Here is a 72089-nt window from a genome sequence, read left to right as displayed (position 1 = left end):
ACCCCAAAAGGGTTCTCCCCCACAAGGGAATGTATTTTGCTGTGTGTAGTCGAGTACTGAACTGCATACTGCTCTTTCAGTTCTGGGACGCTGTCTTTCATGTCTATGCGATCCCAGCATGCCTGTCCCTCATGTGGCCTGTGACTGTAAACGGTGGCCCGCCTCCTGGCGTGTGGTGGCCTTTGAGGAGAGGGCTGTGGTGATGCCAGCCAGCACTAAGGCCAGCTAGGAGGCTGTCCTCCAGGAGGAGATCAAACACTGTTTCACACACACATACAGGATGGCCGCCCTACATTCTCAAGTGAATCATCTATCCATCAGTCATTGCAAGAAAAAGTCATCTGTGCTCAGACTAGAGGCCATTTGGCAGTCAAAATGCAGGAAGAAGGAAGAATTAGATTCTTTATTTTATCTCTTTGGTAATCTGGCCAATTAATCTGGCCAATTATAAACACAGACAGCCTGGGCATCACACATGCAACACTAAACTCATAACTGCACCCCCGCACCCCGCTACAGGTCAACAGGTTCTTTGGACCATCTACATCATTGATGAAGGGGAGTGTTGGGTGTGTATGTGTGTGTATGTGTGTGTGTGTGTGTGTGTGTGTGTGTGTGTGTGTGTGTGTGTGTGTGTGCGGCAAAACTAACATTGTATTGTGAAAGAGTCATTAACAGAATGAAAACATCACGGGAAAACACGTCTCATGACCATGAAGCTATTATTATGGTGAACCACAAAGCAGGTCATGAGTACTGTCTATACAGAACGTACATCATCATAAAGGCTGCATTGTCTTACTGTGTCGAGCAGTGTCAGTGATACACATCACAATCAGTACTTAATTAGTCTTATGCAACATGTGTGTGTTAACACTAGAACAGACGTGCCTTTTTTACCTACTAAAAGAGCCGCCTCGGGGGTCAAGGCAAGCTGATTTCTTTACAATGCTCAAGCTGCTATTTACACACAACGACCACTAGTTGTCCGCTTGTAAATTAGCCTGCTTCCTACACAGAAAAACGGCAAAATAGCTTTATATTAGCTTATCCTGAAAATGTAAAGGAGGAAAAAAATAAAATGTAAGGAAAAGTCATGAAAGGAGGGTCCAGAAATTCGCTGTTCTAGTGTTAATTAGTCTTACGCAATATGGGTTTGTTAGCAAGCAGGTCGCACACTGGTGGAATTAGAAAGAAAATGAATGTGTCTCTCTGGGTTACTGCACACACTCGCCTGACGACATCGACTGATCTCAAATCCAAAATAAAGTATGACGTTCATGCACAAATATCTGCAGCGTTATCACTTAGCACAGGCTTGAATAAAGATACAAATAAAGCATGGTGTATCCATAGAGATGGGGAAATATTCAGCACAATAATCCCTAAACTGCAAAATAGCTCTATATTAGCTTATCCTGAAGTGATATTGAAAATGTAAGGATACTGGGTGGTAGAATGCACATATCTAGGAAAAGTCATGAGGGTCCTGAAATGTTATATAACATATCACACATCTACACTACCACATTCCCATGGTGGGTGTCGCCATCATGACTAGGCACCAGAGGTTTTTCCTTACCATGTGACCTGACCAGCAGTTGTTCCAGGTCAGGTCACATTGTCAGTAATAACTCCTCTTACTCTTATCAAGACAGCGCTATAGGAAGAGTTTACAATTATTTTAGAAAGCCTCAAATCCCATCCATAACAGATACAGTACATTCCTGCCGAATGGTATGATGTCGTCCAATCCTGTGACTGGGTTAAGTGGTTGTTATACTGGCCGGAATACTCAAGCCAACTAGACCGTAATAACTCCTTAAGTGGTGGTTCAACTTGTCATGTAGGCTCATGCTTTATCTCCTCAGAAGGCAGTCTTAGCCTAAACACTCACAGACGGTGCCAGAGAAGATCTGTCTTGGTTAACTATACCCTGAATGACTCTTATGAATGACCCTTAACTATACCCTTATGTCAGAGCTTTATATAGAGCCTTGCTCTGAGCCAGACCTATTGAATTCATCTCAGATACTTTTGCTGTGCTTGATTCAGTTTGCCTGCCACAAAGAAGGAGCCAATGTAAGTGTCTGAAAATGGCAACCCCAGCACATCTGGCAGTCCAGACTGGCCCAAGCACACTGGCTAGTAATTGATGTCTTCCCTTCAACAGACGATCAATATAATCTTCCCTGTTTACCCGACTGTGAACTCTAGTTAAGTTTTAGGACTGGAACTATTCCTAGGGCCAGAGCTAGGGTTCATATTGGAGCTAAGGTTAGGGTTGGAGTTATGCTTTGGGTTGGAGCTAAGGTTAGGGTTGGAGCTAGGCTTAGGGTAGGAGATATAATGGATGTCACTGTTTATTCCATTTCCTGTAATGGATATCACTGTTTATTCCATTTCCTGTAATGGATATCACTGTTTATTCCATTTCCTGTAATGGATATCACTGTTTATTCCATTTCCTGTAATGGATATCACTGTTTATTCCATTTCCTGTAATGGATATCACTGTTTATTACATTTCCTGTAATGGATGTCACTGTTTATTACATTTCCTGTAATGGATGTCACTGTTTATTAAATTTCCTGTAATGGATGTCACTGTTTATTACATTTCCTGTAATGGATATCACTGTTTTCAACTGCGACTCGGCTAAAGAGGAGGGGTTAGGGTTAGGGTTAGGGTTAGGGTTCATGAATGAATGAATGAATGAATGAATGAATGGTCTTTATTGTCATTGATATAGTACAGGTACCAAACAACGAAATTTGGGAGGGGGGGCTGTGTGTAAAATGTGAGTGAGAGGTGGGGGCGTTCATGAAAGCAGCCCCGATATTGTTCTAACTGCCGTACATGATGTTGTTTGGTTCCCCCCCACCTCTCACTCACATTCTATGGCCTGTTTGGTTGGTCGGCTCTAGAACAACGACCAACTCAACAGTGCAGTGAGGGGCGGTCACGTGGTACTGCTGCCCGTGGCGATGAGTCATCCATACAACAGGGTTCATACAAGTAAAATGTAAGACCTTTTTAGACCTTTTTTATAGACCTCTTTGAATATAATTTTAGACTTATTCGCGGCACCATATGATAGCTTTTTGTCATCCTCGAGGTGATGAAATTCGGGATTTCACTGCCATACAGACAAAAAAGGAAGCAAATTGTCATTTTTTGGCTTCCAGCTTGATTAATTTCTGCGTAAATAGATGTGGTCGGACTGATTTCCTTGCAGGATAAGCTAATCTCATTTTTAAGACCTAGCACCTCATTTTTAGACCGACTAACTGAAATGTAAGACCTTTTTAGGTCTTGTAAATCGGATTGCTGGATTTTAGACTTTAAGGCTTTTTAAGACCAACCCTGATACTATTGAGACGAGCAAAGACAGGAGAGGGATGGAGGATGCCACACACACACAGAGATTTGTTGAGGCGACAGTTAAAGAATCAAAGTTCAAGATAAAAAAAATTCAACCATTGTCATTTATTTGAGGGTTGTTGGTCATTTACAGATTAATCCAAGACTGGTCATTTGAAGGGAGGAGTTATAACGTGAGAATTCATGTTTGGATAGAATGTTTACATTCTTGTGTTTAGGTTTACATACACTGTATATAAGTTTACTAGTTCATATGTTTATAAAAGTACATAGTTACATATGCTAACACCCCCCTGTCTATATACCCCCCTGTGAATAAGCCATATAGTGTAAGTATATACGTTTACATAATATATACATTCTCAGATTCCTACCGATTACTTATCCCCCTATTTATGTCTATTTATGTCTCATTCTTGTTTTTTTATTATCTTAGGACAGTGCTGATTGTTAGCACCTAGGATTTGCATTTCAATTTCGTTGTACCTGTACAATGACAATAAAGATCATTCATTCATTCATTCATTCATTCATTCAATGTATTCAAATCAGATGGGAGGACAGTGATCAGTGACTAGCTGATCAGAAGAGAAATGTATCACAGAATCCAGAATACAGGCGTCACCAGGAATAGGTTCATTATGTCAGGTTTTGTGTTCTTCCAATTGTATCTATAAACTCTTCAGTAAGAACACATATTCTTCTTTTTGACCTTTCACACGGCACATATTTATTTCCAGAGGTTTTATATTAATCAGCATTCAACTCAGAACCGTCGATGAGTTATGGCTGCAGACAGTGTCATAAACTAGGAGAAGAAATTGCAAATGATTACATTTTCCAAACAAACAGAAAAATACTGTTTATAATCCATCATTTTCATAGAATGTTAATCTTATACAATGCTGGCATCCTGACATAAACATTTATGGTTTTAACCCCTGGCCAAAATAGATATGGGATGCACTTTGCTGGCTTACCGACTTGTTAATGTAACGGTATACTGGACAATGTAAGAGATATGATTTCTCCTCAAGAGGAACAGCACTACCATTTATGGGGAAGTATCCTGACGGTTGCCATGGGCTACACTGCCCGAGGGAATTCATTGGATGATTGAAGGGGGAGCTTTGTGTGTTAGTTGCCCATCTTTAAACAAGGTTTAATCTATTCTGCCTCTATTTCAAGACACTGTTATGGTTTCCTTTATCAGAGATAGGCGTTAGCACTTTGGTAACCACATTTACGCAACAAAACTGTCAGTTTCTGGCATCTTAGCACATATCCCCAAGGTCGCAGCATCAAATGGATTTAGATAAGTGGCACAGACATATACAGAAAATGTCATCCTAGTTCATCCTCTTGGCTAGGGATGGAGAGAGATTTTAGGGTTAATATGCTGTCCCTGTTTCCCATTCGGCTTCTTATCTCTCCCTGTCAAATTAGGAATGATGACTATGAATGTACTTCTGTGGAAGTGGGTTACATATTAGGTAACCTACCCTCCTACCCTCCCCGACAGCCAAATAATCCTCGAAATAGGTCAGCCTGTCTGCAAACAGAAGGGAAAAAGAAACTCACAGTCAGCATTAAGTGATATGAAGTTGCATGGAGGCTCAACGCCGTCTTTTTCATTAGCTGTGTAATGGAGTCATAGATCAGATATGCTAGCCTGTCACCAACAGTCCACCTCTGATCTGGGCCACAGTGGGAGATAGATCAAAAAGGCAACGGAGCATTGACCATTCGTCTTCTATAGTATCATTAGTATCATCCACCAACGTCCAACTTTGATAAGAAAAAAAGACAGATCTCTTTAACCCTCTCTCTCTACCCCCCCCCCCCACCCCCCCTAATTTTCAATTTCTCTTTTTTCCTCTTTTTTCCCCCCTCTGTATGTAAAGCACTTTGAATTGCCCCTGTTGTATGAAATGTTGTTACGGCTGTGGTGGTTGCAGCCGTAGTGTGTTTGTGTTGTTGTTGTTTCTTGTGTTGTTTCTCTCAGGTGATTGTCCTTCCTCCTGCCTGCGGCCATGGCGACGGCCTGATTGAGCTCAATCCTCAATTAAGGGTGGAGGGAGGATAAAAACCTGGGAGAGACACAGTGACGGTGCCAGTGGGCCATAGAACAACGTGATAGTTGTTCTTGTGTTGGTTTTGTATTATGCAGCTGTAGTTTTGTACCTTAGTTTTGTAGGTTGTGTTTATTAGTCTTAGGTTCAGTGTTTAGTCTTATTTGTAGTTTGATTAATTAGAGTAGATTTCCACTAGGCCTATTAAGTTTCTTCATTTATTCCTTATTACCGTTAAATATTGTATATTCATTCGCTCTTTGTTTTTGATAGAGTCGTTTTGATTTCAGGAGTTTCACAGAAACCAGTTTTTGTTTATTCTACAATAAATCTTGTTTATTTTACATTGCCATTTCTCCTCTCATTCTTGTCCCCCGGTTACCCCCCCCCCCCCTAATCCCTAGACCATTCTAGGGGGTCGTAACAAATGTGCTATAGAAATAAACTTGCCTTGCTTCTCTCCCTCCCTCCCTCCATTCCTTCTCTCTCTCTCTCTCTCTCTCTCTCTCTCTCTCTCTCTCTCTCTCTCTCTCTCTCTCTCTCTCTCTCTCTTTCTTTGTGCTGTACAGGGCATAAGTACGTTTTTAGATCAGTCAGAACAGCAGCCTGGGCAGAGCTGTCATAGATGACATGGCTGATTAATAGCTCTCGATGGTGAGAGCCTTCTCCACTTTCATAAAGCCATTTTTCTCTCTGCAGATATTCACTTTGAGGGTCGGCCAGACCTGATGAGATCTAAAAACCTATCTGACCCAGCACATGAATAAAGACATGCAGGGGATCTTTTCACAAACAATACTTTTGGGTAGTCCATCCTTACTTGGGATAGGCTGTGCAGCACCTTGATCGTTTTGTAATATGTCAATGTTTATTATAGTTGTTGCGTGAGACATTTTAATCAGCAGAAGTCTCCACGTTTGCAGTCAACCAAAGTAGCTTGCTAGCATGAACCTAGCTAGTTATCAACGGACAGAACAAAAGACATGACCATATCCCACTGAGTTTGGCCTTGAGAAGAGACAGTTTAAATTATGCGCATGCTCATTATTAGTATCACCACCTGTCCGTCCGCACTCTGGCACACTATGATGATGTCAGATAGGAGCATAATAATAATAATAATAATAATAATAATAATAATACATTAGACTTATATAGCGCTTTTCTAGACACTCAAAAGACGCTTTACAAACTGAAAAGATTGAGTAGTAAAATAAAAAAATAAAAAGTGTTCTGTGAGGTCAGTGAAATCAATCATCACAGACACAGGGTAACGTGTCATGTTGCTTTTTCAGCCAGGAGTCCCAAAGTTCATGTGAGATATTGCTACACATATGGCTACACAAATTTATATCTCGTTGCATAAACATGACTTTGTTTTTATACTCAAATATGCTTAACATAAAAGGTTGGAAAGGTTTAAAAAGGGTAGCTGTTATATGCCAGCTCACATGGACTTTGCCCTCATGTCCAAAAACACAATATGAAGTCAATGTGAATGTTTAAATGATATCCCTTAGCAACTCCCTGAGCAACCATGTCCATGTCACCATTGGTCAATATCTCCCATGAATTATGGGAAAAGCAACATGACATGTTACCCTGTAAACCATATAGATATTTTGGTCTGTGATGATTTGACTGACCTCTTAACACTTTACAATCTATGCAGTCATTCTACTTAATTGATGTGTCCCCTTCAACGGACAATCAATATAATCTTCCCTGTTTACGCGACTGTAAACTAAAGTTAAGTCTTAGGACTGGAACTAGTCTTTAGGCCACAGCTAGGGTTCATATTGGGGCTAGGGATAGGGCTGGAGCTAGGGTTAGGGTTGGAGCTATGGTTAGGGTTGGAGCTAGGCTTAGAGCTAGGCTTAGCTAGGCTTAGGGTAGGAGCTAGGGAAAAGGCTATTTCAGTGGACTCAAGGACATTGTGACTATAAGTGTACTCCTTCTCTGATGCACCATAAGTATCCATTGATCTAAGCTCACTGTTACCAGGCTTTGACCCCCCCCCCAAAAAAACAAAAAAACAAGAGACATACAAGAGGAGGCCCTCCTCAAAGGAATGATTGTTGATAACGATATTTGGCAGATCTCAGGGGTACGCCCCCCCACCTTATACACCGCAATGGAAAAAGTCTGTAAACGCACTAACACAGTCGTGACCTGTGTCTTATCTGTGAATTGTATACACATTTTCTACAAACGACATTTTAAAAAAAGCACACCAAAAAAAAAAAAAAACTGATTCATAAGGAAGGAAAATGCTATTCTTAGGTTGCATGAGAACTGTCGGCCTGCAGGCCCAACATGCATTGAAACATTATGACCTTGCTCGACAGGCAGCTAATACATTCCAGGTGATTGTCCCATTAATCAAGTTTCCAGATGTTTCAAGGAATCAAGTGTACCGTGGCTCGCTAATCCCACTGAAGGTGCAACCGTTGTTTTGCCAGGAAACGTTGCGATGGCTTCAGCCAGAACTCGTTATGCCATCTAAGGCCTCAGGGCCAGTGGAAAGAAGGGGGGGGGGGAAAGCTACTCAGTTCACAGCCTATTGTGGAAGAAGAGGGGTTCTACGTCAATCCTTCCATTCGGAGGGTGAAGGCTCAGAGTGACAGGACTTGACAGGGAAATCCTCTAAGCAAATCTATCAAATGTTTTCAAACCACCTCTGGGCGGTCCAATTAAAACTGGATCAGATCAGCTCAACTGTTCCTGGTGAAGCCAATGTTTACAGCTGGGGAAAACCTGTGCTAGTTACGTAAGAATGGGATTTATGACTTTTCTAAATGTGGGATGTCTGCGGGCGATAAACTGACTTGACGGAATTTAGAGATGTATGTTATGGTATTTGATGGAATTATTAGCACATTTTCCATGACCGAAAATGTCTCTTCTCTTTATTTCTCCTTTCAGTGGAAACGTAGTTCAACATGGCTTCAATTCCGAAACACTTAAAGAAATAATAATAATAATAATAATTCATTGTGTTTATACAGCGCTTTTCCGGGGCTCAAAGACGCTGACAATATGGGAAAAACAGAAAACACAGAAACAACAAGCAACAGATAACATGAGCACATAGAACACAGAGTTAACAAACAGGGAACAATTAACACAGCAATGTCCAGGGGGGGAGGGGGGTGGCAGGGTTAGGGGAGATGGTTAGGGGTAGGGAGGGGGGTGGCAGGGTTAGGGGAGATGGTTAGGGGTAGGGGAGGTTGTATGCATGGGAGAACAGGTAGGTTTTGAGGTGGGATTTAAAAGTGGAGAGTGAGGGTGAGTCTCTGAGTGGTTGAGGGAGAGAGTACCAAAATAGGATACCAAAGAAAGAAAGAAAGGTAAAAAAAGCTAAAAAGATGTTATGCACAATAATGTGATGCTCAATAATCATTATTCTCACCTCCTATTCTTTTGTATTTGTAAATTCTCTGCGTCGCTTTCTGTCCACTGCCACACTTCTCATTGATCAGTTGCACACACACGGAGAGAGGGGATTCTAATCCGAACTGCACCATCGGGTTCATTACCAGGGGAGGCTGCTGGGGGTAGAAATCGGAGGACGGACTCATTGAAATGGATGGAATGAATGGAATTTATTTGTCATTGCTACAGTACAGGTACCAAACAACGAAATTTAGGAGGGGTGGCTCCCCTGGTGTTAGGAAAGGGGAAAAAAACACATTTAGAAAAAGAATAAAATCACAAGAAGGTAAGGAGCTGGTTTACATCAATAAAGGCTATGTACACAATCCACTGTACTATACTGCACAGATAGTCAACTAGGGTTGTCATATTGCACAAAAGTGTCACAGTTTGCAGGCTTGAAATGTACATGTTTGTGCCTCAGCACTAGCTGCCATACAATCCGTCCGGACTGTCCTGGGCCCAGAACTTAGGCCTTTGCTGTGTTCAGGGCCTTGACGGCCCTGTGGTAGAAGCAGTTCTTCAGTCTGTTTGTCCTGTACCTCCTTTTCGAGGGCAGCCTGATAAAGTGTACGTGCCCAGGGTGGGTCGGGTCCCTGGAGATCTTGGAGGCCTTCCTGAGACAGCGTGTGTTGTACAGCTCCTCCAGAGAGGGGAGGGGGCGCCGGTGATCTTCTGTGCTGTTCTCACGACTCTCTGTAGCGCGTTTCTCTCCGCTGTTGTGCAGCTGTAGAACCAGTTGCAGATGCCGTAGGTGAGGATGCTCTCCACTGCGCCGCGGTAGAAGGCCACCAGTATCTCCTGCTTGTTGTGTTCTTTCCTGAGGCATCTCAGGGTGTATAGCCGCTGTTGTGCCCTCTTGATGGTGCCTTTTGTGTTGTCCTTCCAGGCCAGGTCATCCCGCATGTGATGTCCCAGGAATCGGAGGGTTGAGACTCTCTCCACGCTCTCTCCGTCGATGAGCAGGGGCTGGATCTCGGACTTTTTCCTCCTGAAGTCTACGATGAATTCCTGGGTCTTTGACTTGTTTAGCAGCAGGTTGTTAACCTTGCACAGCTTGCTCAGTTGCTCTACCTCATCCCTGTACGCCGCCTCGTCCCCCCCCGAGATACATCCCACCACGGTGGTGTCGTCTGCAAACTTTACGATGTAGTTGCTGGGGTGGACGGGGGTGAAGTCGTGGGTGTAGAGGTTGTAGAGGATGGGGCTTAGCACGCAGCCCTGGGGGGACCCAGTGCTGAGGCTGAGGGCTGTGGAGGTGTGGGGGCCCACCCGCACCCTCTGGGGGCGGTCGGTCAGGAAGTCCTTGATCCACGCACATATAGAGTGTGATAGACCCAGGTCTAGTAGTTTGGTCACTAGCCTGTCTGGAAGGATGGTGTTGAGCTGAAGTCCACGAAGAGCAGTCTCGCGTAGCTGTTTCCCCTCTCCAGGTGGGATAGAGTGGCGTGGAGAGTCGTCGCTATGGCGTCCTCTGTGGACCTGTGGGCTCTGTAGGCGAACTGGTATGGATCCAGGTTGGGCGGGAGGCGTGTGAGTATGTGGGCCCGGACTAGTTTCTCGAAGCACTTCATGATGATTGGTGTGAGTGCCACCGGGCGGTAGTCGTTTAGGCAGCTCACCGTGCTTTTCTTCGGGACTGGGATGATAGTTGAGGTTTTCAGGCAGGGTGGGACGGTGGCCTGGGACAGGGACTGGTTAAAGATGTTGGTGAAAACCCCGGCCAGCTGGTCGGCGCAGTCTCTCAGCACCCGTCCCAGGACGCCATCCGGCCCCGAGGCTTTCCTGGGGTCCACCGCCTTCAGTACGCGTCTCACCTCATGCTCTGTGAGGGTGAGGCTGCTGAGAGCTGGAGAGAGTGGTGTTTGTGTTGCGGTTACCTCCGTTCGCCCCTCGTCGAACCGGGCGTAGAAGGTGTTCAGCTTTCCCGCCAGCAGGGGGTCGTCCTCTGCGGCTGTGAGCCTGTTGGCTCTGAAGTTTGTCATCTGCTGAACCCCCTGCCACATCCGCCTGGAGTCGTTGCTCAGGAGGCATTCCTCAATCTTCTCTCTGTGCTCTGCCTTGGCCGCTTTGATGCCGCGCTTTAGTTTGGCCCTGGTGGAGCTGTACAGCGGTGTGCTCTTCCCTGCGAAGAAGGCGTTGTCCCTCTCGTTGATCAGTTTTTGGACCTTCCCAGTCATCCATGGCTTCGTGTTGGGGTAGACCCGGACCCGTTTGTCCACGGTGACTGAGTTGGTGCAGTTCACTATGTGGTTCAGAACCGACGACGTGTACTGTTCCAGGTCCTCATGCTCATATTCCTGCCATAGGGTGTCATTTAGGCAGATCTGCAGTGGAGCGGACCCTTCTGGCCAGGTTCTGACAGTCTTAGTGGTGATGGGAGCACTTTTCCCCATTGTAGTGTATGCAGGAATCAGGAGGATTGACACATGGTCAGACATGCCTAGATGAGCTAGCGGACTAGCCTTGTAAGCAAGTTTGATGTTGGTGTATACCTTATCCAGTGTTTTTTCTCCTCTCGTTGCACATTTCACATGCTGATAGAACTTGGGTAGTACTGCCTTCAGGTCGACATGATTAAAGTCCCCCGCTATGATGTGAATAGCCTGTGGATCAGTGCTTTGTTGGCTACTGATGACTTCATATAGTCGCGCCAATGCTACTCTGCTGTCTGCGCTAGGCGCTATATACACACATGTAATTAGCACCGCGTTAAACTCCCTAGGGAGGTATGTGGGTCGGCATTTAACAGTCAAGTATTCCAGGTCTGGGGAGCAGTGGCTACTTACAGTTTTCGTGTTTAAGCACCAGCTGTCCTTCGTAGATATAATGAGGCCGCCTCCGCGGGTCTTCTCACTAAGCAGCGTTCGGTCAGCGCGGTGCAACGTACGCCCCTCCAAGCTAACATTAGCATCCACAATGTTGTCATTTAGCCAGGTTTCGGTCAGAATAATCACACAGCTATCCCCTACGATGTTGTTTTTGGCCACCTGTAGTCTCAGTTCATCCATCTTGTTCGTCAGGGATCTGACGTTAGAGAGGAAAATGCTTGGCTTAATTGGTTTGTTTGGGCTTCTCCTCAGCCTTGCTAGCAGGCCTCCCCGGCGGCCTCGCCGTTTCCTACGGTCTCGCCGCCGGCGTTTCCGCCTCAGGGAGGGAACTGTGAACCAGGGCTCTCCCGGTAGCCTGGCGATGTCCTTGTCAATTCTGTATTGCTCCAGGAAATCCGCCGTAACTATCTTGTCGTTTTGCGTGCCGACTTCTAATAAGTCGAGCCTGCTGTAGGTACTATATACACAACTGTTCCCTATAAGTACTAAAAAAAAAGTGACCATACAAATGTTCTTAAAAACACAATGAAACACCAGTGTGGTTGCCCCCCCAGCTGCAGCGACTAAGCGCGCGGCCATCTTGGGACAGTCAAATGAGGAATGGTCTCAAATGGTTTTGATACCATTCCTTATTACATTTCATGCGTTACAATGTGTGTGTTTGATACCATTTCTCATTCCGTTCCATGCATTACTTCTGCTTCCAACCACACCTGCAGTCACCTGCAGTCACCTGCGCTGACAGGCAACCCATTTTGTCCAATCAAAACAACCAGTAAGGCTCCTTCCACACTTCTTAATAGAACTGGGGACTGGTGCTTTATTAGAACAGGCCGTGTAGACCAGTGAAGGCTGGTGGAGGTAGAAATCCAGAAATCCAACCCTGTCCTCTGATTTCTACTACCTCCACCAGCCACCCCTGGTGTAGATGTGTGTCAATCACAGAGTACAGTAGAGAGGAACTGACATCCCCTGTAGCTCCCCATAGTAAGTGGTTGAGAACCGATGGTTCTAATGGCCCTTAGGGGGCAGGAGCCTATCTCCTGTTACGGTAGCGTGAGGCGGCTTGATGTACAAGTACACCCCCTGGACATGACGCTGGTATGTCGCAGGGTCTTACACCCCCAATCCAACCCTTAATGCTGAGTGCCAAGCAGGGAGGCATCGGGTACCATTTTTATAGTCTTTGGTATGACTCGGCCGGAGATCGAACTCACAACCTCCCAATCTCAGGGCGGACACTAACCGCAAGGCCACTAAGAAAGTGGGTCACCATCAGTAAAGTGGTAGTGGTACTGATAGTTAGGGGGCGCAAGCATAGCCCTATTGTAACTGTTATTGTAACTTATTATTCAGCCCTGTTTCGTTTTCAAAACGAAAATGAAAAATGGCCATGACATATCAGTAACTTTTTTTAGCTCTTTGGCAAGCACGTCCACACCCTTACAACGATTCTGGCGCCAGAATTCCAGAAGGGGGCGCTATAGCAACATGTTGAATCTTTCAATTTTGAGAGGCTGTAACTTTTGAACCATGTATCCTAGAGACATCAAACCAACACTGGCAGATCCGCCTCCTCAAGACCAAAGTCTTGTAGTATGGACCGGTCCGTAACCAGTTTGAGAACAAAAAGTTCCCATATGCAAATGAGGCTATTTCGTCCATACATATGCAAATTAATGTGGAACTTGATGAGTGTCAAGACAGTACTATGACATAGATGTCATGTCGCATAGATGTGTACCAAATTCCAACATGATCACCAAGTACAGTAGAAAGGCACTGACATCCCCTGCCTAACAGCTTCACTGAAAATGGCACACCATCAGTAAAGTAGTAGTAGTAGTAGATAAGATAAGTCTACTCAGTTGCCTAATTCCCTGAGCCAGGCTGTTGATGAGCTCCAGACTGCCTTTAAACAGCGGCAGGCCTGGTTATATGGTCTAAAGTTGATTCTCAATGCTAAGAAAACCAAATTTATGATCTTTTCCAGAGCTCGCTCCCAGATCTTAGATAATGTTAACATTCACACATATAGGAGGGTGAAAGAGTTGAAAGAGTGTCAATTGAAAGAGTGTCATCCTATAAGTACTTGGGTATTTGGGTGGATGACAGGCTCTCTTTTAGAGTGCATATTGACCCTAGTAAAGAAACTAAAGGTTAGGCTGGGTTTTTATTATTGAAATAAAGCCTGCCTGAATTTAGCAGCTAGGAAAACACTTGTTCAGGCTACTATGGGGACATGCATGCTGCCGCCTCTACACTTCACTGCCTAGACTCTGTGTATCACAGTTCCCTACGCTTAATATGTTTAAATAGAATTGTTTTATTGCCAAGCAAACAACGCCCGCTCTTCCTCCTGAGCCATTGCCGCCTTCTGCTATCCATTGTCTGTTTTTATTATGTTTTATTCTCCAACTTTGGAACCTTGTACAGTTGTGCTATCTTGGCCAGGTCTCCCTCGAAAAAGAGATTTTAATCACAAGGGACCTCCTGGTTAAATAAAGGTTAAATAAATAAAATAAAATAAAAATGTAAAAAGATCGGATGAAAAAACATGACTGCACATGCCACTCAATATTCAGCATTTACAGACATTTTTAAATGAATACAAATAATTAATAATATGTAATTAAAAATAACACTTAAAATCTTCTTCTCATGAACCACAAGTCCGATTGACACGCAAATTGTTGCAAATGAATATGTACCATACATGATGACATATGCAGATAGGGCCTATGTCAGTCATTGTTATTTTGAGACAGTGCCATAACAGAGATAGAGCCAAATTTGAGGTTAACCCTTGCGCCCTTAATTGCCACTTCCGGCTATTTGTTCTTGTCGTCATTACCAGGGAGGATGAACACCTCTCCATGGAAATAGCTCTCTCGTTTATAAAAGCCCTCTGATGTCTGCGGTCCATCTCACTTCAATGGTCTGCTCGTCACAGTGACGGCATGAGCCAGCTCCCCCTCCTCCTCCCACTCCATCTCCCCCTCCTCCCTCCTCCATCACCCCCTCCTCCATCTCCCCCTCCTCCCTCCTCCATCTCCATCTCCCCCTCCTCCCACTCCATCTCCCCCTCCTCCCACTCCATCTCCCCCTCCTCCCTCCTCCATCTCCCCCTCCTCCCTCCTCCATCTCCCCCTCCTCCCTCCTCCATCTCCCCCTCCTCCCTCCTCCATCTCCATCTCCCCCTCCTCCCACTCCATCTCCCCCTCCTCCCTCCTCCATCTCCCCCTCCTCCCTCCTCCAGCTCCCCCTCCTCCATCTCCCCCTCCTCCCTCCTCCATCTCCTCCTCCCTCCTCCCTCCTCCAGCTCCGCTACTTCAGTTGAGTTCACAACACTGGGGTCCAAGGGTTAGTACTACGAGGAGTGATGCGAACAGTGACATGTGATGAGTCCTAGAAACCTATAAAGAATACCTCTGGTGTTACAATGTGATAGGCTGCCGACTTCAAAGGATGAGATCTTTTTAGGAAATCAGTTTTTGGTTTATTTTGGAAAGTAAACTTCTACAACCAACTACAACCAACAACATCGCAACTATGAATGACATTAAACTTGCAGTGCTCGGGGGCGAGGGAGTAGGAAAATCAGGTAAGAAAAAAAGTGTTCAACTAGTGCTTTTGAACAAACCAAAGAAAGGAAAATGAACAGTGTGGCGTTGTAACGACATGTTTATGTCCTTCTCCCGCAGCTCTCATCGTACGATTCCTAACGAGGCGATTTATTGGCGAATACGCGTCATTGTCAGGTAATATATCTGTATTATTTGTTTTGGGTACTCTATACGTTTTTAACCTGAGAATCATTCAATGTATCATTCAATGTGATTAGGGTTAGGGTATATTTGTATATTACTGAAACGCTGTTATATTTCAAGAGGTCGGAGACTGACTGGCACCTCTTTGATGTAGCTTAATTGCGTTTACGCGTCATGCGTATGAGCTTTTACAGTGCGCGGTTGTGTTATTAAATGAGCTAAGGTTAATTAGGGAATCCTTTCAGTTTGTGATACAGTGTGTAGTTGCCACGAGCAGATTTTACGTAATGACAGAAATCAATAGTTTAGTCTGGCTGAATCAGATTTACTGCACATATTGTTCGTCCAACAGTCCTTTCTAAAAGAAAGTTTAGGCAGTACAGTGCACTCTTTATAATACTGTTCATATTTCTATGGAAAATAAGGTTTTCCCTCTTTCAATGGGTGTAGATTGTGACACATATTTCTTATTTTTTTATATTCAAAACGTATTCTTATGTTTTTATTTCTATGTTTCAAGTAAACAGTGAAATAGATCCATGCACAACAATACAATGACAGCCATCATGATTTCATCATGTTTTGACCCAGACACCAGCCTGTGGCAGTCACTGTTTATGGAAATGTGAGGATCATTTTACTGTTCTCATCGGTTCTCACTCTCTGCTTCTCTCTGTCCCTCTCTCTCTCTCCCTCTCTCTCCCTCTCTCTCCCTCTTTCTCTCCCTCTCTCTCTCCCTCTCCCTCCCTCTCTCTCTCTCTCTCTCTCTCTCTCTCTCTCTCTCTCTCTCTCTCTCTCTCTCTCTCGCAGAATGCATATACAGAAAGTGTCTGTCCGTTGATGGGAGGCAGCTGAACCTTGAGCTCTACGACCCCTGCTCTCAGGTGAGCTCAGATAGTGGCATGGGGAACGTTGATGATACAGCATGTTTACCACTATTAATCACCACATTGACCTTGTGGTCATTCACCACATTATGTCAGTAATAAAAACCCATCATTGAATTCCCTTTTTCCCCTGTTCCACATATTTATCGGCGTCTGAAAACCCGCAAGCATTAATAGGGGTGGAGCAGGCAGTCAGAGCAATTTATCTCACTTACAGTGCCCAGCCACAGATCCCTCCCTCCCTCCCCAACCTCCCTCCCTCTCTCCCTTATATAATCTGAACCTGAGCCCTCAGACTGGCGTCCTGCAATGCAGTTCATGCATCACTGTTCCACCCTGTCATTTATTTGAATTACACAGAACCATTTCCCCACATAACCACCTAGACCATGCCAAAAAAGACTTACACTGCTTTGATGTGGATTGGGGGCATTTACAGCTGTAGTTAAAGGTGTTCAAGTAGAAAAATGTGGATTATAAAAATAGGTTTCCTGTTGGGGAGTGGTGTTTTTATAAAGCCGATTTAAGACTGGGACAATAAAGCTTTCTGAATCTGAATCTAAATCTGAATGGTGTTTTGTTGTTGTTTGTTTACCTGCAGGCCTGTGAGGGGAAGTCCACTCTGAATGACCAGATCCACTGGGCGGATGGGTTCGTGGTGGTGTATGACATCAGTGACCGGTCCTCCTTCATCAGAGCCAAAGCCATCGTGCAGCTGATCCGGGAGCAGCACCTTGGGGTGGCCAAAAGGTTTGTGCTCCTGCCGCTGCTGGTGCTGCCCAAACTCATTCAGACCTTCCATAATAATAATAATAATGCATTTTATTTGTATTGCACTTTTCATTCAAAAGAATCTCAGAGTGCTACAGAGTGCTACAGAGAGAAAAAACAACAACCGTAAAAACATAATAAGTTAAAAACAAAACAACCTAAAAACATAATAAGTTAAAAACATAGTAAAAAAACTAAATAAATCACAAGAATCAGAATCAGAATCAGAATCAGAATCAGAAGACTTTTATTGCCATGACATGTAAACATGTTAGGAATTTGGTTTGGTACCATGGAGCACGGTTTACAGCAGGACAGGTGCAAGACAGGACAAGACAGTGCAAACCAACATCAAAGTGCAAGAGTCATAATTAATATAAATATAAAGTGCAGAGATCAAGTGTTCAAGTGTTCATATCCAGACAGTCCAGTGGGGGTGGAGGGAGGGTAGATAGATAGGGGGTCAGGTCAGGGGGGGGGGGGGGGGCAGCGGCATTTAGGAGCCGGATGGCTGTGGGGAAAAAGCTGTTTGTATATCGGGCCTTCACAGTATTTAGGGACCGCACCCTCCTGCCTGAGGGGAGCGGGGCGAAGAGACCGTGTCCTGGGTGTGCGGGGTCAGCCATGATCTTCCTGGCCCTCCCCAAAGCCCTACTTTTAAACAGGGCCTCAAGGGGGGGCAAAGGGCAGCCAATCACCCTCTCCGCCGAGCGTATCACCCGCTGCAGCTTGGCCTTGTCCTTGGCCGCTGCAGCGGGGAACCAGATGAATGAACACAGGTTCAACAGTCAAAGGCTTTCCAGGAGTCCAGGCTCTGTACTGCCCGCGGCGCGGCGCAGCCGATCAGAAGGCTTGGTCCATCCATTGTGTTCCATTCCAGAAGGTTGTCCCCACCTCCAATCTGCCCTGGTTCACCGGCCCCCCCCCCCTCCCAGATCTGATGAGGCTTGTAAGCTATAGCGTCTTCATGTTTATCTCTATCATGCTTATAGCTTTTCCAGTCCTGTCAGATCTGTGAAGGGGAGGGACTGAGGGAAGACAAGGACAGGAAGGGGACAGCTTTCTGCAATGAAACACAGCAGGCTCTTTTGATTCAACTCAAACTTTATTTAACCGGGTCGAGTCAACAAGGAACAAACTCTAAGGGAAGAGTGACAAAGAATTCTGTGTAGGTTGGACGGGTGGTGGAGGATGACTACAGCCCATCCACCTTCCTGTCATTTGCCTTGTGTTAATTGCTGTTAAATAATAGATAGATAGGACATTGAGAGGAGAGTAAAGAAGGAAAGCTCACTGTAGTGGCTATTTGTCAACAAAAACAGTTTCAAACTAAATTAAACTTACAAAAAAACCACTGATGCACCATTTCAGTTAGGCTGTTCTCAGGCACTGAAGAAGTTCAATGTCCAGGCCAGAGATCCACATTTAAGTTGATTTATTATCCAGTTCCAAGCAAACACTCATGTTCAATGGCTGCCTCTCTCGTACTCTGGTAAAAAACCATTTCCACTCGTGGTGCTTCACCTGACACATGCACACCTGCTCCCTTTATCCCAAGTGCTTGGCCTGGTGCCTAGTGCCCCTAGTGGTTACAAAATAGAATAAACAAATACCCAAAATACCAAATAATAATAACGAAATAATCAAACTAATGAAATAGCTCCGACACTCACAACGCCCAAGGGTTGCGATGTGACGCCTGCCCATCATCCCACAGATATGTTCCGCTCCACAATGAGCTTACGATGACGTCTACCTCCATGAGCCTCCCATGTTTCTTTCCCCGGGCTAGGCTTTCTAAGCCCTTGTTTAGACGAAGGATTGATTGCTTTTTAATTCAGAGGCGCTGAAATCTATTCTTCTCTCGGTCCCAAGCGTGTGACCTTCAGCCACAGCAGTGTGTCAGTGCAGTATTGACTCATCAACTGGCTGCATCAAAACAACCCATCCTGCTGCTGCTGCTCCGGCTGCTGCATGCTTCTGTTGTTTACTGACTCAAAAGCCACCGGTCGTCAGGGTTTTTTATCAGTCTGCATCTTCTTGCAATACTGAGCAGAAGTAGATTCTAACCAATCTAGCGAAAACAACGTTTTTTGTCGACAACATCATCACTCAAAGATGAAATACAGTGATGAATTTGCACTCTGACTCTCTCCACTCTCTCCACTGTGGACGTTCTTGTCTTTTGTTTATGATGTCAGTACTCCTGCAGATGCTATAACCCTAACCCTAACCCTAGCCTTAACCCTTCCCTCACCCTAACCCTTCCTTAACCTTAACCTTAACCCTTTCCCTCACCTTAACCCTTCTCTCACCCTAACCCTCACCTTAACCCTAACCTTCACCCTTTCTCTACCCTTCCTTAACCTTAACCCTAACCTTAACCCTTCCCTAACTCAAACCCTAATCCCTCCATAACCCTTTCCCTCACCTTAACCCTTACCTCACCTTAACCCTAACCTTAACCCTTACCTCACCTTAACCCTAACCTTAACCATAACCCTTTCCCTCACCTTAACCCTTCCCTAACTTTAACCCTAATCCCTCCATAACCCTTTCCCTTACCTTAACCCTTCCCTCACCTTAACCCTTCCCTAACCTTAACCCTTCCCTCACCTTAACCCTAACCCTAACTTTAACCCTTTCCCTCACCTTAATCCTTCTCTTACCTTAACCCTTGCCTAACCTTAACCCCTCCCTCACCTTAACCCTTCCCTAACCCTAACCCTTTCTCTCACCCTAACCCTTCCCTCACCGTAACCCTTTCTCTCACCTTAACCCTAACCCTTTGAAATGTAACCCTCAACGGGTTGTTGACGTCAGAGTCAGGTCCCCTTGAGCATCCCACTTAGCACACTGACCGTTGACCTGTTCCCCCCCCCCCCCCCCCCCCCCCAGGGAGGCAGACTCGCTGGTGTTCCTGGTGGGTAACAAGCAGGACCTGTGCCACGTGCGGGAGGTGCGTCGCGAGGAGGGCCAGCGTCTGGCGGCAGAGTCCCGGTGCCAGTTCTACGAGCTGTCCGCCGCCGAGCACTACCAGGAGGTGGTGCTCATGTTCTCCAAGATGGTGCACAACACCAGCGGCCAGGGCACCAGCAAGGCCAAGGAGCGCCGACGGCGGCCCAGCGGCTCCAAGTCCATGGCCAAGCTCATCAACAACGTCTTCGGAAAACGGAGGAAATCTGTGTGAGCCATGGGCGGCGCTGTCACCACCGGCCTTAACGCCCCATTGGTGCAGAGACTGTTATCGATTAAAGCATGGAATGGAACACTATTGGGCCCACCACAACAAGATAGACTGGGAGCTAACATCTGGTTGAGCTGCTTCCACGTTATTGCTAATTGCTATTATTGCTGTTGGTGTTGGTTGTTGTTATTGTTATGTGGCGACACTATGTGATGCGATGAGGTATACATACCTCAGGGTGGTCCCCGATAACTTTTCGTAGCGGGCCTTCACTTTTAAAATGAACTGAGAAACCGTGGGCCACTCAACCTCCATCAACCCCCATCATTCAACCAAACCCTCTTGTGGTGTGACAGGTTGAAATGTGATGTATTCAGATGAATAATCTAGTTACATTAATAACCTATTCGTAACGAGTTATGTAAATACCAGTAAACAAGAAATATGGTCAGTCAATCAGTTATGGGAATATTAAATTGATGTTTGCTCTTTAGTCCTCCCAAGTTTGTCGTACACTTGAGCACAGCTTTGACTGAATTCAATTCAATTCAACTTTATTCGCCATGTGCAGTGCACTAGGAAGATGACTTGGTATTCTCCATGCTTAACAAGCTACAGTACATACAACAAGACGACAACACAACAATACTCAAGACACACAATATATACAGTACCAATATGAGTGAATAATGGATGGAATTGCTTTTTGAATGGAACTGCTTTCTGCTTATACTCGCTTATCATATGCTAAGGGTTCGATAAGACATGGCGTGATGAGACATTATTTCAACCAGTGTTTTCATTGGCTCCAGAGATGTTTAAGAGGATATTCTTAGCCCTGGTGAGACGGTACTTCTTCTTCTTCAATCTTGACACAAATAAATGTGATGTGAGTCATCGAAACCAAAACACAAGAACATGGCATGTGGGAGGTTTTTCTCTTGCTCCATGATGTTCCTGGATTCACATGTTTAATCTATCATCATATGTTTCATACAGTCTATGTTTGTCGTAGCATGATTGTGAGATCCTGGTTTCAGGCCTGTGTATTGTGACCTCCTGAGTCATCATGAATGCAGTTGTAACTTAGCAGCACCAGTGAGATCCCCACGGTATTCATAATGTAATAATGCATTAAGCTGTAACCAATACTACTTCTACCTTCATTCATGTGTGCTCATTATCAGCAATGTGATGTCATTGATAGAACCCGATTTCTATTAATTGCTCTATGCATTCCACAGTGGTTTGTTGTTTATGACTGGGTACAGCTTAAGGGGAGAGGCAGGTTGTTGCTACCTTGCTATTTTTGGAGAAATTCTTTCCACACTACCGTGTGACCATGGAAAGGTGTCATACAATGACAGCAGTTTTTCGATCACTTCCATTTACAGCATGTGGTAAAAAAAAAAAACTCTAATAAAGTACTCTTACATCAAGTGAGGTGTAGTGTGTGCTGTGACTTTATTGTGTGTGTGTGTCTGTGTGTGTGTGTGTGTGTGTGTGTGTGTGTGTGTGTGTGTGTGTGTGTGTGTGCGTGTGTGTGTGCATGCGCGCATCAAATATAAATTGCTGTCTGCCATAGAGAATGGCCTTCTTTCAAATGACAAAAACACACTCACGTATTCAGCGACACAGAGGCGTTTAAATGATTAGAAATGTGTGACAGGCACCATGCTTCTCCACCTACTTAACATATTCTCCCTAACAATTACTCAAGCCAGTGAATTTCAGCGATTACATGAAAGGCGTTGATAAAATCAGTTGACAGTAGTTTAGGTCCCTGCAATCAAACTGCCTCGCCAAGAACATTCTGAACAACCACAGGCCTCACTTACTGAAACCCAATGCTGCTCTGGTGTCTTATCACATAGCTCCTAGACAGAGAGGAGAGAGAGAGAGAGAGAGAGAGAGAGAGAGAGAGAGAGAGAGAGAGAGAGAGAGAGAGAGAGAGAGAGAGAGAGAGAGAGAGAGAGAGAGAGAGAGAGAGAGAGAGAGAGAGAGAGAGAGAGAGAGAGAGAGAGAGAGAGAGAGAGAGGGAGAGAGAGAGAGAGGGAGAGATGGAGAGAGAGAGAGAAATGTACCATTAGCTAGAGGTTGCTCCACTTTTGGTCTGGCCCCAGACTTTAATAAGGGACGAGATAAGCAAAAACAAACACCTCGAGAATCACAAAGTAACACAGAGAGAGAGAGATAAAATATTGAGAATAGAGAGACAAAAGAAATAGAGACAGAAAAAGAAGAGAGTAGGAAAAGAAAAAAGGAAAACAGCCCCCCATGCGGGCTTGTGGGACACAGTGATTAAGAAAAAGAAGCCAAAGGGGATGATGGGATAATCTTTCCACCAATGGAGGGGGGGAGGGAGGGGGGTGCAGCAGGCCCTCTGATGTGGCAGAAGATGCAGCAGAAAACAGGCCTCCCATCTGGGTCTAGAGCATAGGGGTCCTTTCAACGTCCTCCACCGTACAGATAACGATATCGTCAACAAAACAAACACCTGTTTTAACGGGGAGAGAACATTCCCTACAGCTCAAAATATTTCCCATTCCAGTGAATGTGTTTATTGGATTGGTGTGTTTTTTGGAGAACCCCCCCCCCCCGAAAAAAACAGTGAATAGTTATTGTAATACATCAAGTCATGTTTTTTTTATGCTTGAATAACTTTTTTTCTCAGCCATGTTGGGAAAGCTTCAACCACAATTTATTTGTTATTTTCCATATTTTTTTTCTCAAGAGTCCAATGTATGGTACATAGAAATATGTATCTGTATATGAAATATGTATCTGGCCCTCTGTGGCAAATACATTCATCATTAGCTGAAAGAACACGATTCGAGAGGAAGTCAACATATCACAGTTTGCATTCTGTAAATCCTAGCGATGGGATAAGATAAACACTGGGCAGCCATAGGAAGTCTCCATTGATGACGCATTTCATTTCAGTCTAAAAGATTAGGGTGAATCTGTGTCTGGGAAACCAGCTGTACCGGTCTGATAATCCTTTTGTAAATCCGGGTATGAAAGGTGTTGTTTATCATCACACCTCCTTTGTATAGCTGTTCCCCCAGCGTGGAGGCGTTGAAACACAGGCAAAGCTAAGCGGGGGACATTGAGAAGCCGAGCAGAGAGAGAGAGAGAGGTGTCGCTGGAAAGCAAAGGAAAACTCCGGTTGTGAAACCAAGGCGCGTGGTTAGAGAGCTCTAGCTGTGCCTGACAACAGTCAAACGTTGATGTCGACAAACAGAGAGAAGAATAGCCATGATATCACTCTCACAAATGTGTCGTGACCGTGTGTTGTTTACATTGTTGTTTCTAGATGTTTCTTTTTCTGAGGAGAAGTACAATAAGACCGGTAGTTGAACAGGTGTAGAGACAAGAGTCAGTGAGCTGAAACTGAGGATAAAGTAAGAGTAAGAGGAACAGACCTTAAAATACATTGAATAAAAATATAAACCCAACACTTTAGTTTTTGTTCCAATTTTCACGAGTTGAAATCAAATCATTTTCTATGTACACAAAAGGCCTTTTGTTCACAGATTTGTTTAAATCTGTGTTAGCGAGCACTTCTCCTTTGCCGAGATAATCCATCCACCTGACAGGTGTGGCATATCCAGATGCTGACTAGACAGCATGATTATTGCACAGGTTTGCCTTAGGCTGGTCACAATAAAAGGCCACTTTAAAAAAGAGACATTTATTAGGCACTGAACTATGGATTTCACAGATATGCATTTTCATTTTTGTTCTGGGTGATGACATCAATGTAGACCAGATAGAAGAAATAAAACAGCTATAAAACTCAAAACAGCTATACCAAAGTAAGCCTTTTTGACACTTTTTTACCTAACCCTAACCCTAACATCATATTCGTCCAGCATTCCACCAATATCTACAAAGACAATGTCTACGTTGGTACAGTATGGTGCCTGAGACCATGAATATGGTGATAAAAAGTGGTAAAAAAGTGTCCCTTTAAGTCTCTCATCAGAGCGCATGGAAGCTATGGAAGGGACTGTCCAATGCGGTGGACCCTAGCGAAGTATGACTGGATCTATAAGAAGGTCAGAGGGGCACGGCTGCTACAGAGGACTGGAATCTGTTTGATGTCGCTAGCTAGCTAGCGGGTGAACGGCCCACATGTGGCCTTGATTACAGCTGGCGGAGGGCGAGAGCCTGTGTTATGACAGAGAAGTTATCGTCTGGATGCTTTACGGTCGGTGTCTAATCCGTTCCATCCATTATAAATCCCTCTAAATCTGACTGATTGACAGGTTCTAAATCTGACTGATTGACAGGTTCTAAATCTGACTGATTGACAGGTTCTGAATCTGACTGATTGACAGGTTCTAAATCTGACTGATTGACAGGTTCTAAATCTGACTGATCGACAGGTTCTGAATCTGACTGATTGACAGGTTCTAAATCTGACTGTTTGACAGGTTCTGAATCTGACTGATTGACAGGTTCTAAGTGAATAACAAAAGACTCTTTTGTCTTACCACAACTATGTCCTCCTCCGTTTCTTATTAGGTCCACTACTGTCAATATCTTAAGTATGACCTAATTAACTCCTGTCTTAGCATGCATCACCAAGAGATGACATTTCAGCCTACATAGAAATATCCCAAGGGCTATTATGGAGGGAAAAGGAAGAGCTGCATGTTCTGTGCAGTATCTAGGACGTATAAGAAACGCAAAGGGGGGTTCATGTGTGTTTGTACTCTTTACCTCACTTTTATGAAGGTAGAACTATAAAATACATTCCCTCCAGAGGTCTCTGGGGGAGGGGAGGGCGCGAGCATTAAACTTTGAGACCAACCATATGGAGACGTGACAGAAACGTTGTTTGAACATATGACACCTTCACCTCATATATATATACACACACACACACACACACACACACACATGCCAAATGAGCTGGTGGTGCTGTGTTAATTACCCCACAGGGGCTGATGACTCTAGAAGTATTGTGCTCAGAGCACAATGAAGTAATTTTGAACCTGACCTCCCTCTACACAGATGACCCCGTTAATCTGTTTGAGGTCTTTGCGATGATGATGGAGTAGGATTCCATTTGAACCTTCAAACATAAACGCTCAAATTCCAAGGAAATGCCGGCACTTAGCGTGCCTTGATCGCCCCTGAGACGTGTGCATGTCTCACGTCCTAACTGAGAACACAAATCCAGACGCAATAAAAATGTCACCGCCCTTTGAAGAGGCTGGACGACCTGCCATTCCTGCCGTGTGACGTTTTAAAGATCGGGCTTTGAGTTTCACCGTATGCCTCATTCAGAGCCGGAGTCCCCAAAGATTTTTCATGGAGCAGTCAAAATACCTGCTGAATGGAGATCAATGCAAAGTTGTTGCTAACCATCCATCACAGTAGTGGTGATGCTTGCATGGTCACTGATATATAGATCACTGATAAGCACCATGTGGTCTCATCTATGGTAGGCAGTCTATCCACTACACCGCATAGACCTCCAATGATCCAGCTTTGTTGGGACTATGGTCTCGTGGAAACTTGGAGGGAAAAAGCACAACAGCATTCAACAGTGACAAGCCTGCATGTCGTCTCCACCTGAGAGAACCCAGGCAGGTAAACAACATCAAACAACATTAAAAAAATTACTCATCATCATCCTACCATTTCTCTATAGAGAACCACCTGGATGTCTGCCCCCCCCACCCGACCCCTCTCCCAGCTGCCCCCCCACCCCCCTGCCCTGATCTAGCTCCCTAACGGCGAGAGAACCAGCTCTTCTGATGGCAAAGATAACCTCCGCCATTCAAACCCAGCGGCGAGCGGCGCAAAGCCAGCATTCCTCATCGCCATCCAGTGAGGGACGACAGGCATTTTCTCTGCCAGTGATAAGGATGTAAGTAGACTCTGAGACACGCTCTGTTTGCTGTCCGCCGCATTCATTGCCCTACATTATGGCACGGACAACCCCTCTCGCTAAGGCAGGCATGCCAGGAATGTATCGGAGGTTTAATGTCATGAGAAAGAGAGAGAGAGCCTGAGGAGAGAGAGTTGCCAAGCAATGAGAAATCAAGAGCTCAGACCTGCTGGGGACTGGGTCATAATCACCCTGCTGACAAGCATCCCAGTCAGGTCAGGATGCCCAACAGTCCAGCGGGGGGGGGGGCGGGGGGGGGGTCAGGTATTAACCTGGTCAGGTGGGTTGAGGTTACCTACCTACCTCAGCTCCAGCACGGTGGAGGTTTCAGAAGAAAAAAACAACACAGCAGCGAAAAAAAGGCGCCTTGTCTCCGTCTGAGATGGCAGGTCCTCCACATTCCCAGCATGCCTCTGCACACTGAGTGTTGATCCCAGCAGGGGAATTACTGAGGAGACAGAAAAGACATTTCCAAAGGAAAGTGGCTGGCTGGCTTTGGTGATCTAGAGCTCCAGAAATGCAGGTGACCTCACACACCACCACCCGCCTTCTTTCCCCACCACACACCACACTGACAATTAAGTCGACCCCCCACCCGACCCGCCGACCCCCCACACCCCAATCCCCCGCCTTCAACCAACCCCTATGCCAAGCAGCCTTATTAGACTGACAGAGCAGCGGGTGAGTAAGGTAAGCTTTCCAGAGCAGTTTCTTTCTTAACCCATATCAGGTCATATCAGGTGTCATGGAGGGTAGACGGTAATCATATCCAGGTTATGTTAACTGAAGAAAAAAAAAAGGCAGAGAAGGGTTTCACTTGGAAGGATATTTTGCTCGATCCTCCTATCCATTTCGGCTGACGCTGCCAAAACCAAAACTCCTCTAACCCAAAACTCCTCTAACCCTGGAGAAGACAACGTTTACTTTCAGGGGACCTTGTGGAGCACCATTCTTCACACAGACCCCAGGGAGAGAAAGAGAGTTATGTATTATTAGCTAGAGGTTAAACCACCTTTGCGCTGGCCCTCAGACTTTAATAAGGGAAGAGATAAGCAAAAACAAACACCTCAAGAATCAAACATTAAACACATAGTAACAAGACTGGAAATGAGAAAATGCTTTCTGTTCAAGTGAAATGTCTGTCAGAGAGGAAGGAGGAAAGCTATCGATACGTGAGACTTTCAGGCTTCACTGACAGTGATAGACAGACAGACAGACAGGGATAGACAGACAGACAGGGATAGACAGACAGACAGGGATAGGAGACAGTTACAGCAATTACATATATGAACATTTCTCTTTCTCTCTCTTTCCCATGTATTGTATGTATCATGTATTTAGAGTTTTGTACTTTGTCTTAGGGCATGTGAAAGGAAAACTTGAAAAATGTAGCCATCAGGGACCTTGTGGAGCACCATTCTTCTCACAGAACCCAGTAAATGTATTATTAGCTAGAGGTTGCTCCCCCTTTGCGCTGGCCCTCAGACTTTAATAAAGATGTAATAAAGATGTATCTTTTTCTCTCTCTTTCCCATGTATTGTATGTATCATGTATTTAAAACCCACCTCTTCGTCAATGATGTTCCCTAAGTCTACTCCCTATTTGTTGTAAATTGTATCCCTTGAGATGTTCGTGAGTCTGTGTCTGTCTGCTTTCTGTGTTCCTTGTCCTTGTCCTTGTCTTTTTCTGTTCCTTTACCCGGGCTGCGCCCCGGGCCGATGTAAAAGTTGGATGGGGGGCGCATTATAATTAACATTAACATTAACATTAACATTAACATTAACATTAACATTAACATTAACATTAACATTATTTAGAGTTTTGTACTTTGTGTGGTGTAATTACTTCTCATTTAAGATGAGTAGAATTATAAATCATCATTACTTGGCCTACCTTTTCTGGGAGACTCCTTAATGAAGATGAGTTATTGACAGAGCACAGATACTGTAATGAACTCCTCTCTCTCTCTCTCTCTCTCTCTCTCTCTCTCTCTCTCTCTCTCTCTCTCTCTCTCTCTCTGTGTGTGTGGGCCTTAAATTACAATAGTTCCCAGCAAGCAGCCATTTATCCCACTTTCCTGTCCAGTTTCTTTGTTCTCAGATGAAAACAGCAAAGTCACACACACAAATGTGGTCCCAAATGCCAGCGTAATCAGACAGTAATGACAGAAACAACAGCCTTCTCATATTACTAGCTGGCTCCAATCTGAAACCAGGTCGCACAACACACAATTATGAAGTGGAACTCAACTGCAATTGTGCCTACAGTACATAATGCCTGTGGGTGGTATGCTATGTATGGTGTGTATCAGTTCCCATACACCTCTGCAGCTTGCTTAACAGGAAACATATTGGGCAAGTCAGGAAGTCCTTCAAAAGGTTACAGATAACTTTGATAAGCAATCACCCCACATAAAACAAGTTCTGTAAGCAACCAGTCCTTCAATAGACCTTTTAAACAGTCTATGCCTTTGTTTAGGGCCACATCCACTAGAAGGGGCCACACTTTTGTTGTTGATTTAGCACAAGCTACCACCCGTCAATCAAAAACTCTGCTCACCAACCACCCCCCATCACCACCCCTGTCGACGAAACACTCTGGCACCCGAACCCTAACCCTAACCCGTCGACAAAACGTGTGTGTGTGGGGGGGTCACAATAAAACTCCACAAAAGTAAAAAACTAAACAAAACACAAAAGTCCTAGGGCCTGACACTGTGAGAAGAAAACTTGAAAAAGGTAGCCAACCTTATTGCAGAGAACAGCTCAGATCAGATGTTTCGTCAATTATCCATTTTGGCTTAGAACTGCATGTCAACTTGTGTAATTACGAAGCCAATTAGTCAATCATCCTGTCCTATCAGGTGAGGTACTGTGCATTATCAGTTTGCCAACCCTCAAGTGTTGTGTTTCCCTTGTGATCCCTCCCCTTAAGACATGGACTCTCAGTGGTGGTGGTGATATATGTAGGCTAGTGGCCTCTTTGGCATCAGCTCAGCAGATTTTGACAACAAAGATGATTCTTTATGAGTGTATATGTGGGACGTATAAGTAGTCCGTGAGATTGTCTTATGTGATGGATTAGACAGTTCCTGTTGTTTGTGGATGGGCTTTGCAGCTTAAGTGCACTCCTGGCACAATTTGGAAACGATGTCTCATTATTTGTCAGACAAATTGCAGTTTGCTTTCCAACTTATCCATTTGTTTAAGTATCACACATACACTATTTATGATGCGTAGGGAGTAGGCATCATTCATAATAAGCCATCAAACAAAAGAAAATGTGTGTGTGTGTGTGTGTGTGAGAGAGAGAGACAGTATCTGTGCTCTGTCAATAACTCATCTTCATTAAGGAGTCTCCCAGAAAAGATAGGCCAAGTAATGATGATTTATAATTCTACTTATTTATCTTAAATGAGAAGTAATTAGGCTACGCCACACAAAGTACAAAACTCTAAATACATGAAACATTGGGATGTCCAAGCTGTTTTTGTTTTTCAGCTTAAGCATGTGTATGGTATGTACTAGTATAGAATCTTCCATGAGATAACATGCAATAACAAATGCGTTCCAAAAAGTAACCACAAAAAGCTAAATATCGACTTAATATCCACCATGTTTCCTCATCTATGAAGTCAACCTTTGTTCTAAAAAGAACATTTGTATCAAATGCTCCTTATTAATTAGGCATAATCAGATTACTTTTAAAACATGTGGTACAGTAATTCTACTTTTGATGTTTTGATACAAATCTGCTTTTAAAAGCATCAAAGGTTGTGGCTTAGGTCTGATCTGAGCAGATGAAAAGTGAAATAAGGAGCAAACATCTAAAATCTGAAAAGGTACTGGGCTGAAAATCATTTCAATCCGCTCAAATTACAGAGGAAAAAATCGACTTCTGCCTAATTGTCTCATTATGAAATGTTTCTTTGAGACCCCAAACCCAAACCAATCGGACATCACATACATAGATTGCGACATGTAGTGGGTAGGGCCCCCTCGGCCAAAGCATTAGCCTGTCAAGGCTAATTGTATGCTTTATCATTTTCCATGCACCACGGTACAATGGGGTTACTGTTTCTCTCCCTGCGTGACCACTCTGAAATGATGTCATCATTGACAAACATAGCCGGTAGGACTCAAAACTCTTCAGCGCAAGTTAAACATGCCCCAGCAAGCACAGACGGACCCGGACGAATTCGGACCACTAGCCCGATAACGGCCAGATCAAGTCATGTCACGACTAGTCTGATCTGGCCCAGAATATCACCCGATTTCAACTAAAATAATTTTTTACAGAAAAAGACTTTGCCACTGAAATAACTACAGTGGGGGAAATAAGTATTTCACCCCCTGCTGATTTTGTGAGTTTACCCCCTTACAAAGAAATGAACAGACTATCATTTTAATGGTAGGTTCATTTTAAAAGTGAGAGACTAGAATATAAAAATCTGTAGAGACCCAGTGTCCCAAACCTAAAAAAAACACAGCACTGTTCCACAATAATGTTCAAAATAAATGTACATTCCATTTTCTAGGTTTTCATCCCATCTATATTTATTGAAAAATGAAATGACCTCACTGTGCACTGCTATCGACAATACCCACCCCAGCAACAGGCTGTTCACCCTGCAGCCATCTGGCAAGAGATACAGAAGTATCCGCTGTCATACCACCAGACTACAGAGCAGCTTCTTTAAGACTATGACTAAGAGACGACTAAGGCCATAAGACTCCTAAATTCATCCTCCGTACTCAAATGGGTAGCAAAGTAGCAAATGGGACTATATCTTGAATGAATGAATGGTCTTTATTTCATTGCTATAGTACAGGTACCAAACAACGAAATTTGGGAGGGGTGGCTCCCCTGGTGCTAGGAAAGAAGAAAAAAAAAAGAAGGGAAAGGAGCTGGTTTACATAAATAAAGGCTATGTACACTATCCACTATACTATACTGTACAGATAAGACGACTAGGGTTGTCATATTGCACATAGTGTTATTGCACATTCATTTAAAGTGTCGCAGTTTGCAGGCTTGAAATGTACACATTTGTGCCTCAGCACTACACCTGATTTTTTCAATCCAGCAGCTGCCATCAATCCGTCCAGACTGTCCAGGGCCCATCTTGCATCTCGTTGTGCATCCCTGTGTTATAGAATGACAATAAATGAACTTTGTACTTTGTAACTCAGGACTATGGTCCTTAATGTGTACTTCCAAGTTGGACTCATGCTGTTACAAAGAGTAAGGGGATAAGATAACGAATATCAGAATGTATATTTGGCAAGACCAAATTTGTTTTGCACTGAACATCCGCCACCATGTAACATGACTATGAGTTTGTTTACCTTGGTTGATACCAAGATGTTAAGCAAAGTGGTGTCACAGGCTAGCTCAGGCCGTCTAGGCTGTCCCCTTGACCCTATTCCCACCACATTTTTCAAGGAAATGTTCAACTCTGTATCTGAGGACATACTAGCCATTGTAAATCTCTTCCTACTTACAGGCATTTTCCCACTGGCACTTAAAACTGAAGAAAAGTGACCTAGATCCCTCTTACCCTAGACATTGTATACTAATATCCTATCTTTCTTTTTTAAGGTATAATTCTGGGAAAAGTTGTGTTCAAGCAACTTCATGAATTCCTAGTCTCAAATTGTAGCTATGACCCATTTCAGTCAGGCTTCCATACCATAGCACAGACACTGCATTTGTCAAGGTGACAAATGACCTTAGAATTAATGCTGACTCCAAAAAACTCTCTATCCATGTCCTTCTAGACTTGAGCGCAGCTTTGAAACTGTGGACCATAACATACTTATGGGGAGACTTGAAAACTGGGTCAGCCTCTCTGGTCTAGTCTTAAACTGGTTCAGGACTTTTTTTGTTTGTTTTTTGTGGCCCTTGGTGACCATAACTCCAAAAACTATAGCGTGACCCATGGAGTTCCTCAGGGGTCCATTCTAGGACCGTTGCTTTTCAGTCTATACATGCTACCCCATAGCTCTGTCATTAGGAGGCACAGCATTAGGCTACGGCATGGTTGACTGCCTGATAGATTGTATTGCTGTGCATGGATGACACAATTTTCTCCATTGTGTCACAATTTAAAAAAAAATGTGCTATACAAATAACGTTTGTATTTGATTTGGAGTGACTTCATGACACAGAAGCAACACTAACAAAGCACACAGACATTGGCACTATCACATATTCTTTATTGTTCATTTCATACATACACTCATACAACTGGACATTAAAAAACATTAAAACCCAACTGAACTGATAAGACTCCGGAAGCTTTTTCAATGTGATACACATTTTTACAATATGTGCGCAAACTAAGGCCCTAAAGGTTAGGTCACAGTCAGTTATTTTTTATGTTCATATGCCAATGGGTGGCCATAAATGTTGTCTTTTAATGTCATCCTCCCCTAAATTTCACCCCTGCATATCAGTCACTGGACTGAAACATACTTAATCTGTAACATCTATGACCCCCAGGAAATTCGGGGGGACAATAGAATCTATTAGAAAAATCAAATTTGATTAGAAATATGGTGATACATAATGTAACCCACTAGATCAGGCATACAGCATTATACATGGCATACTGACGCCTAGTGGTAGGACTGGTAACATTACAAGCAGACATAGATTTCGAAAGGATTTAGACACTGAATGCGATAAACAGCATTATCATTATAAAGTTAACTATTAACTGCCAAAAAGGATAATAGGCTACTGAGTGTGTGAACTGTACCAATGACCACTGCTGGAACACAATACAGTTCAGAGAAGAAATGACGTCTCTCTGTCACCTTCATTCCTGTGTCCTGACCAGTGCACCGTCCTGTTTACTGCCAAAACTAAGACAAACTATAACTAACAGGTGTTCCACATGTTAGCAGCATAACTACGTCCCCTTGGGACCTCTATGTGGATAAAGGATTCTTGTCAGACGTCTCACTGGGAGTCAGACACCAAGACAGACTTTCACTCCCCACATGCCCCCAGGTGGTGTCTTCACTTCTCACCTGCCCAAGAGAGATGCTACACTTCCACAGCAGCCACTCCTCTAATCCCTGGCGGTGGTGTGTGAACACCTGGGCTTGCTGGGGGTAGCCCTCATGAAGATAGCACGCTTAATTTCACGGTTTGAAATGAGCATTAAGTGATGTCCGACCCGCCCCCCCCCCCCATCCAACGTGTGTAATAATCCTCCTGTGTTTCTCTGCTCCAGTGAGGCAGCACAGTGTCTCCGCTTGGCCACCCGTGACTGTTCCTGATGTTTCACATCACACATGGGCTGGGCTCCTGTCTCTGTCCCCATTTTGGTTAGCAAAAAAGCGAGCAGGTCAGGAGGCACCTTCATAATATCTCTACGATCGCAAACACACCTGAATATAATATAACACTCCTAAGCATGTGAGCTGACAGTGTTTTATTCAGGTGCGTTTGAGATCGCGGTGACAGGGGCAGGACAACGGTTGATGATGGATTGTGCCTGTTTGACATGACGGTTGTGTTTTAAAGAGACACGTGCAAGTCACTTTAATCCCCTACTACCTGCATAACTGCGGTGTTCCATTTGATCGGATTCGGACCATTATGCAGTAACAGGACTACAGGAGGCTTATGTGTGGGGTTCAGTATGACATAAACCTCATTCTTACATGTTTTGGGTCATATTTTATATTCTCGTAATGTGAAATACGTAGCTACATTAATTAAAGGGGCAATCTGGGTTTCAAGCAACAACACGCCACTTTTTGGGGTAATTCAGCAGAAGGATGGGGCTGGAGATGTAACCACTCTCATCAAATTCATAAACGAGAGGACTGACCATCCATGAGATTAAAATAATAATTTTAACCATGTTTTGAAGCTATAGCCTACAGTGTTTGTTTACTCTTTACTCAGTTTGCAAACAATGGAGTAAAACAAGCTTTTATTTTGGGTTCTGATGGGATAAGACAGTTGAACTAAGATCATGAGGCATTTATAGGTTATATTTTTCAAGAATCAATGGCTAGGCTAATGAATTTCTATTCATTATTCTGAAAGTACAAGCACAGTGAGAGACATTGAATGTATTCTAAGCTTAAATTAATACAATGACAGGTGGACAGAAAACCTTAGGATATATTACATTAGCAAATGTTTAACAATGTCAAATATTCTATTACAAATGTGACCATCACAAACAGTCATATTTACAAACAAATTTCAGAAGCTAGCTAAACATGGTCTAGATTGAACTAATCTCATGAAGCATTTATAGGTTAATATTCTTCAAGAATCAATGTCTCTGTATACTGTATCATGAATTTAAAAGTCCAAAAACTGATGTCCCCAATCCCAGATTGCCCCTTTACGGTGCTCTTTTGCCATCTCCCAAGACATGGGCCCCTATAGACTGTTCAAAATAGTTTTTAATGTTCATATAAGGAATCTCGTCTGTCCCAGTTACAGTAGGAGCATACAGAGCATACATACAGTGATGTGTTTTATGATTTAGGGGCCCCCTTCAGACAGATCAGGGGTGGATAAAATAAATGGACTGACTTATATAGCACCTTATTCCAAAGCACTTTACAATGACCTCTCATTCACCCATCCACTCACTGGCTGCACACGACCCAAGAGGGAATACGTCCACTTGAAAGTAAAAGTCTTCAAACCAAAACATAAATCTTCAATCTACTATCGTAACAATCTTCAATTAAACTTATGCACTTCTTGTAAATGCTAGCAACTTAAACTACTTGTACTTGCTAGCTCCTGCTAGCCAAACCAAAACGGAGCACATGACTTGTCTCTCACGTGTGGTCTGGGATGAAATGTCACACTCAAAAGGTATCTGTCCAACACTGAATGTCAAATAAGTTAATACATAGTAAACACAGTAAATCAATATCCATAAAATAATGTAACATCAACTACAAATGAGAATTTCAAGTAAACATTTATGATAATTTTAATGATTTTTTTGGTTGTTGAAAAAAGCACTTTGAGCTGCAACGTTTGCAGGAAAAGTGCTATACAAATAATACAAACGTAACTAATCTAGTTGTTCGTGCCTTTATCAATGTAGTAAAAGCAATTAGGCGCACTTCTATAATTCTATTTTCAGATGGACCTTAAACGTTCTCCTGTTCTAAATCAGCCATGTGAGAATACTGCCACCTACTGGTCAAGCGCGGAAAAGGCTTAGCTATAGGCTACTCTTGGATCAAATTCCATGAGTAGTATTTTCGCGGACCTAAAACATAGAAGGCTACATACAATTCAGAATCAGAAATATCCATATGTATGGATTCAAAGGGTTCAAATTGACAGTAGACATTGTCCTTTTGGACTAACAGCACACCCACACATTGCCTAAGATGAAGAAAAGGAAACGGTGATTTCCAGGCAGGTGGAGGTGCGGTGTCGCCTAGAGACGCATATTTACATGTGCACCAGGAAGTTAACTCTGGTTGGGTCACTAGTGTACTGTGTGCCAGCTTCAGGTGGAATGTATTTCCTGGTAGGCTTATAAACTTATGATGACACATTCTGAATATTGCTTTTTCTTTCTTTTTTGAACGTTGAATTGAAAGGACAGTATGATTAATGCGCCCGGTTAAATCATTTCTAAAATTATTAATATGAATGACTTTGGCAGGGTAAATTGATGCTGGGGAAGAACATGGTAACTCCAAATTGTCAAACGAAGAGGAATCTCGTTTTTGCGAGAGCTTTGTTGTTCGCGTTTGTTTGGATCACTCCAGAGGCGAGCTACACTAGCCTTAGTATTTTAAATGGACCCGCACTGAACTGCGCTCAAGAGGTACGTTTTGGAAGTATATTGCAGTTGCGCAGGATTATCTGTTTCTCACCATATTTACCTAGATCAATACATATGTTACGGTACATGTGGGAAAACTAGGGTTAGGATTAGGGTTAGGGTTAGACTGGCATGTCTAACCCTAACCCTAATCCTAACCCTAATCCTAACCCTAGTTTTCCCACATGTACCGTAACATATGGATTAGGGTTAGGATTAGGGTTAGGGTTAGACTGGCATGTCTAACCCTAATCCTAACCCTAACCCTAACCCTAATCCTAATCCTAATCCTACCCCTAACCCTAATCCTAACCCTAATCCTAACCCTAACCGTAGCACCCTAGCACCTAACCCTAACCCTAGTTTTCCCACATGTACCGAATTCCCACATGTACCGTAATACATACATTATCTATTGATTCAGCTTTTATCAATTCCGCTATGATGCGTTGTGCAGGTGTATTGATACTGGAAAATGACTAAAATATGGTTTGTTTTGCTCTTTTTTTGAAGGGTTTGAAATGTGAAGTCTCCATAAGTGAGTGCCTTAACCATGACATCTGAACTTGTTCCACACTACAGCCTGTTACTGTTTAAATATCGTCTCATTATTCTATAGCACACAGTGGTTGGATGTCGATACAGTCACTGACAAAAACATCTCTGTTCAATATTGACATTTTGAATTGAAATGCCCTTAAATGCTCTCCCATAGATAATTGTCTGGATACAGACTGGCTGAAGGAATTCCAGTACACCCCCAGCGGGCCAGTGGGTCTGGAGGTGGAGGTGGACACCAGAAGAGATGAGCAGGGAGACCTAGTACCTGTGATAGTGATAAAGTGGAACGCCAAAGATGATGGTTAGTGATTGGTCTCTCCTTCCTTCTTCCACTGTAGAACGCTCTGCCAAATAAAGTGCTGACTAAACCTCACGACCCAGAATCTCATCTCACTGTTGAGATAGAGAGTCTGACTTAGTGAGACTAGGCACTAACTCATAGGACACAGTTACGAAGGATGACGGGAACGTTGCACACTCTTCTCATCTCTGGCTGTGGCTTTAATTCCAGGTAAAGTCACAGCATAGAGAGAAGAGTGTGCAATGTTTCCTTTATTGACCGGTATCATGACGAAACAGTAGTTTCAGCACGTATCTGAGGTCCTTGTAAAGGACCTTGTTGTAAAGTTGCTTTGGATAAAGGCGTCAAGCTAAATGTCAATGTCCTTGGCTATTGAAACCTGTAGCGTAGGAAAGTAGCGGCAGATAATATCGGGTAAAAAGAGATAATCTGTGGTACCATCTCTTGTATTATGGTACATACATTGCACGGCATCTGTGTATGAAATGAGTTTGATCTGATTTGATACAGGAAGTATCCAAGAGCTGAAAGGAATTGAGCTGATTGTGCTGATGATGTCCACCAACTCGAACCTGTGTGTTCGATACAAATTCTTTGATAAGATGCCCATGAAGAATCCAGCAGGGGAGAAGGTACAGTAAGCAGTTACACATGTACATTGAGCATGGTAGTGGTAGAATGTACAGTGAGTGAAGACTTTGTTGTCTAGATTATGGAACTTCTATTCGTCATTATCAATGATTTGTGACACTGTCTGGTGAAAAGGTTGAAAATGTTGACAATTCTCAAGTCACTCAAATGAGCAAAAGGCTTCTTTAAAAAAAAACTATGTTTTCCGTTTTTCTTTAAGTTGAAGTGTTGAAGAGTCTATTTTATATAACAAACAACAGTTTTAGGATCACTTAAATCTTATAATTTGTGATTTGGATTCACTATCACGTCTGCCCTAGGCTACTGGGTAAGTGATACATGGCTTGTAAACAAACTTATGTTTGAAGACGTGTTCAAAAGCGAAGACTGTGACCATCTAATTATGTGTAGTTATGTGTTTTTAGCATGTTCATGTTCTATCAGCATGTTTTGATGTGCTAAACATGCAGTTAGAAGTTCGTAGCAATGTTCTTTTTTAGCTCTAGTCTACTAGCAGCTGTTTTGCGTGTTTTGATTCAGAGCGTGTTTCTCCGCTATTTGGTTTGAGGTGTACCAAAATTCAAATAATAATTAATATGACTTATATATATATAATATTCAAATCTTCTTCAAATATTTTCTTTTCATACATTTATTTCAATGTATGATACATCATTTGAAAATGTACAATCTGTACTTTCATAATCTGGAAAAAACTGAAAGATTACCATGCCCTACATGAGGACTTTTTAACCAGACTCTGTCACATTTGATTATTTCTGAGGATTTCAGAAATAACCCAACATCACTGGCATAGAGGGGAATTTATCTCCGGAAAAAAAGATGGAGGATAAGACAATATGAAGTATCTCTATTCATAACAATACTTACATCGAGTGTCTGGTTTCAGTGGTCTTTCTCCATGGATCGAGTGGTGGTCCAACCTGATCACTCGTATCATGTATCAGTCTCCAACCTCCCCAAACCAAACATGGACCACACTGGCTACAACATCAATAAAGAAGTTACTGTCCCAGGTAAAATTCACTAAACACACATATTACCACGTTGTTCATGCTGCAGTGTCGATACAGTCTTTTTTAATACATTTGGTTATTGGCAACAGTGTTGCATTCAAAACCACGTTTAGCCAAAACAATCTGTTCACATGACATGGTGAAATATGGTCAAAACAGTCAGTTTTGACCTGGCCTGCTTACCACAGCTGCTGAAAAGGACAATGTGAAAGGAACGAATCAGAGCCAGCCAACTGTATGGTTCGGGTTGATCCTGTCGTGTGTAAACCCTCATTTTTCTCTGGTTTTGTTGCTGTCAGGTTGTAAACACCCCAAGATGCAGGGAACCAAGATGTGCCTGGAGAGTGGTGAGTCTCAGAGACCAGGGGGCCGTATTCACCAGGGATAGCCTTTTTCGATCATAATGAGTAAGCGTACGTGGTTGTACGAACTGTGGGAACTGACCCTAGATCACTGCTATTCTGACACAAGAATATAGATAGATAGATAGATAGATAGATCTGTATTCAGTCAGGACAGTGCACATTAATGAACAGTCACTTATACAATGTATGGTGACAGTAAATATGCCGGATTTAGCTGTGAGCTACTTTGCATCCGTAGTCCTCATGACATAAAACCGTACAATAGATATGGGGCCCTGATGATTAAAGCAAGCACCTGTCCTTGATAACCATGCAGTTCAGCTAAAGATCATTTTACACACAAAAAAACAACAACAAAGGCTTTATTCCATTGTTCATACTGTATTGTGATGCCTTGTCCTGTGAAACTGTTGTGAAACAGGAAGTTTGTGGGAGCCTAACGTGACTCTGAAGCGTACCCCGGGGCCTCGTGGGCCGGCCGTTCTGGCTGTAGGGTTCGCTAGCGACGAGCGCTCAGAGACCTACAGAGTCTCACTTCAGTGCTCCCTCAGACAATCGAAGGAAATTAAAAAGGTATGTTTTTGTGTGTGTGTGTGTGTGTGTGGGTGTGGTTGTGTGTGTGTAGGTGGGTGTTTTTTTTATCTCTCTCACTGCTCTCATTTATTGTGACGTAGTACAAACACGCTTCTTCCGTAGTTCAGTTGTCTCTGTGTTGTACGCACCACATCAAAGACACCCCGGTGAAGTGTTGTTTCCCCTGGAAATATTTGACCTAGAACATCACGGTATTACGCTAACACAATGCACATTCTGCACTTTACACACCACTTCACCCCTCAAGGGGTCGCCCCATATACACTTCCCAGCAAGGATTAGATTAGATTCGATTTATTGTCCCCAGGGGGAAATTCATTTTCACACCACTGTACAGTATACACATACAACACTGTATAACACAGACAACAACAGACAGTACTACACATGACAGATACACAAGTACACACACTCTGCGCGGTCTATTATTTAAGGCAACAATGGCTGCGGGGATCAGGCTTTTGCCAAAGCGAGCCCTTTTGCACCTTAGCGTTCTGTACCTACACCCGGATGAATAAAGCATTATGGGTTTTGGTGCACAGTCTTAAAAAAAGGTCACACTTGCAGTTGCGGTACTTTTTCGCTCATGCAAATTAGGTCCCTAATGGTCTTATAGTATGTGTGTTAATCTGACTAATGTTACTTGTTATATTTCTAAACCACCGTGTTTTGTAATATTCCAGGTTACTATCATGTGCATTTTTGGAAGAATCTACATTCTTATTGATGTTCACCCCCCACCATATGACCCTAGATGCAATTACATTTCCTTCGCAGCCAAACATACTGTTGTTCTGATGGTCCTCTGATCAGTATGAAATGTGATGGGGTTTTTGAAATATTGATTAGTACTCCACAAAAATACACATCATGTTATTTTTTTTATGTTTTCCACAGAACAACCAGGCATCACTCAATGTAACCTTCGACCTTGAGAGATGGCCTCGGGAATGTTGCATCTTTGACGTGGAGGTAAGCAACACTTTCCAAGGGGGATGTTTCTCCATAATAGATAAATGCCTGACAGTGTCATAACCAGTGTTGCCACAGTTACTTTGAAAAAGTATTCTGATTACTGATTACTCCTTTAAAAAGTAATCTAGTTACTTTACTGATTACTTGATTTTAAAAGTAACTAAGTTAGATTACTAGTTACTTTTTTAGTTACTATTGGCAGCTGCCTAGGCACCCGACCCCCCCCCCCCCCCGCAACATAAAAATGAAAACTGGTTTTGCCAAAACTCACTTTATTTTAACAGTAACTTAAATTACATAATTAAACTTTAAACAATAACTTAAAACAACAAAATAAAGAGTCTTTCTTTGCCTCACCCAACATAAATACTTGTTTTTAAACAATAAAATAAATATAATCTTTATTTAACAGTAACTAGCAAGGAGTGGTTTCACAAAACCTAAAACCTACCCTGACCATTCAGATATGATCCTAATATAATCCTAATCCTAAACTGGGTGAGTCTGAGTTTATCAATGATCAACATTTATGTTCTTGTCATCCTTTGCTGACACAAACTCAAAATAATCCTTATATTTCCAGCTATTTAACGCATATCTCTGTTCTTGCTCCATTGTGTAGGCTACGCTTCTGTTTACACTGTGCAATCAGCGTGGTGATACACGTGAGCGATTCTGCTGCAATCTCGCGATAGTCGAGAGCCGTTTTTTGCGGGCATGGCCTTCCATAGTAACCTCGTGTTGAAAACGTGAGCACTGACGTCACTCCCCAAGACGCGAGAAAAGCGAACAAATGTTTGTTTACTATCGAACATTACAAAGAAATACTGCATTTAGCCTAAGTTATGAGGTAGTAACGCAATAGTAACGCACAGTCACTTGAATAAGTAACTTTAATCCAATTACTGATTTGGAAATAGTATCGCGTTAGAATACTCGTTACAGAAAAAAGTATTCAGATTAGAGTAACGTGTTACTTAGTAACGCGTTACCGGCATCACTGGTCATAACCCAACAAGCTCTACATGTACATTAATCAATTAATCAAAACGTCTCGTTAACATACAGGGCCGAAGCCAGACCCATACGTACTGGTAAGCTCAGTTGGCAGGTTGACGGTACCAGGTGGTAAGGTGGTAAAGGGGAGAGGCATAGCTTAGTTCCTGGCACGCTCCGGTCGCCTCCGGTGCATAGGGTATGCTATCCCATTGGTTTAGTTTTAACATAGAACATATATGGACTTGATAGCGTACGACAACAACACACATTAGGAAAGACAAACCAGAGGGGAAAGACGAGGGGGGCCCAATTGTACAACGTTAACTGAGTAGGTCTAGAACAGGCTTCTCTCCATCTGTCTCGAAAACAGAGTCTCCCCCCATCCTCCCCTCACAGGTGGGTAATCAATCAGCTCTTTTCATGATTCCCGCCAACAGGCAAGCCACTCCCCCAATTACCCTGGGTAGCCTATCACCATAACCCACTGAGCTTACACTGTGCTGTAATAACAAACAACATCAATATACTTTATTATATATATATTACAAAGTAATTGATTACAGCATTTTTAAAGCAAGTTTAATTGAGTAATTATTGAGTTATAACACAGATATATAGGTGTAACAACTTTTTTCCTTTGAATGTTTTTATCAATACAATAGTGCCAATAAACAGATCCTGGTTGTTGGTAACACTGTCACTTTTTAAAACATGTTCTTGCAGATCCAGCCTTTCTTTACCATATGCAGAAACGACTGTGTAAGGAGAAGGACAAGTTTTAACATATGTCCGGGTATGTCTGTTATTATTGGTGCTAATAATGAGCCCTAAGGCCATATGACAAAATATTATATTATAAAATACTTAAAATGAAAGTAATGTTTTTTTTTTGTATTCTAGTGTTAACTAACACTGTTGATTGCTTCGCTATAGTGAATCTTTTTCTCATGATAAAATGCAGTTCATGTCAATTGACGAATGTTCCTCTAATTTCAGATTCAGTCCCAGTTTCCCCGTCAACAGTTGCTTCTTCAGACCCTATGACCTGGACAGCTGTCACTATAGGAGTGCTTCTTTTGATCTGTGGAGCTGCCGGCTGTATGGTCTATGTAAGGCGCAGAAACATAAAGAAAGGTTGGTACAATAAAATACATTGATGTTTATTTTTAATACAGCACTGAAATTGTTTTGGTAATGAGTAACTCAGTGGTCCTCTACAACAAAGAAAAATTATTACTGGAAGCAAGCCTAATTCTCCTATTGGAAGAAACATCCTCAAGACCACCCGGACTAAGCTCCGTACCTGGGGTGATAGGGCCTTTTCAGCCGCAGCCCCGTCCCTCTGGAACGCCCTCCCCAACCACACCAGACAGGCCAACACCCTCCCAACATTTAAACAGGCCCTCAAAACCCACCCCTTCAAGCTCGCCTTCACCAGTTAACCCTCTCCCCTTCCCCTTCCCATGTGTCCCCAGCACTACCTTAATTAGGCCCCTGTACTTTCTTCTATTTACCTTCTGTTTCTTTTTATTATTACTTTTCAATTTGTAAAGCGTCTTTGAGTGTCTAGAAAAGCGCTATATAAGTCTAATGTATTATTATTATCCTTCTTCTGCACAAAGACATTAATTTATGCAATCCTGTATTACTGCACAGTGATGTAGACATAATCAAATCCATTACGTTTATGAAGACGTTACACAAATATAAATAATTGGGGATGGAATTTAGGAATAAATGGTGCGTGAAATTGAGGTATGTAAATTAGAAAATGGGGAAAAATGGGTATCAGAGCATTCATTTGCATGGTTATAATTTGCAACATGTGTGCAGAACTGTAGACATCTGAACTGCTTTAGTAAGTTACCTCCACCATAGAGTTGGTGTGGAGGTCTGTGGGTGAGTTCAGGTAATCCCAACTCTACTGTATATCACCCAACTCTACTGTATGTCACCCAACTCTACTGTATATCACCCAACTCTACTGTATGTCACCCAACTCTACTGTATGTCACCCAACTCTACTGTATATCACCCAACTCTACTGTATGTCACCCAACTCTACTGTATGTCACTCAACTCTACTGTATGTCACTCAACTCTACTGTATGTCACTCAACTCTACTGTATGTCACTCAACTCTACTGTATGTCACTCAACTCTACTGTATGTCACCCAACTCTACTGTATGTCACTCAACTCTACTGTATGTCACTCAACTCTACTGTATGTCACTCAACTCTACTGTATATCACTCAACTCTACTGTATATCACTCAGTCTGGATCAAATTGTCCCCTAGGTCGACTGGCTCCTCTTATCCAGCCGAAGGCCAAGGAGGACTTACAGAAGGAGAATCTCCTCAACAAAGACAAGGAGCCTCCCAGAGTGCTGGTCATCTATTCCCAGGACCACCGGCTCTACAAGGACGTGGTGCTGAAGCTCTGCGCTTTCCTGCAGGCCAAGTGCGGGACCCAGGTGGCCCTGGACCTCCTGGACTCCACCTGGCTCGGTACTGTCGGCCGGCTGCCCTGGCTCGAGTGGCAGAGGCAGCAGGTCCAGAAGTCCTCCGACAAAATCCTGGTCCTGTGCTCCCGGGGCGTCCAGGCGAAGTGGCGCGCCATGTGCGGTCAAGGTCAGGTGACCCTGCGCGAAGACGTCCTCTCGCCCGTGGACGACATGCTCACCCCGGCTCTCAACCTGTTCCTGCCTGACATGCAGCGGGCGGCCGCCCTGGGAAAGTACATGGTGGCATACTTTGACGAGGTGAGCGGCGAAGGGGACGTGCCGTCGGTTTTCGACATCGCCGTCAAATACAAGCTGATGAAGCATTTCGAGGAGCTCTATTTCCGCATCCTGGACATCGAGAAGTACCGGCCCGGCCAGGTGAGCCACATCGAGGGCATCGGTGGGGACGAGTACTTCAACTGTCCCTCTGGGAGAGCCCTGAGGGACGCCGTCGAAAAGTTTCAGGCCTACCAGCTGGAGCACCCGGATTGGTTCGAGAAGGAATGTGTGGACGACGAGGAGGAAGTGCTGGCGAACGTAGAGTACGACCTCCTTCTCGAACAACCCGTCCCTCCGATCCTTCAGTGTGTGCCAGAGTACAGGACAGGACCTCCCATATTCGTACACGAGGTGGAGCTCAATCAAAACAGCACGGGTGTACACATCGTAATCCCTGAGGTGAACCAGGAATCTCAAGGGACCAACTCAGTGCTGGAACTTCTTCCCAGGGTCAACTCGAGTGAGTGCCACCAGGTTTACCCCTTCAATCCAGTCAGCGGGCACCCGCCCAGTGTACTTTTCTCTGATCTCTATCCCCATGCCCCCCAAGAGATTCACCCGTTATGTATGTCTCGCCCTGCTCTGAATGAGCCGAACCGTCTGACAGAGAACTGGCTCCACCTGCAAGAGGACTCTGTAACGGACAGACGCCCCATAGAGGATGAGGATGAGGAAGAGGAACCGCAGGCCTCTCCTGGTTATCGCCAACCCAGCCCTGAGACTCTGCAGAGGCTGATGGATCTCCAGCTGTCCCTCAGCTCCGTCCCGGAGACTCCCACTGTGTCAGTGGAGGGTGGAGAGTATTCGTATTCGCATCTCCCTCCACTGTCAGAGATCAACCGCTCACAAACGCCTGTTGAGATGGCGGAGGACGAGGTTATGGAAGAGGAGGATGAGGGGGAGGTTATGGAATCTGCTGGGAAGAGACCCAACAGCGGATCAGACCAAGGCTACATCTCCAGGATGTCTCTTCAACATGACTCCCCTGTGCGTGGGGACAGTGAGGATCCACTGGTAGCATTAGCGAGGCTGCAGGAGGAGCTTTACCAAAACAATGACGGATACTCTCCGGTATGAAATGCTGAGGCGTGGACCAATCAAATGCCTTCCTGTACACCCTGAAATACCTGTAATGCCTCTCTTTGTGCGGAAGTGCCAATGATTGTACCAACCTAATGGAAACCAACGTATTAGTAGGCTTATAGTACAGAGGCGTCTGTAATACTGTGTTGCGGGGTTCTGTCATTCTTGCAACATGTTCTTCATTTCTTTTTTTTAAATGATCACAAAATCAGATGATTTCGTACAGCATAATCCATAGATTTATTTCAGATTTCACTCACTTGTTATTTGGTTGTATGTCTACAGTATGTAAAATTGATCAAATCAATACAGATATACAATGCACCCTTTTTACACAATCTGCTAATCTGTAAACAAAAAGAATTACAATTTTTCCATAAACAATTTAGGGGAAAATTATCTGTAAAAGTCCATTTAATAGATTCCACAAAATATAGGGGATTTTTGTACACTGGATATACTGTATGTGTTTTCTTATCATTTAGATAAATACAAAATAACATGTAATCGTTGTGTGGCCTCTAATTTAGGTCGTTTAACAGTGTTCTATAACCAAGTAAGCAATGTCCTTTGGTAGTGTCTGTAATACCCTATCCTTGTTCTTATATAGGCCTACAAATATTATTTTTGTCAATAGTACCTTGATATAATCAGTATTGCACAAATACCTTTTCTATATTTGATAATACAGAAATGTTTCTATTTGTGTGTCATTGGCCATTGTAAATAATATAGAAACATATAAAACAACGTTAAATACTTTGGCATGGTTTATGGTCAGCAACAAACAAAGCACGAGCCATTATGTTCTCTTACAGTGCAACCAATGCTTGAATCAAACACAGGGGTCGATGGTCAACAATCCTCTTATCATCAATAACATGTATACGACAAGATCCTGTGATGAAACCCCTCAACATCAGTCAAATGCACCAACAACATAACATCACACTGTACACATAGGCACACGTTTCTTTAAGCAGTTTTATATTCACCACTACTGCATGGTCTGCATATTTCTCTCACTCTTCTCCCATCAAAAAGTGAAGGTAAAAGAAACAGCATTGGAAAATTGCACAGATAATAATAATAATATAATAACTTTTATTTGTATAGCACTTTTCCTGCAAACGAAAAAAAAAAGATTGTTATATGACTGTTACATGAATTCCAGATCCATAATTAGTTCTATATCTACTGTATGATAATCATCATAGGTCGAGGCACAATAAACTAAAGACTACTTTTTGCGCAATAAAATACAATATGTAGTAGCCTATATTATCTACATTATTTAATGTAACCATACGTTTGTGACAAGTTAATTATTTTTACTGATTTATTGCCATACATTCAACTTGTCAGTCAATTGTTGGAATTTGGTATTTTTGCTTTAGACACAGGGTCAGCCATATTCGGCACCCCCGGAACAATTAGGCGTTAAGTGCCTTGCTCAAGGGCACATGCAATCATCCCTCCTGAGGTGGGGATCGAACCAGCGACCTTCCGATTGCTAGCCGGCCTCTCTAACTTAGGCTACCGCCGCCCCCAAAATGTCAATAATATGAGGTCTCATGCCACAGTACAGATCTGGGTGGGTCAGAAATCCTCCACACCCCCTAATTTGTCTGCAGTGCATGTCTGGTCTAACTCTAACCGCGACCTGTTTCTTCTCATACACCAATCAGTTTTATATTTTATTATGTTTTCTGAATTTGTCTTTGATGTTGTTTGTATTAAAAAGAAAACATGTATAATAAAGGGTGAACCCATTGTGCGTTTCTTAAGTCATCCTGCACGTGTTCATATTTCCATAATTTTTATAGGTGCAAGTAAATGATGTATAATAAATGTATCGTTGCAAACTAAAACGAACTCTTGTTGATGGTTGTATAAAAATCCAGGATATCAAACTAAAGAATTGCCTATTGCATGCAATACATAGAGGGGTAGTGGTGGTCTAGTGGATAGTGAGTTGGACTTGTGATCGGAAGGTTGTGAGTTCGAATCCCGCCTGAAGCCACACCACTACTAGTGTGCCCTTGAGTAAGGCACTTAGCCCTCAGTTACTCCAGGGGGAATGTCCCTGTAATTCGTAATTGTAAGTCGCTTTGGATAAAGGCGTCTGCTAAATGGCAAAATTATTATAAAATTATAATACATGAGCATGGTGGGATGGGAACCCACCAATAGCATTGCTGATGACTCCATATCCTTCATAGCACCTGGCTGAGGATTGTCTTACCATTTCAGATTCAACTTTTATCACGACTGTATCCGGTAGAGCTCTATTCATTCAAGTGACAAACTGCGATGGCTTAAATGGAATGGATATCTCAACAGTCAAGGCTGCCAATAGAAATGTTTCAAAATAGCACATGACTTGACAGAGTGCAGAGGTAGGCCTTGTCTTGAGGAGAGAAATAAGTGCATTAGATATGAATGGATGTTTATACTGATATCTTGCCAAGATTCCAGAAAAAGACGCATATAAAATGCACATAATAATATCAAATTTGAACATTTCAATTGATAGGCTAAAACATAACATGTTTCCCCCCCAGTTAGAAAAAAAGACCACAAGATAGTTTCGTTTCAAAATGCATAAAATTACGCATATACGCATATCTATACTGCACATTTATCTACCAATAAATTACGCACGTTTCATTTATTCGTCGTTTGGTAAACGATAGCCTATTTCGAATAAATGTAGATTGGTAGACGACACTGTTATCCTTATAAAACATCACATTTACATCGATATTTATAGACCATACCTAGGAATATTTCCTCTCCTATAACAAACCACAAGCTTTCTGATATTGCACTGGGCATTGCCTACTATAATAACAACAACATCAATCTCACTTAGTGCTTCACAAAAAAGTGCAAGTCAATGATTTCAATTCACAGACCACTTAACAAACACAACTCCACAATAATATCCGACTTGACGTTATTAATCCGTCTGGCAAGGTCTAGGTGTAGGCCTATACTGCAGATGTTGTGGGCGCATTATAGCCTAATTTGACTGTAGCACCTGTTGAGAAGATCTATACTGAAGTGAGAAATTGTCATAAGGCTGTCACTCATTCCACCGCCGACTCCTTTGATTTCCACTCCTCCGTGTACAAAGGACGTCTAACGGTTCTAAGGTTGAGTGGAGACGGCCAGCGTGTTGACATAGCCATGGGGACACATGTCGTTCTCAGACACGCAGTGGGAGAATTGCGCCGGGTTGCTGCTCCCGCTGGCGAACCTCCTGACCCTTCTCACGGTCACGCACTGTTCGATCAGCTCCAGGCACTTGCACGCCAGGAAGAACATATTCTTGAACATGAACACCGATATGGGCATTTGGTAAACGTAGACTTGAAAGCACCGGACCACCAGCAAGGGCGCGTTGACCAGCACGCCGGCGAGGAACCTCGCCCACACCCAGCGGCGGCGCATCTCCGAGGCCGTCAGCTCGTACAGCCACAGGACCGGGACGCCCAAGGCGATGAAGTACACCGAGATGACCGTGTATTTTAGGTAGAGGGTGGGTATCTCGTTCCTCAGAAGCATCTCCACTAAGGTGAAGCTGTCGATCAGATCCAGGCAGGTGTTCACGAAACAGCCGTGGGCACGGTGGCGCGTCGTCCCGTTTAAGTCCTCGATGATGGAGTTGACGAGGCAGTAAAGCAGCGGCGCCGAGAGCAGGGTGATGATCTTAAACCCCGTGACGCCGAACGGAACCTTGAGCGCGACGAGGTCCAGGATCGACGTCTCCAAGACGAGGACGACTTTAGGCGTGCAGGCGATCACGTAGATGAGCCACGCCAGGTAGGCGTAGGTGAACTCCCCGAGGTTGCAGCCGAACATGGAGCTCTTCTGGTGGAACCCGCAGGCTCTCTCCCGCTTGCTCCGGGCGTTCTTCACGAAGAAGATCCCCCAGCCCGACACCACGACGAGGTCCGTGGCGATCCACGAGCACCAGAAGTAATCGGTGAAGACGATGAGGTAGAAGTCCAGGACGCCGCCCTGGAAGACGAGCAGGAGGAAACACAGGATCTTGTACAGGACGTTCCTCCTGGACCTCTGCACGAAGAGGGGAGCGCCGGTCTGCGTGAACTCTCCCGATGTCATGATGTAGGCAGCGGTGGCGGCGGCCGAGGAGACCAGAGGCTTGATGATGCTCTCCTCCTCCGGGTTGATGCTCTCCTCCTCCGGGTTGATGCTGCTCTCCTCCTCCGGGTTGATGCTGCTCTCCTCCTCCGGGTTGATGCTGCTCTCCTCCTCCGGGTTGATGCTGCTCTCCTCCTCCGGGTTGATGCGGCTCTCCTCCTCCGGGTTGATGCTGCTCTCCTCCGGGTTGATGCGGCTCTCCTCCGGGTTGATGCGGCTCTCCTCCGGGTTGATGCGGCTCTCCTCCGGGTTGATGCTGCTCTCCTCCGGGTTGATGCGGCTCTCCTCCGGGTTGATGATGCTGCCGGCCGATGTCTGCGTGTCCCTTCTGGACGAGGAGGCGCTCCTGACGAACAGCTGCCCGTTTTCCGCGACCGACGAGACTGGTGAGTCGAGGCAGATCACCGCTTCGGGATGGAGATAGTCGGCCTTGGGATTGTCGTTACCAATTTCTGTGATCATTGTATTTGCATTGCGTTCTCCTCCCTCCTCTCCTTTCTTTTCTCGTGTAGCCCCCCAGTGATAGATGCTCTAAAGTGGAGAGGGATAAGGCATGCGCAAACCACGGCATGGAGTCTCTTGCACATCGGAATGGAGTGCTCTTGAGTCGGTGATGCCAATTTCAACAATGACGTCTAAACTATCTATGATAATGAGTGAATTAGCCTACGATATTCAGAGTCATATTTCACTCATGTCATGTCATGTCATGTTATGTGTTATGCAAATTATGCAAATATATCAAAGTAATAACTTTCAATTCAAAAGCTCTGTTGAATTCATGGGGATATACAGTATGGGACACTAGTTATAATTCACTATTACAAATGTAAAACAAATCCCGTCTCCCCTATTCAGATATGCAGTAGAGTCTTTTCCATAGCCCCCTGGCCTGAATATGTCTTGCTGTATCCATATCAGATTGCACATTCACTCACGTATTTCTCTGTATACTCACAACTGACTGTGTTTATTTAACACCTTTGATGTTGTTTATGTATGTATGTATGTATGTATGTATCCTGCTTTCCCCCTATACTATGCCTCCTAAGACTTCGACTGCCCCTCCAGTGCCTATTAATAAAAAGAAGGGGAAAAAAAGAAAAAAATCTTTCTTCTATCATGACGACTGCCCCTGGCCTGAGCTAGATCACTCTTCCTGCTAGAACTGGTGAATTGATGATTCACTTGCTTAGTCAAATGTATCGATTGTAAGTTGCTTTGGAATAAGGCGTCTGCTAAATGCCAAAAATGTAAATGTAAATGTATGTACTGCCAGTAGTGGATGTCTCGGCTGTATTTGACATTCATTCAGTCATTCATGAATTCAATTACCAAATGCATTCCCCATGACAACTGTGAAATGTAAACGAAAGACAGTATAGCATGAGGCTTATCCTCTGTGTAAGGGAACACTATTGGTTTTGATAACACATTTTGTAAGTCTGTCTGGGCAGAATCAACATTTGATTACCTCAGTCTAAGTAGACAACGAAAAGTGGTTCCCTCTGCTCTAGAATTGACATTTGCTAGAGTCTAGACAACACATTTGAATAGTTCACCTCCTTTTGTTTAAACTCAAGACAATGTTGATCCACACCAGGCTGCTTTTTCCTATTTTATATTTAGATACTTAAACATTTCCCTAATGGAGGAGACCACACTGTCCACTGCAGGATATGAAACACGCCATGGGTGGGTTGCTGCCTCGGACGACAGAGACCTTCAGTAAGAGGACAAAACATTTTTTTTGAGAGACGGCCAACCTTGAATTAATATGTCTCTGTAAAAGGATCCTTGGCATAAGCTTTAAAGTCGGTGACATGAAAAACAGATCTATTCTGAACGTAATGGTGCTGGCTGTTACACACTGATAAGAACATATCGACCTATAACAAACAAGCTAATGGCCTTCTGCGCTATCATCTGTCATACCGTGAGTCCAAGTCAGTCACCCCTGGTGTTGAGGTAAGAGACGGCTTTAAGATTGCAAAAATACATCATTGTTGGAGGTTTTGTAGTTTACTTCTCCATTTCTAACATAACGTATAATTGTTTCAGGGGGGGCCCCATGCAGTATTCTAGCCTAAAACATATTTTCAGGGTTCCCACACCTTCTGAAACATCAAATTCAAGCACCTTTCAAGGACTTTCAAGACTCAATTCCCTCAAATTCAAGGACCCGACACGGCATAGTTTGAGACAGATCTAGATTAGAATTTATATAATAGGAACTCTCCGCTCACAGACAACAATTAAAAAGATACCAGATGGTCTCTTGCCTTCTCTACCACAGCACAGCAAAACAATATTTGTGAAATATGTTTCATGTTTCAAGTTAAGCAATACAGACTAGTTGACGAGAGTTGAGAGAGAGCGGAATTCAAGCACTTTCATTTTTTTTTTCAAATTCACAAACTTTCAAAGATTTCAAGGACCCATGGGAGCCCTGTATTTAAAGTATTTGTTTTTGTTCAAATATGTTGTGGTGCACAATGCAAAACAAACACAAACCATTGTTATGCAACATGAACATGCAAATAACATTGACTCTGAATCCGTTTGAGAGCACAATGAGTAATGGAACACAAGAGAAAGAAATGAAACCCACTCTGTAAGCTGCAAAACTTTCATAATAAACTTTTAATTTTCAAGTTAAGATGGATGACTCTGGACCAATAGAAAACAGACATTTCAGTAAAAACATATGCATTCCAATAGAGTTCAACAAGAACTGACCAGCTTTAGTTTTTGTGGAGGGGCCATCTGTTAGGCTGGCTTTATAATGCATTAAACACTTGAAGCAAAACAAAGAAATATCTACATGTAATTATAGACATGGTATCTGAGAAACATTCAGCCTCGTTCTTTTCTGCATTTAAGTCTGTTGCCTGTTTGATGATTATTCCAAATCACAAAGTGTCACTTAAGCTTGGTTCTGAGGAAAGGACTTGTCATTAGGTACCACAGGTGTTCCTGAACGGGTGCGATTCAGGACGGTTAAAATGTGCACTTGGGCCCATTATAAAACTACTTTAGAGATAAAAAGTGTGTTCACCGACATTCCGCCCTTGACAGAGGAAGAAGAGGAAAGCGAAGTGAACATAAGAGTGCTTTTGTGCAATGTGAACAAAGGAAGCTGACCGCTGCCTCCACCCAATTCAATTCAGTGCATGAGAAGAGGAATATTCCAGAACCACTATACAGCCATCACCAGTAACAAGTGTAGTTGTGCAGAGTAGGTAGGTGTATCCTCAAAGTCTCCAAAACAAGATAATACAACACCTGGGGTAGATGATACACAAGTCAAACCCACACCCACAAATAAACTGAACAAGGTTTTATGACCAATATTTTAACGTTTTTTTTGTTATTTCTCATTTTCTTTTCTTTTTGTTGTTTTATCTTTTTTTTTGTCTTTTTTGTTTTTGTTTTGTTTTTTTCCAGATGGAACCGGACAAGGACAGGAAGATTCACAAGGACAGCGTTCTAGAAAATGTTTAGCATGAGCGCACCACCAGCCTCTTCATCTTTTTGTCTTTTTTATTTAGTTCATTTTTAATAATGGCCTGCTTAAAGGCACTGCCACAACACAGGGGGAAAAAGCTACTGTCCATCACTCACACGAGACAGTCCATTCTAGTGTCTAGTATAGGTGGGGGAAGTGAGGGCGGGAAGGGGTGGGGGGGGGGGCAGGTTAGCGGGCAGGAGTGCTATAGATAAATCTCATAGATGTCGTCCAGCTCTTCGTGAAACAAGTCCCATTCGTCCTCCGAGTCCGTGACCTCATCATCCGTGCCGGCGGCCAGAAGCATGAGGAGCATCTCACTCAGCTCGAACGTCACCATCTCCTCGTCCTCGGTGTCGAATGAGTCGCCGCTCTCCCGCTCGTCGAAGATGTCCCACAGGGGCGTTCGTCTCGAGTTCTGGGAAATGGAAAAGGTGTGGGAGGGGGGGGGTTGATGTTGTTAAAACTAAATGAGGTCTGGTGGGTTGTATTTTGCCATGCCTAACCGTGGGCTGATTCAAAATCACACAACATAAAAGAAGGTGCGGTGCATGAAGTCTATTGGAAATCTACCACCTCAAAATTCAGTTAGAAGTAACAAACTTTTCAAAACTTTTCCTTATCATACACACCCCCCCCCCCCCCCCACTATAAACACGAGAGTAACCCCCCCCCCCCCCCCATGGCGATAACATCCATTCCACCCCACCCCATAGTTCTTCATTACACTATATTTTGTATTTTTCTGTTTATTTCTGATATGTGACATGCCCCCCTCCCCCGTTTTTTCTTTTCTTTTGCTTGTGTTTTTTGTTTGTTAAGAAAAATACATGCTCTGTTATTGTTTATGGACAATGTACTGCATATGGGGAAGTGCAAAACCAGTTTTCTACTCTTATCTGGGACAATAACCTTCCCCACGAACACTAGTTGTTCTGATGTCCTGTTGTGTACATGTCTTCATGTGAAATTCAATTTAAAAAAAATCTATATATATTTAAAAAAAAATCTCTATAAAAAAAAATTCCTCCCTCAGGGTTCTTACCCGGTTCCTCCCGTTAGAGCCCGTCTGCCTCCTCTGGGGCTGCGGCTCCTCCAGGCTTCCGTCGGGGAAGGCGTGCTTGTAGAAGCAGTTGGAGCCGAACGGGCAGGTCCCACGGCCCTCGTCGAAATATCGACACGCTTTGCTCCTGGTGGTTATGGACGGAAAACAGGGGAAGGAGGTTCAGCAGGTCATACACTCTACTTTTAAAAAAAAATGCCGGTCGAGAGAGGACGCTGGCGTTGCTTGTTCGCCGCTTCTCCGCCCGAAATCTAGATATACTTGCAGTGGTCTAATTAATTTTTTGATGACTAAATCTAAATCTAAGTGTCTTTGTAGGACGTATTATTATTACTATTATTATTATTACTGCTGTAACGCCTCATAGTTCCCACGAACCCAGCTGGGACATACTACTGCATCCATCCTGCTGAAGCTAAACAAGGACAGTGATCGGAAACAGCTCTGGACTTGAGTGATTGATGAGGAAGCTCCTCAGACAAATATCAATCAAAAGGAAGATCTCGTTTACTAAAGTGGTAGTCTGGCAGAGCACTTTGCATCGAGTATACACTCAATGGATAAACAGGCTTTTAATTTATTTACAGTGGGCCATATAATGAATCCAATAATCTGTACCCCATGCCATCCTTGTATTTCTGGATGAGTTTCTGCTTGTCCTCCTTGTCCTCCACCCAGTACTCGCTCGGGATGACGAAATTGGACGTGATCCGACACTCTGGGCAGGACCTGGTGGAGAAGCACAAGATTTTAAAATGTGGAAGGTAAAAAAATAAATAAAACATCTTTCCAAACATTTAACGTGCTCACATAATAGGATTTTAAGACTTGAAAGAAAAAGTCATTGCACAACAAACCCTGGGACAGCGGGGTGCCATTTTGTAACAGCAACATAGCTAAGAACTTCAAAGGAACAACAAAAGTGCCCCAGGGGGGGCACAACATAATCTAGACACACCACAATGGAGAAGCACTCCCACTCCACCCCCCCCCCCCCCATCCATTTTCCAACCCCCCCCCCCACCCCTGGAGCCTGTCAGTTTCCTCCTTCCCTTGCCCACCTTTCAAGGACTTTCAAGACTCAATTCCCTCAAATTCAAGGACCCAACACGGCATAGTTTGAGACAGAACTAGATGAGAATTAATATAATAGGAACTATCCGCTCACAGACAACAATTAAAAAGAGAGGCTTGAATGTGTGAACACTAGATGGTCTCTTGCCTTCTCTACCACAGCACAGAAAAACAATTTCAAGGATTTCAAGGACCGTGGGAGCCCTGCTTACTTGATGATTTTGCTCTCAAACTGCTTGGCGCTCCTCCACTTGCGGATGCACTTGAGGCAGTAGCAGTGGTTGCAGTTGGACAGGATGCCGAAGCGACGCTCGCTGGGGTTGGTCTTCTCAAACACCACCTCCATGCACACGCCGCACATCATGTCCTTGCTGCGCTGGATGGCGAACGAGATCTCCATGTCCTTCTCGTGAGCTTCGATGCAAGCCTGAGGGTGGGGAGTTGGAACAAGGCCTGTTAGAAACCACTAGAAATACCTACAATCAGTAGTACAGAGCCTGGACTCTTAAGACGTTAATTTTGTGTTTTTTCTATGTTTTTAGCAGTTTTTTGTTTTAGTCTTTTTAACTCTGTAGCACTCTGAGATTCTTTTGAATGAAAGGTGGAATACAAATAAAGTGCATTATTATTATTATTACAAACACTTCATCCATCGAAGCAGTGTTTTTCCCCCCCCCAATTCTGGCCCTCAGATACCGTTTTTCCTATAGCACTTGCCACTAGTAGTGTCTGGGCACATAAAAAAGCACTGCCAAGCTAGAAGTACTAAAGGGGGTGGCTGAATTCAGTTTGTATGGTGGCTAAGAGGGTTTGATTCAGGGTGAAGCTTGTATAGGGTCCGTTACCTTTCAACCCCCCCCCCCCCCCCCCGTACCAAACTACGGACCTTTTGGGGACAGAGCCTTCAGCGTGGCTGCACCTACCCTCTAGAACACTCTCCCCATAGTGATCCGCAATGCACCCCCCTACCCTGGACTCCTTCAAAGCAGCCTTTGGTCCCCTAGTCACTGTCTCTGTTTTGTCTTGTTTGTTTTCTGTTTTGTCTGTCTGACCATTTCCTTTAGAATTGTCAAACGTCCTTGGGTTTTATGAGAGGCGCTATATAAATCCAAGTTATTAAGTGTATCCCACAACTCAACCCCTGGGTGAGCTAGAGAAACGCGGTCTTCGCCGGGGGGTGCAGGGGAGTTAGCTAGTTCGCTAGCGTTAGTTAGCTAACGCTAGTAAGCAAGCGCTAGCTAGCTCGGCCCCTGGGTGAGCTAGAGAAACGCGGTCTTCGCCGGGGGATGCAGTGGAGTGGCCCAGGTGCAGGCGGGGTGGCCCAGAGGCCACTGAGTTGCCCCCTACTGGCTGTGAGGGGCAAGCACACTTCACAATTTCCACAGGAATTGTCCCTGTCTAGTTATTATTATCGTTACCTTGGTGTGCTCCGATCGCTGGGAGTTGTCGGTTGGGTGGAGCACCTGCAGACCGCACATGTCACACACGTCGCCGTGGAGATAGGCGCAGTTGAGGCCGTAGCGGCATTCGCCCATGGCGGCGTACGGACACAGCTGCTTCCTCAGCTCTTTGTCGTCCGCAGCTGGGTCCTTCTCAATGTCCTCTATGAGGAGGCCTGGCCTCTCCTCCTTCCCGGGCTCAGCTAGAGAGAGAGACAGACAACCAGACAACCAGACAACCAGACACACACACACACAGACAACCAGACACACACACACACACACACACACACATTAAAGCCAAGGCAACATAAAAAAGCACTGCCAAGGCTACTTCTACTTACCATCACCAACTGCTAGAAGTGCTAAAGGGGATGGCTGAATTCAGTTTGTCTGGTGGCTAAAAGGGTTTAATTCAGGGTGAAGCTTGTATAGGCTCCGTTACCTTGCTCAGCTAGACACACACACACATTTTCTAAAGCCTTTCTGATAAGAAATACCCTTTTATTACTGGAAAAGGAAACAAAATTGTCAATCGAGCAACTCTGTGGAATGACCCTGCTGGTTAATCTGACCAGATGGACACATTTGTGACCGACCGAGCTCTTACAGGAACAACAGCGGTTTAGTTCTCAAACTCAGAAACCTTGACTTCTACATGAGAACAAAATGATAGTAACACACTGCATGAGGCCACAGCATTCCCAGCACTCCCCAATCTGCTCTCCTTTTTTTTTTTAAATTAGTTTTTCAGATTTTTTATCCCCTTTTCACCCAATTTGGTAGCCAATTTAACCCAACTTAGCATCCAATTATCCCCTGCCTAGTGCGAAGGATCCGCCGCCCGACCCCGTGGCCGGCAGTCCCAGAGGAGGTCGCCAGGCAGACTAGGCTGACTGGCTCCTCGAGCCCAGTACCGTTACTCCAGCACCAGACGGGGGCGGTGTTGCGCGACGGATCCTAGTCCAGAAATACTCCTATACCATCCTCGGAAGCGGCCGGCCAATATGCCGCTTCCCGTGTGCCTCCCAATCTGCTCTCCTGAGGGTACCAGAGAGATGAACACCTGTTCTGGTCTCCTGATGGTGTACCAAAATCAAATCAATCACGTTTTATTTGTATAGCGCATTTCTCACAAGATGTGACTCAATGCGCTTCACATGATGACAGAGCACGCAAGCAGGCAAAGGTAAAAAAAAACTGTACACTGCGCATCCTGGAAAAATTCCCTTGCTCTACTCATAGAGCGACTACTACCAGTTTAACCCTAACCCTACCAGAGAAGATGAACACCTGTCCTGCTCTCCTGAGGGTGTACCAGAGAGAGGAACACCTGTTCTGGTCTCCTGAGGGTGTACCAGAGAGAGGAACACCTGTTCTGGTCTCCTGAGGGTGTACCAGAGAGAGGAACACCTGTTCTGGTCTCCTGAGGGTGTACCAGAGAGGTGAACACCTGTTCTGTGTAAGACTAGGGAGCCTTCGGCTGCATTGTAGACCAAGAGAAAACACCAGCCTGTACTGAGCCTCTCACAGCAACATGTACAAGTGAAGTTACGGTTCAACTCGATTTCGGCTGCCTGCCAATTATGTGCCGTGTCTTTAGAACACCCACGACGATCATCTTTAAAAAGTTAACCACCACATCAGAAAACATTTTGCAGACTTGAACATTAAACATAGAATATAGAATATGAAAGATTTCAGGGGGTTGGGCTTATTGTAGGTCATTTGGGAGACTACAGGTTGGCTAAAGCTTAAAGCCAGTTGTAACTAGACTCGTTACATTAAGGTGATAGAGAATGTTTACGGCCCATCAATTTCAGATACTGTACATGTTAACGTTCATCCTTGAACCAGATACACACAGTGCTCTGGACCTTGGCAGCGGGAAGGCATTGTTGGCATACCAACGGCACCGCGGTGCTCAGCCCACACACCCACTTCTGGGGAGGCTGTGGCGCAGGAGGTAGAGCCACCGTCTAACGATCGCAAGGTCGGTAGATCGGCGGTTCGAGCCCCGGCTAGCCACATGTCGAGGGGTCCTTGGGCAAGACACTGAACCCCAAATTGCTCCCACCCACACACCCCCCCCCCCCCCACACACACACACTCACCCACACACACAGGGTTCGAGTTATGTGGGAGCCAATGGGAGCTCAGCTCCCATAAGGAAGGTCTGAGCTCCCATGAAAGCAGTAAAATCATACATCTGTGGGGGTCGCTAATAATACATTACCACAACCATTATTTGATCAAAAATGTCAATGTAATGAGTATTATTTATATTTATTTATATGATAAATATTCTAAAATAAACACGTTTTCCAAAAGAACTACGCGCACCAGCATTAATCTCCTGTAAATGACAGTATGCCTTTGACTGCCTGCACTTTACCACCAAGACACTATGGGGCGCAGTAGAATATTGTGCAACAGCAGAATATGATCGTTGAGAGCTTGCGAACGTGAAAACACGATTATTGAGAAGAAAATATTCAGTAGCTAGCTATCATGCCGCCCCAAAAAAGGCCACTGCTGCCGACCGAGTCGACAAGCCTGGAAAGTTTCGGGTTTTCATCCAAGAAACCAAACTTGAATTCAGCTGCACCTGTTATGACACCTAACGTTGAAACTGTTGAAATAGCAGAGCTCAAACAAAAGCAAGTGCTTCCGAAGAAAGTAGCAGAACTCACCTCCAGTATGTATAAGGAGACAGCTAGTTCGTTCAGGGCAGCCTATACTGTCGCTAAAGAAAGGATGCCTTATACAAAACTGAATCCAATTATGAAACTTAATGAGATGAATGGCGCGACAGTTGGCCCCTGCTCACCGATCCGATCATTCATGTGCCCAGATTGTAGAGCACATTGCACAAGAGATGAAACAAATTAATTTCTAATGTCAAATCACTTGATTCCCGTAGTAGCATAACATTAGATGAAAGCACAATTCATGGACGAGCATACATGATTATTTATGTCAGGTGCGATGTCACTGGAAATGGAGATGTGGACAATGTGTCGTGCTAACAGTGAAAGTGAATGGACTGTATAGCAAAAACAAAAAAATTATTGGCCGAGATACCCGTGACTATCGCTTATAGCTGTTGTTTCATGTGGTGCTGTTGATGTGGTGAAATGAGTAGCCTATGGCTAATTAAAACTTGTAAGTCCCAATGCTGTGTGGGCATTATTCACGCGCGTGCATGAGAACATTTCGCACTGTTATTTTGGAGACCCCCACAAAGCTCAGCTTATAACTCGAACCCTGCACACACACTCACCCACACACACACACTCACCCACCCACACACTCACCCACACACACACTCACACCCACCCCCACACACACACTCACCCACACACTCACCCTCACCCACACACTCACCCACACACACACACTCACCCCGGCCACAGTAGGGCTGCCCCGGCACAAACTCTGCAGCGTTGACCCAGTCCCCCGCCCCTGAGCCGAGCGGCGTCTCATCGGGGCTGTCGGCCGTCCCGCTTGGTCCACTGAGCGCGGGGTCTGGAGCAGCGCTGGGGGCAGCGAGGGGGGGGGCGGAGGAGGCGTCTGGAGCAGCGCTGGCGAGGGGGGGGGGGAGGGGGGCGCAGCGCAGCGGCGGCGTCTGCGGCTCGGGTCCTGGCAGGTCGTCGTCCTGCTTGGCTGGTTTGGAGTGTTCGAACCTGCAGGAGAGATAAAAGGATCACATTTACATTCAACTGTATTGTCATTGCAGGGTACAAAGTGCAACCAAATGCAGTTTAGCATCGAACCAGAAGTGCAAATAGTATATATATATAAATGTTGTGTTTAAATATAAGTATATAATACATGATAGTGCAGTATGTCATGTTTTGTAATGTTTATTTATATAGCACATTTTACAATGCCAAAAAACAGCCGACCAAAGTGCTTAACAGAAAACACTAGTTTTAAAAAAAGAGGGGGGAAACAGATAAAAATACACTAAAAACAAGGTGCAATACAAAATACAAGTGCAGAAATACAAGTACAAAAATGTATGGCAAGTATGGTAGTTAGAGGTATATACAGGAAAGGATAGTAAGTTACAGTAAGTTACTAAATTGATGTTGGAATGATCATCATATCACTCAGGACATTTGCTGACTATTACACCGAGATCTCTTTTCCTCTCAACTTCTGATTTATGACTACCTGGAATTGTAAAGATCCTATGTGGAAAAAGATCTGTCAGTGTTCAGACGCCCAACACCAGCTAAATGGTTGTTTCTGAAGTCTATTTCTATTCTACAGACCAGGGGTGCATTTGTTTAATGGTTCTCAAGGGACGTAAAGTTCCATTCATGCATATCTGAGTGAGGCACACAAAGCACATACTTCCAGAGGAAGGCTACACAGCGTCTCCCAGGCTATCTACATCTACACAGGCCTGAGATCAGAAGGCTATCAATATTTATGCTAGTCTTTCCACATTTATTTGACCTTTATTTAACCAGATAAAATCAGTTGAGAACAAATTCTCATTTTTTCAATGATGATCTGTGCCAAGAGGCCCCGGCAAGAAATAAAAACAAACAATAAAACAGAAATACTCAGGGTCAACACAGAACAATACATGAGAACGGCAAAGACAGTGAAGATAAAATAAATAAAAACAAAGTCAACTAACCTATGGGTGAAAAGAGGGGCACATAAAGCACTGTTTGCATAACATCCACTCCAACTAGACTTTTTTTCAAAGTGTCTAGCTCAAATTGAGTGTAGTCGTCAAATGGGACACACCACTGCTATGGTGCTTTAAAAATACCTAATAGCAGCCTAAAAATAGGCCTTGGCCAACTCATCAAAAGAAATTATGAAGGCTTCATTTCGACAGTTTCTTATCCAGTAATGGAACTTGCGTATGCAAGGCTGACCTTGTCTTTCAGCATGTTTGGACTCGGGCTAAAACATTGTTTTGGTTGTTGTTGTTGTTTCTATCTCAGTGGAAACCAACGCCACTGGAGGAGGGTGTATTGTCATTCATGAATTAACATTAGGCTGAACAACATTTACATGAACGTGTCCCTGAATTTGGATAAAAACACTGAAGGATAGAGAAAGGACTGGATGGAATTAAGAATAAAGACATGTCTGTCTGTCTGACATGTATGTATTTCCCAGTACAACTTCAGACAGTTATGTATATGTAGGCTACATGACAACACGGACTCTACACACCAGTGGTCACATGACCAACTTATGAAGACAAAGTACATCTGACATAGATAGGCTACGGGTCTAGGACAAAGGGAACTAAAATCACTGATCCACCATAGGCTGTGTGTGCGGGGGAAACATTCCAATCATTTGTAAAGACATAACCACCACACATGTGAACTTAAACTCAATGCACTTGGATCAATGCATACTGAACAACAACACTAAAGTGCTGGTTGGCTAAACCGCTAACCTTTTACAGATCCTATACGCAGCACATCACGCTATAAGCAACAATGAATCCCCGACCACACAGTTTCAAGCAGTGAAGCTTATAGTAATCAGGACATAATTAGCATGACACTATGCTAACTTTACCAGCTATTGCTAAGATTGAAACTTTCGCGTTTCATGATTACTGCTGCTGCCTACTGATACAACCAAACATGAGGTGCGTTTCCATAAAACATTCTGATTCACATTTCAAGGTAATTCGCATCAGTTTGAGATGATTCGCATGAGGATTTTTATGGAAACGGCTTGATGCGAATCACCTCTAATACGCACAAACTCGGTACGCTCGCTTGAGGTGGTTTTTGCCGTATGCGAAATCACCTCTGATTCGCATCAAGTTTTATGGAAACAGGTAATTTGAACTCTGACGTAGAGAATTTCAACTCACGTGCCTCAGCTGTTTCTGCTGTCTGCGTCTTCCTGGGTATTCCCTTACGCGTGATGAAAACATGTGTTCATGTTTTATTGTTAAGTCACACTACACACGTGTAACAGAGTCAGATTCTTAGGCTTCGGATCCTTGACAGTGCAGCACAGACAAATAAGGCCAATAAGCCAAGATAATAAAGTGACAATAATGACGACATAATTAAGACATAATTGAGCGAGAAAATTGGACAAGTGAATGTCACAATTTTGGCGCTAGATGAAATACCACCCAAGCGACATCACAGACATGGATGGGACCTATACTATACTGTTGACCTATACTATACACATTACTATAGCAAAGGAATTGACGACAAGCGAGACAATATCTTTAGGACACCCACCATGCCTGCTCATTCAACTGTTAATAGGTGTTGTGGGCTGAGAGAGACAGAGAGAGACAGTAAGAAAGAGAGAGACAGAGAGAGAGAGAGAGACATCGATCACCTTTCACAATGGACGAGCAGACGGACGATCACTATCTTTGTATCAGCCAGATTTTTATCACATCTGGCTGTCGCCACCAACTGTCTACAATACCCTCACACACCTTCCTTAGAATAGCACATTCTAACAGGACAGCGGTACAGGGCCATCAGGTCAAAAACATCACGCCACTTGAACAGTTTCTTCCCCAAAGCCATAGCCCTCCTCAATAACTCCTGATCATTGCACCTTGCACTTTACATGTTCTTGCACTTAGTTGTACAGTATATTTATTCATAATATTCACTCATATTGGTACTGGATATTGTGTCTTGAGTTTTGTTGTATTGTCATCTTGCTGTTGTATGTACTGTAGCTTGTTCAGCATGGAGAATACGAAGTCATGTTCCTAGTGCACTGCACATGGCGAATAAAGTTGAGTTGAAATGAAATGAAACTACATTATTTGCTCTCCAACCGGTACTGAGAACAATAGGTTTTATTAATTAAAAAAAAGGAGAAATAGGAGGCTATAGTTAGAAGGGGGACTCGTTGTACCATATCTCTCCAAGACACTGCTAGAGCACTATTTAATAAAGCATAGGAGCAGGGGGTTACACACTGAATTATCTGCCACGAGGGACTCAATTTAAATGTCATTGGAAAGAGAAACACTTGGATTAGGCTAGTCCATCATCTGTGATTATGTAGATGGATTTTGGTGGCGCCAGGGACTTGATTTCAACGTGTACACTATAACTATTACACTATAACTTCTTGAAGGCACCCTCACTAGCCTCTTAATGTCAAATTAGGTTGGTCTCTAATATACAAATAACCAGTTAACAAGAGAGCTCAATGCTCACTTCCTGTAAGACTAGACTAGACTGGCTCTCCCAGTTATGAGACAGATACGAATACAGATTGCAGAGTTCTCCTCAACTAGCGCCAGATTTGGCACACAGGCTAACTGCAAAACGAATTGACTAGTAGGCATAACTGGGGCAGTGATCAACATCAGGCAGGTCTGGGCGCTTGGGTGCGACACTATTTGCATCCCCCATACCAATTGTCACAAGCTATTATTGACAATAATTAGGCTACATAAAAATACTAGTCATAAAACATACATTAAAATAAGATCAAACATGACTATAATAATAGCCTAATAATAATAATGCATTTTATTTATGGGCGCCTTTCAAAGCACTCAAGGACACCTTACAAAGCATAATTAAAAACAAGCAACAGACCAAGCTCAAACAGTGATCCAAACAAACAAAAACAAAACAAAACAAAACAAGACTTAAAAACAACAATCAGTTAAAAATACGGCAGTTTAAAAAGGTGAGTTTTCAGGCAAGATTTGAAGGTGGAGAGAGAGTCAATATTGCGGATGTCTTGTGGAAGAGAGTTCCAGAGACCCAACTATGAAACATACAAATGTAATAAGGAAAAAACGGATAGTCCGTGTCGACAGGATGTCTGCTAGGTGTGCCCATGCCCATTCATCTGCGACACAATGTACCCGGAACACTTGTAGTGGCTTCAGTTGATTCAGGCAATTCCTTTGGCTCACAAACACAGAGAGTGATTCACGTGTAAAAACACAATATGTTTACATATCATGTAAACATCATAAGTGGTCCCGAATGCAACCAACGACTGTAATCATCATTTCAAATCAGTAGGCCTATACTAATCAGTCTGTCTTGAAACCCCTCCTCTACATTAGTTGGTCATGTGACCCCTTGTCAGGGGGTTGAGTTTGTTCAGTCATGTATACCATGACTGTTAGAAGAAATCAATGGGAATAAATGTACATGTCTTATGTTTGACCCGTCATCTATTATTCAGTGTTTTATTTTCAGATTCTATAATTATACCATACATAATGTGCAACTAAGCCTACTTTTGTTTTACAAAATTAAACTTTGACTTTTCTGAATCTTTAGCCTACTTGTTACTTGACACTTCTCGATGTCCCAGGACATCAAACCACTGGCATGATGCATGATTGATGAGGTGGTCACACCACTTTGTCATAAGGTGGACAAATGAAAAGAAGAACTAAAAAACAGCCTCTCGTCGAATAAACAACCATACATCCGCCCAGAGCGTCGAGGCTTTTCAAAAATGAGCTAAGACACACCTTTTCTCCCTGGCCTTTGACCTGAGGTGAGCCTGCCTCCCAACACTGCACTTTTTGTACTTTTATTTCTGCACTTTTGTATTGCACCTAGTTTTTAGTGTATTTTTATCGGTTGTTACTCTTTTACTGGTGTTTTCTGTTAAGCACTTTGGGCGGCTGTTTGTGTCTTTGTAAAATGTGCTATATAAATAAATATTACTTACTTACTATATAGGCTTTAAAAATAAACAATTTTTGGCCACCTCAACATTTTTGGCATGTGATCAATGCAGTCCTAGATTGAGTTTGATTTCATTACATACAGTACGTTACCAACGTACCATCATTGTGTGGACAATGGACAAGCCTTGCAGGAAAAACAAGACCCCCCCCCCCACAGTATATAGGATGACTAATGTTCACTGACAGACAGAGAGCGCTGCCATGCCATACATAGCATGGAAGAAATGCCCTTATCTTTCCTCAAACCGCCCCTTCACGTTCCCAAGCATTCCCAGAGCCCACTGCTAGTCCCCACGGCGGCCTTAGAAACCCCCCAGAGCATTGGGCAAACAAGACGGAGGAGGGGGGGGGGGGCTTCGAGGTGCGCATAAATAAATGACAGAGGAGCGCGGTGGTGCTGCAGAATGGCGGAATGAACCGACTGAACCCGGCAACAGCGACAGAGAGGGATGGGAGGGGGGGGGGGGAGAGAGGGAGAGAGAGAGGGACTTAGAGAAAAGAGACACACAGAGGGTTATGCAATTGCCATGCAGGCTGCAGTGAGCTCCGTCTGGCCTGGGAGCTGCAGGGAAAGAGACAGAGAAGCACCACAATAGGCCTCGCTACAGCCTGACAGAATTCATCCATAATAAAGCCCCCCACAGAGGGCCCCTGTCATTCTCTTTGGCTCTTCATGGAGGCTGCAGAGCCCCCCGCAGATCAGGGGGTATAATGAGGACATCCCTCCCCAGTCCCACTGCATCTCAATCATATGGACAGAGGAATGTCTATCAATATAATAACAACAACAACAACACTACCCTGGATGGACTGCTACGGTCAAAGTCATAGCCCTCTCAGTAGGCAACCAATCAATATGAATTTGACTATTTCAGAGGATGAAACATTCAGCTAACAAAGACATTCCCCTGCAATAGACCTGGGAGCAGCGGTAACTATGGGGATCGCTTTTGAACTCAGACATATCAACCAGACAATTGTCTGCAATGGCTGGCTAATGTCTGGTTCTAGCTCAATGGGAAGTCTAGAGCCTTCTAATCAGTTCGAGTGAGATTTCTTAGGATGCTATCTAATGATTCTGCGTAAGCCTTACCTCATCTTTTCAACATCAAAGTGTCACATTCCAGTTTGACATTTCCCATCTCATCATTTACCAAATGTAACTGATATTATCAAGGCAATGAATTGTGACAATTCAAAAATTATGGAACATTTGTTTCCACGGTAACAGACACTCTGAAGGCAGTTTCACATGCTCCATAGAACAATGCAAATAGGAAGTGTTTGAGGTGGTGGGTCATGGTAACCCGTCACTAGGGCCGTCATGACCCCTCTCTGGTGGCTGGCCCCGGAACACAAACATGAACAACATGTTGACATTACCAGGAACCGGCGTTCTCTGGTGTCACGATTCTCAGAAGCCTAGCCAACCACACATGCTGTCATGAGGTCATTCAAAAACAAATGCTTTGATACTAATCGAAAGGTGTTAGCTAGTAAGGATACATGACACCTTGAATGTAGTGGCTAGTATTTAGAAAACACCATTGAGTGTGCTTTTGACTTTGAGCCAAAGAGACAACTGGGCGAACAGGCACAACTTACTCACACGGAAGACATGCGCCTACCGCCATAAAACTGACATTATTACTTTCCTTTTACAGAACACACTCATGGCATAATTCACATTTCATAGAGTTTACCTGCAACGGTCCCCAAACACACAGTTTCCTTTCTGAAAGAACTTGCAAATCATGGCTTCTGGTTTGCTGCTGGTGAGATCATGGGAATATCGACAGTTGCTCCCTTCTTTGCAAAGCCCATGCATGAAATACCTGCAACAACAACAACAAAAGTGTGTACCATTTCAGTTTAAAATCAGGTTCCAGCACTGTTTTGGGCTTAATTACAAATCACAACCCCAAAACGGATCTTTTGTATTCAGTTGACTATTTAACAAATCGTTGCTTTCATCAAAAATGTGAAATGTTGTACGTCATGTACACAGGAAAATGGCCACACACAGTAAGCCAATTCCCTTTCCGAGTGTCTATCTACTATGACAACATACAGACGTGTTAGTTCCTGAAAACAAATGGGTCTTTTTTTCCTTTTTTTCTGGATCAGCTGCAAAGTAGCAAGCTTAGTAACACCCAGCTGGAGTGAACCAATGTCTTCCGCTTGGAATGTTTATATTTATAATGCTGTTATGACAACAACCAACACAAGTTATAACACAAGTTATAACAGGCAGTGGTGGTGAGAATATCACACGCTATGACCCGTTTAGTCGACTAAACGTGTACTTTATTGAGATGCCCTAATTTCACTGTTATGTTATGAACTTGTCAGTCAGTCAGTGTTTCTATTTCCCAGTTTGAGCGTTGCGCCGGGGCTTTCATTATGGCGTTTTTTTTACATACGGCTTTTTCTCTTTGACCGTTACGGATGTTTTGCAAAAACCTAGTTGACTTGTCAGCGTCGGAGGAAAAACAACGGCGAGCCGAAGCGATCGCTGTGTCCTGACAAGCCAGCAGCTGTCTTTCGCATCGCGGCTGTTGGGACTATCACAACAAACAACACGGCACAAAAGACGCCGTTGTCAATCTCTCGCGAAACGCCCGAATCAACGGCGATCCGGTCTCAAACGGTGAATCACATCGAAGTCGACACGATTAAGTGTATTCTTGCGAGTATCGCTCTTACCTGCAAGTTACGTGTTTGGTCCAGCCTCCTGGTGTTGCTGGAGCCGCTGTGGATGCTGCTGCTGCTGCTGCTGCCTCCGCCATTGCTGTTTATGTTGAAAGCCTTAGCACCCGGATCTTCCGGAGAGCCGCGCTCCGACTCGGGAATATTCGGGAATGTTCGGAAATTAGTCTGAAATGCCGCCCTCCACCACCAGGAGGCGCTCTGTATTATTATACCATTGTATTGTAATTTTATAAATAACAATTGTATTGTATGAAGCTGCTCATTAATTGTTCATTAATAATAATAGTATGACAACAACCAACACAAGTTATAATAACACAAGTTATAACAGGCAGTGGTGGTGAGAATGAAGCTGCCCAGCTTCATACAATAACCGTACCAGCTTTTGATGAGGTCATAATAAATGGAATGGAATGGAATGGAATGGAAATGTGTCATAAAAGACGTTTTTTTTTTTTTTACACAGACCTGACTGTGACACTCTCTTTCATAAATGAATGCCCCCTGTCCCGTTCTATCTGATGTTAACATCATTAACAACAAACAGTGGTGCTCGACTCTAGTGGATAGTGAGTTGGACTGGTGATCGGATGGTTGTGAGTTCAAATCCCGCCTGAAACCACACCACTAGTGTGCCCTTGAGTAAGGCATTTAGCCCTAAATTACTCTAGGCGGTATGTCCCTGAAATTCGTAAATTCTAAATCGCTTTGGATTAAAAGAGTCACAAATTAAGGGGCGGCTGTGGCCACAAGTCGAAGTGTCCTTGGGCAAGACACTGAACCCCAAATTGCTCCCAATGAGCGGGCTGGCGCCTTGCATGGTAGCTTGCCGCCATTGGTGTGTGAATGTGTGTGTGAATGGGTGAATGAGAGGCCATTGTAAAGTGCTTTGGAATAAGGTGTTAGAGTAAGTCAGTCCATTTACAACAAAAACGTTGTTTGTTGTGTCGTGTATTCTTATTGATGATGAATCAAAGAACAGTTAGTTTAAGACAATTTAATCAGTTACAGGCAGATTCATACGTTACATGCGTTCTCCATGGACATCAGGGTGGGAAGAGAGCTCTCTGTGTCCCTCTCTCCCCTTTCCCCTCCAGAGGGGAGGGGCCAGCGTGCATGTGTGTCCCTGCTCAACCCCCAAAGGTCCCTGCTGGTCATCTGTGTCCCTGCATGCCCTGGCATGTGTGTGTGTCTAAAACATACCACATATTCATACATAGATCATACATACTACAGAAATATACTACACATCCCCCCTCGGACCACCCAGAGGGTGTTCCGAAACTAAACTACCATAAAACAAAAACAAAAACACAAAACCCCACAAAACATCCCAAAAAAAAAAAAAAAATTTTCAAATAAAATTAAAAATTAAAAAATAAACAACAACAGACAGAACAACTACACCAACACACAACACAAGAAGCACAATAACACAGACCAACCCAGGACCAGTATTAGGAACCAAAGACATCATAAACAAAAAATAGAAAACAACCAATAATAAAAAGAATTTTGAAAAAAAACAATTACAATTAAACTAAACACAGTTTATCATGCACAAATCAATACAGAAACTTCCAACGACCGATGTTTTCTTTGTCCTTGAAGCGTCGGGGTCAGAGGTTACTAGCACTTGTACCCAGTTGGAGAACAGCCTTTACCGCTGTCTCAGATTGACAACACTTCCATAGTCAGGAGCTTTCCATTTTCGTTGCGCTAGGAACAGAACCTCTCTCCTAGCTTTGTATAACCACCACATCACTTCTCAACTGACCTCAATCACACGATATAGAAACAAACAAACAATACACAAATAATGACATTCAGTTATCATAACACATAATTCTCCAACAGTAAGCATAGGACAAAGGGAATGCACTAATGCATAGATCTTCACCTCAGGTGAGGACTAGTCTTCTGAAAAGTTCATTAACGTGGACTGAGTGACTGATTTTCCAAAAACAGTCAATGAGGCCCTGCCTTCTAAGAAAGTCAAAAATCATGTCTGCTATAATAGGTGCTCCTATCTTGGCAAAATAAGTTTCCCATGCCCCTAAGACCGTTTCCAGCCATGCTATCATCTGCTGTCCATTCCCGTCGTTCCCTTTGATCTGCTGCTTCACTACCCTATTCATAGTCTTTAGTCTTTTCCTAACTGGTCGTCGTCCGTCAGTGTCATTGAGGTTAAGGCAGCCGCCTGGTCCCCTCCCACGCTGATCAAGGTCTGGGGAGTCGCCCTCAGCATCATCTGAAGCATGGTGCAGGCACTCGCCAGCATCCCCAGTAGCACAGGTGTCCAGGCTTTGGACACCCCCAGGCTGGACCTCCAGACTGTCAGCACTCTCTGCTTCGTTGATTTCTGGTTCATTGGCATCTGGACAGCTTTCCACTGTCCCCTCGGTTTCAGGCACTGCCGGTAATGTCACTGGCTGTAACACTGGCATTGCCACTGGCTCTGGCAACACCACAGCATCTCCTCGTAGCTCCTCCTTCTCAGGTTCTCTGGGGACCTCGGCACCTGTTGGCACAACATCCTGCCTACTCTGTACATCCACCCCCCTGTCCACCACCCGTGGCCCTATTGGGGTAGGGATATGCCCAGACACCACTGGTGTACCCACTCTGATGTTGTTTCTCCAACAGACCCCACATTGACCTAAAGCATGGTCAATCTGTTCCATCAAATATGGACTCCAAAACCCATATTTCTTGGTAATCTTGCGTCTTACCTCCCCCCTAGCCACATGTGCTAATCCATGAGCTTCCTGTATTAACATGCCTAATAAATCTGAGGGTGCTACAACCAACCCCTCATGATTCCTCCATAGACCTGTGTCATCCTGACTTGCCCCCCTTGCTAGCCAAACGCTCTTGTCTAACGTAGTTACTCTACTCTGTAACATCAATAAATCCTCAAGTGTGACCATGCCCTGTAATTGCTTTTCATGTGTGACCAGAAGACCTTTACCTGCCTTGTCTGCTCCTGTAATGGCTTTGGCTGCATCTTCTGCAGCCCTGTTACCTTGTGTGACATGTGATGAGTCAGACCTGTGTGTGGCACACTTCACTATAGCTAATTCCTTTGGCTTCATCATGGCTTGTAACAGCTTCATGATCTGTGCGTGATGCTGTATAGGCGTACCATCAGTTCTCTTAAAACCCCGCCCCCTCCATACAGCTCCATTAAAATGACAAACATTATGTGCATAGGCAGAGTCGGTGTACACTGTCACTCTCCGTCCGGTTCCCAAGTTGCATGCTTCTGTGAGGGCAATCAATTCAGCCAACTGAGCCGAGCAAGGCTGAGGAACTGCCTCAGCCTGTTCTACAATAAACTTTGAATTCTGTGCTTTAACTAAGGAATACCCAGCGCACAACGTTTCTCCTACCCCGTAACAAGACCCATCAACCCAATATTCTATATCAGCTCCCTTTAAAGGCAAAGCTTGTAGGTCTGTTCTATGCTTAATCACTCTGGCTGTCGATGGAATCTGAGCACCGGATGGCACCGTCACCTGACAGTCGTCAGGTGTGCATTTTACTGTACAGTTCAATTGGCATAGAGCATCTCTCCCTAGCAGCCCTGTTGGCGTGTGTTCTGACACAAGTGTTGACAGAGTTGCTCTCTGTCCCTTGTACTCTAAGTCTACAAGCTCAGTTGTAGGAATCAGCTGTTTAATTCCCTCAAATCCGATTGTCTTCACATATTCTCTAGACATAGGGAGGTGCGTGGCGCCTTCAGGCTTCTGTGTCACCACCAGCTGGCACCTCCCACTCGGATCTTCCGGGCACCCCTATAGGCCAGCTGCTGGGCCTCCGTAAGGGTTCATCACTCCTGGAGCAGGTGTAGTAGGGGGCCAATATCCTCCTCCTTGGCTCCCCCCTGCGCCCCCCTGGGGCCTGTTGCAGCAGGCACAGGCTAGATGTCCATTCTGGTCACATTGGCATGGTTCTAGCATCTCCTTCCCTGCTGCTGTCCATCCCCCTGGTGGTGGTCCTTGGCCAG

The 72089-nt window shown here is 43.9% G+C and overlaps 4 protein-coding genes across 4 annotated transcripts; 2 read left to right on the top strand and 2 right to left on the bottom strand.

The window, feature by feature from the left end:
- Positions 1–15275: 15275 nt before the first annotated feature.
- On the top strand, positions 15276–20341 carry rergla (RERG/RAS-like a; the record flags this gene model as incomplete). Its single annotated transcript, XM_080537856.1, has 5 exons — positions 15276–15327; positions 15428–15484; positions 16304–16377; positions 16982–17130; positions 20050–20341. The coding sequence occupies 5 exons, from the start codon at positions 15276–15278 to the stop codon at positions 20339–20341; spliced, it is 624 nt and encodes a 207-aa protein (XP_080393982.1).
- Positions 20342–30815: 10474 nt separating this feature from the next.
- Positions 30816–45401, top strand: il17ra1a (interleukin 17 receptor A1a; the record flags this gene model as incomplete). Its single annotated transcript, XM_080538066.1, has 9 exons — positions 30816–30900; positions 36792–36938; positions 37449–37570; positions 38479–38605; positions 38905–38952; positions 39392–39543; positions 40462–40536; positions 42262–42331; positions 43840–45401. 9 exons carry the CDS (start codon positions 30816–30818, stop codon positions 45399–45401), a joined length of 2388 nt encoding a protein of 795 aa, XP_080394192.1.
- A 3159-nt stretch (positions 45402–48560) lies between these two features.
- On the bottom strand, positions 48561–50039 carry tmem121b (transmembrane protein 121B; the record flags this gene model as incomplete). Its single annotated transcript, XM_080538065.1, has 1 exon — positions 48561–50039. The coding sequence occupies one exon, from the start codon at positions 50037–50039 to the stop codon at positions 48561–48563; it is 1479 nt and encodes a 492-aa protein (XP_080394191.1).
- A 2230-nt stretch (positions 50040–52269) lies between these two features.
- Positions 52270–68157, bottom strand: mkrn1 (makorin, ring finger protein, 1; the record flags this gene model as incomplete). Its single annotated transcript, XM_080537855.1, has 8 exons — positions 52270–53503; positions 54131–54275; positions 54767–54877; positions 55435–55649; positions 56641–56864; positions 60067–60347; positions 67072–67203; positions 68075–68157. The coding sequence occupies 8 exons, from the start codon at positions 68155–68157 to the stop codon at positions 53291–53293; spliced, it is 1404 nt and encodes a 467-aa protein (XP_080393981.1). The 3' UTR covers positions 52270–53290.
- Between the last annotated feature and the right edge of the window lie 3932 nt (positions 68158–72089).

Source organism: Nansenia antarctica, assembly GCF_963989245.1.
Source record: "Nansenia antarctica genome assembly, chromosome: 8".
In the NCBI taxonomy this organism is placed as follows: Eukaryota; Metazoa; Chordata; class Actinopteri; order Argentiniformes; family Microstomatidae; genus Nansenia; species Nansenia antarctica.
The sequence above is the reverse complement of the archived record's forward strand: the minus strand, read 5'-3'. Positions and strand labels throughout refer to the sequence as shown.